We start from the raw sequence: 72,089 nt of genomic DNA, 5'->3' as shown, positions 1-72,089 counted from the left end.
CAGCACACAGAAACGCCGTTTACCTTCCCGCCGGAGCGGTCCCTATTTATCTACTTGCACTTTGATGTGCTTTCGAACTGCTAGGTGGGCAGGAGCTGGGACCAAGCAGCGGGAGCTCACCCCGTTGCAGGGATTCGAACCGCCGACCTTCTGATCAGCAAGCCCTAGACTCTGTGGTTTAACCCACAGCGCCACCTGGGTCCCTGTTCCTGATTATGGTAGCCCAAAAGTTAGAGGATTCATCCCTGTTCATGGCTGAACCTCCCCCACTGTTTGGAGGGAAGCTGCAATTATATTATAAAACGTTCTTGTGCTAGGCAGAAACATATATCGCAAAATATGTTGCATTTTTGGCAACTGCAGCGCGTTTACAAATATGATAAGTACCATTTTATGGGCCTGCGGGGCTGCATTAAGAATGTCCTTACCATATGGGTGGCTGCTGAAAGGGAGGCTAACTCGTGATTTAAAGGTTTCTCTAAGTTAAGAGGCTTGCAACAATATGAAGACGTTCTGAAAAGTTCTTTATTTAAAGTAAGTTTTGAACTTTCCACACTACTGAGATAATGTGGACATGCTCTGAAAGATCCAGGGCACAGAAGCTTTATCAGGGAATGGGAGTATCCAGTGTACCTCTCGCCTTGCATTCTCAAGCCTTCATCCATGTTGTGAATGTGGGAATTTTCCTCTACCAGCAGCCCAAGGCAATATGGGCTACTGAACTTACTGCAGGTGGGGTTACCCTATCCATTCTATATGTGCACAGCCTACAATCTGGGAGAAGACTGTACAGGAAACAAAATACATGGTCTGGCATTTAAAGTGTGTGGCCAAACACGCATGCTCTCAACAGGGCAGCAACCATGGAAGTGACATTGCAACATTTTGTTGTGATCCTAGAGATAGTCTTCAACCCAAGATCAAGCCTGTGTCTGAGATGGGCTTAAAGAGGAGGGTGGGTGCATGCAAACCCCCCACCCCAGCTCCCCACCCCCACTTTCATCCACTCCACTTCAGTGGAAAGGCTCGTTGCTACTGGGAACCTTGATTATACAGGCTTGCCAAATGTGCTTAGACTTCTCTTCCGGACTTAGAATGCAGGAAGATATAAAAATGCAGCATGTGTCTGAGGGAACATCGAGGGTAGGGGGGTTGCATCTGAAGCCAATCCCCTTGCCTTTTAAGAACACATACGTTTGCCTCAAATGCTTCACAAGGGCTTGTAGGTTTGCAGCCTCATGAGCCCATCCCACCAAGAATTACTTTTACAATTCTTCTGAAATCAAAATTAAGTGTGTGAGGTTTTTAATCAGGACAACAAACGCATTAGCCGGATGAACCTGCAAACAGCACTTAAAAAGCAGGAAGCAGAAAGCCACACAAAGCATGGTGTGTGAGAAGCAGAAAACTCAATCAGCAATCAATTCATTGATAATTACATCTGTGAGAAGCACTGCTAAGATATGGGGGAAGTGGAGGCTTGCTCCTGCTTTTAGGGGTACGCCTATGTGCCTGGCCTGAAAATACCCTGAACCATGTGAAAGTGAGCCCCACGGCAATTCTGGGTTGTTCTCTCCGATTTTGCACCTTTTCTCTTTCCACCCTCCACCCACTGTCCCTCCACTCCCAGCGCAACAGACATGGGAACCATCCAAGCTGATGTTGTTTGTCAGCCTCCCAAAGGCTGGAAGTTGACCCTTCTTCCGAGTAGGTATGCATCCGAGGCAGCAAGTAGCATGGGACACTGAAATTAAATTGCTGGTGGGGGGGAGATCAATGCTGATGTAAAGTAATAAAACACATAACCATGACAAACTGAGAGCTGTGGTCTAGAAAGGATCAGAAGGTACCTAGTCTAGCATCAATTACAGTCATACCTTGGTTTAAGTACGCTTCTGTTTGAGTACTTTCAGTTTAAGTACTCCGCGGACCCGTCTGGAACGGATTAATCCACTTTCCATTACTTTCAATGGGAAAGTTCACTTCAGGTTAAGTACACTTCAGGTTAAGTACAGACTTCCGGAACCAATTGTGTACTTAAACCGAGGTACCGCTGTACTGGCAAAAGAGCCCATGCTTTCCGTTTTCCCCAGAAAACAACCTACATCTCTCATCTGTGCTGGCTGAGGCTAATGTCCAAAATATCTGGGGCACACCAGATTGAAGAAGGCTGATCGAGTGGAGCAAAGAATATATCTAGCAGAACAATCCACGGCAGCTCAAGTAAATGAGCCTTGCAGCAATGTTTGGCTGATGTTGCACAGAATTTGAGCCTGCCGTCTGATTACGCCCAGCCTGGCTGTTATATCTGCACGAGGATTTCAAGGGAGAGAACAATAGGAAGCAATACCAACTAATGGGGAGAACACATTATGAAACCAGAAAAAGACATGAATGGGGGGGGGCAGGGAGGGATTTGGCAGCACCACAGCAAAAACAACCAACCTTCTAAATTCCTCAAAGCAATAAAGAATTCTAATTCATATTCTCCCTGAGTAATTTGACAAATATGAACTTGGCTTTGAATATGAATATAAGCCCCATTGTCAATACTCGCTCTCTGTGTAATCTTGCCTTTTGAGACATAGCTTTACTATTAAAGATTTCACAATTAATTAACAGTTTGTTTCGTGCCAGAGAAGAGTCTTGAATATACAGACAGCTTGAGTGCCATGCTGTTTCCATGTTGCATCCTGAGATGCATTCTACTGCAAAAAACAAAAAAACAAAAAGCCTTCTAAGCTTTGTTTCCCTTACGGTATCCATAAGGTTCAGGTGTGGCCCACAAGCATGTACAAGTCAACAGAAATCAGCAAGGTAACATTTGTATTAATTAATGTGAATTAATAGGGAAGTGCTCATGTTTCATAGGGGCATAGCTCAGAGGTAAAGGTTCACAGGTTCAATTCCTGGCATGGCCAGGTAGGGATGGGAAAGATTCCTACCCGAAATCCCGGACAGCCACTGTCAGTCAGTGTGGAGAATGCTGAGATAGATGGACTAATAGTCCAACTTGGTATAAGGAGCTTCCTATTTTCCCATGAGCAAGTGGAACACCTGCGTTGTCAAACGAGAGTTGCCCAGTGTTTTACAGCTCCATGCTCCTATGCCTTCAAGAAGACATTAGCAGGAGATAATTCTTACCGCCAAGCTATGGAAAGTGCCACGTACCGACGTCTACAGATCAAGCTGCTTCTAAAGGCATAGGAAGAGATCAGGTTATTCTTGATCAGTTGGTAAGCCCTAGGATAAGCAGCCATTGTGAATCATAAGCATTTGCTTATGTGGATGGTGCTGTGGTCTAAACCACTGAGCTTCTTGGGCTTGCTGATCAGAAGGTTGGCGGTTCAAATTCTCACAATGGGGTGAGCTCCTGTTGCTGTCTCCCAGCTCCTGCCAACCTAGCAGTTCGAAAGCATGCCAAAAAGTGCAAGTGGATAAATAGGTACTGCTGCAGCGGGAAGGTAAACGGCGTTTCCGTGCACTCTGGCTTCTGTCACGGCGTTCTGTTGTGCCAGAAGCGGTTTAGTCATGCTGGCCACATGACCTGGAAAGCTGTCTGTGGATAAACGCTGGCTCTCTCGCCCAGAAAGCAAGATGAGCGCCACAACCCCATAGTCGCCTTTGACTGGACTTAACCGTCCAGACGTCCTTTACCTTTACCTGTTTGCTGTCATGTGCATCTTATAGATTTAATACTCATTCCAGTAGAATGGTTTGCTTGTGTTAACCATAATGTGTGAGGTTACCCATAAATGGGTTGTCCATTCCAGCAATAGCCAGGATTTGAAGGCCTGGCCCACCCTTTGTGCTTTGGGGCATAAAGGCCAAGGGAAGGATTTGACAGTGGTAATTTGAGCAGTATTGCCTTCTGAAGAGGACATGCCTTGAGAATGCCAGAGTACGCCAGATGGGAACTGGGGTCTCTTGGGGCTGGCCCAGATCATTGCACCAGTGCGCCATTGCACCTGAGGACAACAGGCTACCTTAGGGGGTGCAGGGTAGGGGGTTTGGCATTCACAGAGGGGAATTGCCAGGATGGCTTGATAGGAAGGGAGGGTGGCGGGGGGGGGTTGCCACTGCCTCCCACATACACCAACATCCACTGCCTGAAGAGGCTGCCTGACTCTGCCTCTTGGTAGGGGGCCTCCTCTCATTGTACTGAATCAGAGAAGCGAGTGGGTGTTCCTTGACACATTAAATCAAATGAATCTCTGTTGTCAAGAAAACGGATGGTTTCTGGATTCCTTTCAGCAGTATGAACTTGAAACACACACACACACACACACACACACACACACACACAGTCCAAACCTAGCAAACAGAAAGATTGCCATCTGCAATGCAACGCATCCAGAAAAGGCGCCCTCCATTTCAGACACATTTGTTTTTATAAAGCTTAGTACTTTTAAAAATAACTTGGGGTGAAGGGGGGGGGAAGTGGCAGAAGTACTGCCCACCAGAAATATGGAGCTCAAAGAAGCTAAATAGAATAGAATAAAATAAAATAGTCCAGGCAGCACCTCATCTTAGAATTGATTCAACAATTGGAAGAGAGGCACTTGGTACAGTTCTTGTGACCTTGTGGAACATCAGAAAGCACATGAAGGCTTCTCGTTTAACATGCCAGCTTTCCACACGCAGCGAATTTATTCTTCACATGAATGTTTTCAAACAAGAAATTCTGCCCCATGAATATATTCTCAGTGGCTGAAATATTAGCTTTCTCAAAATCCACAGTCACCATCTCTCAACCTCAGTCTCCCACCCCCATCTATAAAATGCGCCCAGCACTGCCTCCCATTCATTCTAGATTCAGGTAGGTAGCCATGTTGGTCTGACGCAGTCAAAATATATTAAAAAAATGAAAAATGTTGAGTGGCACCTTAGAGACCAACTACGTTTGTTCTTGGTACTCTGAGCATATTTAATATAAACTTCTTATAGAGAGATAAGGGATATTTGATAGGGATAACAGTGCCAGCTCGAACTATTTTTCTGCCTTGGGCGAAAATTAAATGCTGCCCTCAAATCAGGTTCTATATGTGTTTCTTTCCCAGGCTTTCCCCCCAATTGCAGCCTCTTTCCTTTGCCTCCTACAAATAAACAGAAGGAAACTTTGCTCAGATCAGTTGCATGGAAAGAGTCTGAAATCATGAAATTGGGAGCGGGGAGTCACACAATTCTGAAGGTCTGAGGTGATTGGTACACGTTTGTCCTCAAGAGATGTTCCCAATTAACTGTTGGAGCAGATTGAGCCCATGGATATCTTTTCCAGAATCCAGAAGCAGTGCTTATCTCTGAACCATGTGTCAACATGTTCACATTCATCTGTGGTAGCAAAAAGCCCTTTGAAGATTTGGGGGTAGGGGTGGTTGCATCCTTCCACAGCACAATAATTTAAGGATCTGTGCCACAGGTGAGCAGGATAAATTGAGGGCATTTATTTATTTAACTTGCTGTGGGTAAAACCACAGAGCCTAGGGCTTGCCGATCAGAAGGTCGGCAGTTCGAATCCCCGCGTTGGGTGAGCTCCTGTTGTTCAGTCCCAGCTCCTGCCAACCTAGCAGTTTGAAAGCACGTCAAAGTGCAAGTAGATAAATAGGTAACACTACAGCTGGAAGGTAAACGGCGTTTCCGTGTGCTGCTCTGGTTCGCCAGAAGCGGCTTTGTCATGCTGGCCACATGACCTGGAAGCTGTACGCCGCCTCCCTCGGCCAATAACGTGAGATGAGCGCCGCAACCCCAGAGTCGGTCACGACTGGACCTAATGGTAAGGGTTCCCTTTATATTTTATATTTCAGGAAATTGCATTGTTTACATGTCTCAACAAAAGCCAACTATATGAAACACAGATTCCACATTCAACACAACTGCAACTTCTAATAAAATACTACATTATAAATACCGTAATTAAACAATCAATCTTCTATCTGATATGTTTAGTGTAATGTGTCTGTGAAGGAAAGGGGGCATAGGGATGTACTAAATAAAGAAGCTAGCCCACACTGGGCCAGGATAGCATCTTCTTGAAACATTTAGAGCACCGCTGGCCTCATAGGACACATATCTGTCAAAACAGGTTGGCTGTTTCTATTTAATTTATTAAATTGTTCATCTAGCTCTGGTTTGCTTTCCAGGTAAAATGTGGCACCCTGAATAACATGGGACTAATTCTGAACTATTTTGTAAGGCAGTTGTGGCAATGAATGCAATGGTTGCAATATGCTTTGCAGCTAAGGAATGAAAAATGGACAAGAGGTTGCACTCACCTCTTCTAACTTCACTAGCCAGCTCTGCCTATTGCCCACTAATTCCTCTCACCAAAGCCATTCCTTCTCTTCACTCCTTGTCAACTCCCCTTAGACCTCTCCAAACCTCTATAGCTCATCTGAATTGGCCACTGACTTGCTCACCTGAGCTGCCTGCCCACTTGCTGGCCTGCTCACTTGGCCACCTGGCTGCCACACTGCCAACCCACCTGCCTCTACCTCCATATCCCTACCCCTTAGTCTCCACCACTGCTGCAATGGCCCAGCATATATGAGCCCAGTTTGTCACCCCACTGTAGCTTGCAGCGCCACCTGTCAGCGACCATGAAAACTGCTGCATGACAACATCCTTAAAAACCTCTAGGCGTATAGATATGATAGGAAAACAGGAGAAGGCAAGCGGTAAGGAATGTAGACCTGTAAATAAAGCAGTGGGGTGGTGGTGAATCAGTCAATATAAAAAGTAGAAAAACCTTTCCCCTCTGAAAGTCTGTCAGTGTGGTAAGATGAGATTTTCCAATGGCTCACAGGGATTCAATTAGAGTTGTTTCTGACGGAATTCTAAAAGGCTTTGGGCATTTTTAGAATGCAATTTTAAAGGCTACTCGAGTCTTACTAATTGGCTGTCTTGAGATGACACCTTTTAAAGTTGCTATTTTAAATCGTTTCTGAATGGCTTCTCTCCCTGCTTCAAGTAACTATGTGAAGGCTTTCGAGAGGGGTTGCCATGTAAAATATTTTGCGACAAAAGCAGCTGACAGTCCTGTGGCACCTTAAAGACTGGCAAACATATTGTGGCATAAGCTTTCTTAGGGCTGCAGTCCTAGGCACACTTCCCTGGGAGTCTCATTGAACTTTCCAGGGCATCCAGCTCAGTAAGAGCAGATAGGCACATCTTTTACCTCATACTTGTCCAATTTTGCCTGGATATTGTTAGGGATAGCCCAAAGTTTGGCCAACGAGGAAGGGGGGAAAATGAGAGTGCCAATGATAGAGTGCCTAGGGTATTTTTGTGAGGTTTGGGTAACAATTAGCTTTTCAAAAAGAGATTGAAGGATGAGTACGTGTATTGTGTTTTCTCTGAAACACACAGCAGCCTCAGGCTTTGGTCTTATCAAAATGGCTTGGCCACAATAATGTGGAGCGTGATAGAAAGCAGTGCGTCTCATTTCCCTTCAAAGAAAATATGGGCTATTACTTTCACTGTGAACCCTTCATAGCCTTCTGCCTTGTGTCTTCTCAAACGTCTTATTGGTAGTTATAGGGAGGAAGTTTTGGGAATCAAACTGCAACAGCAATTCAGAGATGGCGAAGTTGAGGCTGGATGCCAAAGAGATGAGCCAGATATTTTCAGTGCCTAGCCAGCTGATCTGTCTATGGTAGGAATGGGGGACCTGAGGTCGCCTAGATGGTGATGGATTGCAAATCCCATCAGTATCCTGGCTGGGGCTGATGGAGGCAGGAGTCTGAAGGATTTCAAGGTATGGAATATTTAGAATACGCAGAGTAAATGTGAAACTGAAGAAACCATGGGAGCTGGGAAAGGGAAGTCAAGACTATTGAATTGTATGGGTCATAGCTGTCCACTTTCGGATTTGAAAAGAAGGGATCAGCAGTCTCACCTGTCCAAGGAACAGTCTATCTACAGTATATCTAACAATCCAGGATAGCAGCGGGGGAACGGTGCTGGAATAAGGGAATTTCCAGCAAAAAAAAGGGGAAGGTTGACAGCTGTGGCTTGGAATAAGGGAGTTCCCCGCAAAAAAAGGGAGGGTTGACAGCTATGGTTTGGGTGGTTATTGTATAAACGTGAAACATGTTACAGAAAAGCACATAAAATCTTATTAAATCAGGGGGAAACAATTGTACAAGTTGAATAGGTAGATGGGAAGCAAGCAGCCACACAGGCAGCAACCACCCTATACAACATCAATGCAGCACTGCAATATTTTAAAACAGAGATGGGGGGAAAACGTTTTTGGACCAAGGGGCCACCTTATGCCAGTCAAAACCTGTCGGGGGGGGGGCAGTCACATTCCCATGAACAATCACACACTTATACAAAGCTATTTCCCATGAAGGGTTCTTAGTAGGCAAACCTTCAATTTCCTCTATGGACTTTTTAAAAAGTCTTTCAAAAAAGTTCTCTGGCACCATTTATTTATCCTGACTGTGCAAAAGGCAAAAAGAACTCAGTAATCCCAGCAGAAGAATACAAATAACATCAATGCAGAACTGAAGTGCAAGCCCTGCCTTATGGCTATTCAAAGCCTCAAACTTCAAAATGCAATTTCATCAAAGCCCCTTTCCTTCTTTGCTGCTCCCCAATGAACTGCTGATGGTAGGAAGAGGACTTAGAGGACTGGATGAAATCCAGCTGGGGGGCGCATCCAGTCTGGGCACCAGGAGTCCTCACTTCCCCTTTAGAAGCTAATTTTGCCTGTCAAAGGCCTCTTTGAGCCAAACTACAACTTACACTACACGCATAGTTAGCAACCTCGTATGGTTTTCTTTTTTTCTAAAACCAAAGTAGGCAGGGAAGGTTTAAACCTTCCCATCGCCCAGTTGCTATCCCAATGAAAACGTACACCCACACTGCATTTTACATTAGGAAAATGGGCACATATCAGGATCATGGTCAAGGAGCAAGGGGTTAAATCTCCCTTCTTTGAGCACTGTGCTCCTGATGAAGAGTGAGGGACGACATGAGTATGTATGTATGTATATTTTAAAAACCTGCACAGTTTCTAACTACACATTTAGTGTAACTTCCCATTCATCTTTAGCAACTTAGAATCACAATGGACCGTTTCCCAGTGCTGCAACTCCACTGATGCAACGGACTTCCCTGTGCACAATGAAACCTCCTCTCTCTCTCCCCTCCAGTCCCTGTGCACCTTCAAAATCAGCTCTGCCCTGTTGAGGGGCCCTCCAGAGCAGATTTTGGTAGCAGCCGGGAAGAGGACAGGAAATGGAAATGCCATTGCGTGCAATCCATAGAGTTGGAAGTGTCAGGAGGCGTCCTACGCACAAGTAGAACCTCGGCAGAGACACATGCCCGACTGGCATGTTCCCTCCCTCCTGGGCAATCGTTCGGGAGCTTCGAAAGCATTCCTTAGCCCAAACATCACAGCGGCTGATGCCAGAAGACATCAGCACACTTCACGGATCCGCAGAGGTTTGCGCAGTTGCGTAACAGAACTCAGTAGCACAGCATTTGGCTAATCTATTTTATTAAATATAAACACACATGGAGCACTGCAACATGGCTCCCTCTCTCTCTAGCATCAGACAGCAAAGAGAAAGAACAAAGAACAACAGTCCCACTTCAGGAACACAGTAAGACAAACATCCTGTCTACGTCACTTCCCATTCCTGTGGAATGTAAACACATACAGTCTTATGACAGACAACAAACCTATGACTGCACACGGGGAATGAATCTCCAACAGGAAAGCACCCTCACCTTACAGTTCATCTCTAGGACGTTTTAGTTTGAGGGCTGCATTCCCTTATAGACCGCATGTCAGTGGTGGGGCAGGCCAGAGTGGAGCAACAGATGTGACTCTTACCTTTCTGCAGGAGGCCACACCAACGCCAGGGGATTCTGCTACACACATCTTCACACAGAGACACATCTCTCCACCCCCAGCAAGCATTCCAGCTAGGTAAAAGCATACAAGGAGGTTGGGGAAGAGTAAAGCCTAGGAAATGTTCCAAGAATCAGACAGAGAAGCCTGGAGGGTTGTATTTCCTATACCTGATGTTTCCTGTACCTGATCTAATCCACAACCCGCTGCTTGATGTAGAATGCAACATCCTTGACAGATAAGCCATACAACACCTTCAACCACATCTGTTATCAAAAGCTCCCAGATTGAGGCAGAGGAGAACACATTTTGAGGGAGAAAATGGAGCAGGGCATTTCTCTTCCTGCCCCAGTGGCTTATCTGGTCCAGGTCTCACTGCATTCACAAGTGGGTGTAAGTAAAACAGGCGCAAGCTGAGGAATCAAAGCCATGCATTTGATTTGGGCACACTGATTAAGTACACTGAGATGTCTATTTTCCTCTCTCATGTGCATTTGGCACTGAACCCAGATTACATGGTGTGAATCATCACAAACAGCTTTTCTGTCTCCTTTAGGGAGATGATGGGTGTGTGGATAACGAAAATACAAAAAAAAAAGAGGAAATGCTGCTGAAGCAGAACTGTTGTTTGCAGGAAATGGGTTCCTCTGCCCAATTTGCAGAATTGGGCTATATTCTCTCCACCCTATGGATGGTATTTAGTGTTCTTGTATCATTTGGTATTCTGAGGGTGGAGGAGGGCTCCATATATATATATATATGTAATATTTTCTTAGGAGGGCTCCCCTTGACCAATACTCTGCACAGTCCACAGGCCAGGAGAAACTTTGGAGACTTGTTGATTTAATGCTCTCTCTGAACTGAGCGACACATTATGCCCAACACACCATGGAGCAGCCTGCCTCTGCCTGTTGAGCAACTTCAAGGCTCCCCACGAAGGCAAAGAAAGCTGGAGGGTTGCTGTGAAACTCAAAGGGAAGGAGACGGGGCGCTTAGTTATGCATCGCCAGAAAAGAAAAGAAAAAGAGGATTTGGATCACCAAAGAAAGAGGACAAAAGAGAGCATCAATTTGCATAGCATTTACATACAGTGATTCCTGTGTATAGAAACAAATGGAGAAATAATTACTAGAATTTAAATGGAAGTACAATAGATCGCAGCCCTAGCGAGGAAGACGCCAGGTGACTTACCCATCTCTTCAGCTTGCAGCCTAGGTGCCGTTTCCTCTCAATGGGCATCTTCAAGGCCTCTGCTCTCCCCGCTCTATGGTTCTTTATCTTTAAGGCCGACTTGGATGGGGCAGCATTTCAAATAGAGGACTGTCCTCTGTAAAGTAGGGCACATGGCCTCTCTAGAAGGAGAGTTGCTGGCCAGGTTTCTTCCCCCCCCCCCCCCGATGGCTAATTTCCCTGCTCTTCCCCCTTCCAGCTCCTAGGGAAAACAAATTGCGTGTTCAGACCTCCCAGCCCTATCACCTGAATCAGAGCCTATCCACAACCTTACAAGTTGTGACAATTTGCTACATGGCAGGCGAAACCCAAATGGCAGTAGCCAGTCAGACAAGTGGGGAAAATTCCTGCCGTGCCCCTGTCCCAACGACAGACGACACACAACGGCATAGCAAGGTCAAGCGCAACAAACTAGGGAGAGGTGGGTGGGTGTACCGAATGCATTAGGTCCAGTCGTGACCGACTCTGGGGTTGCGCACTCATCTCGCATTATTGGCCGAGGGAGCCGGCGTATAGCTTCCAGGTCATGTGGCCAGCATGACAAATCCGCTTCTGGAAAACCAGAGCAGTGCATGGAAACGCCGTTTACCTTCCCGCTGTAGCGGTTCCTATTTATCTACTTGCATTTTGACGTGCTTTCGAACTGCTAGGTTGGCAGGAGCTGGGACCGAGCAACGGGAGCTCACCCCGTCACGGGGATTCGAAGTGCCAACCTTCTGATCAGCAAGCCCTAGGCTCAGTGGTTTAACCACAGCGCCACCTGGGTCCCATAAAGCTCAATATACAATGAAGGAATAAACACCCCACACATTTTTTTTTTTAAAAAAAAACTGGCTGGCTGTTAAAGCATTGCAATTAAAGAATTTAATGTGGATTCGTTACCTTTCCGTTCGAAATTATAGGAAGGGCTTTGTATGCCAGCGCCACCCTCTCCTTCATTTGGTGCAGGTGTTTTATTTTCACTATAAACAGAACTCCCTTTTTTATTCGCATCTACGCACAAACACACGCACCGCTTATAATTGTCCTCCAAGGCGTGGAGGGGAGGAGAAAAGGAAAAGCGGGACATTCCTGGATCAAATCAGAAACCGGGATGGCTTCTGTAATCCCGGGACTTTCCCTGGGAAATCGGGACACTTGGAGGGTCTGTGGCAGCGGTGGAGGCAGTGCAGACTGGACCCCTGAGAGAGGGCCTTGTGAATGAGAGGAAGAGGAGGGGGCCTATGCCTTGCCCATGGACACCCCCACCCTCACAACCTATAACTTGCATTGAGGCCTCCCCCTGCTGAGCAGCTGCTCCCTTGCCCCCAGCCTTCTTTACCCGGTGACAGGAAGCCTCTGATGTGCTGAAGGGGCGGGTATGGAAGCACAATGTGAAGTCTGGCTTTCAGAGGGATGAGGAGGAAGGGCTGCCACAGTTCCACATCAATCCAGCCAGCTTTCAAGGCTGCTAGTGCCTTTTGAAGAACCTCCTCTTTTTTTGGCCTTGCTTCGGCAGCTGCTGCCTTTGCCTGGTCAAAGCGAGAGAGCAGGATCTGCCTGCGCAAACAGTGAAAGACATCTTGCAGGGAGAGAGAGCTGCAACCGTCTCCTCTTTCCTCATTAGGAAGAGAACAGAGGGTGCTAAGCCAGACAGGCCTTGAACCCTTTCCTACCCATCTACTTTTTCCAAAGCCCTCGCAAAGGAGACTTTAATCCAAGCACTGGAAAGAGCGAACAAAGAATTTAGGCAGAGATTGCCATTTCCTCTCCTGGCGCTTCCCAGAAACTAAGGTTTTCTTGAAACTACTGGAGACAGCAGGGCCAGCGATAGTACCTGGCCTTCAGGGGCAACTGCCCAGGGCGCGGGGTCCAGGCAGGGCCCACCATCAATACCAAGCCTATATCTTCTTCTGATCAGCTCTGGACAGCTGCACCCAGCTGCCATTTTAAGTTCCCTCAGTGCCTCAGAGCGACGTGACGTTGGGGTGCATTGTGGGAACTTTCAAATAGTGGATAAACCGAGAAACTTGGTGCTGCAGCAAAGGAGGGGGCTCACTTGAAGGCACTTTGCCCAGGGCCTGTTCAAAGCTGGGGTCAGTCCTGGGAGACAGCATAGGTTCCTTGCATAACAAACACGTGTCTTATTGCTTAGGGTGTACTCTGTCATCCAAAGGGTTCTGGAACAAACGCACACACAAAAATACCTCAAAGCCTTTTTTCTGTTGTGGGTCAAATGCTGGTGTTGGTCAGGGCCAGAGTTGAAGGTGGGCAGCCCTAAAGCCAGGGGCAAGTGGTGCCAAAGCCAAAATTGATTTTAATATAGTATTTACCGTATTGGCCCAAATATAAGCCGCACTTTTTATTTCCAAATTCCGATCATGAAAAGTTAAAGTGCGGCTTATATTTGTGACCTTATACCGCCGGCAAAGCGGGGCCCCCCCCGCCAGAAGCAGCCATGGAGCACGGGGCAACAGCGCCCATTCCATCCACAGTTCCCAAGCCTCCCCCCCCCCAATCCGCCAAATTTTAAAAGTGTGGTTTATTTGCAGAGCGGCTTATATTTGGGCCAATGCTGAAGGAGCGTCTCCACCCCCATCGTTCTGCCCGGACACTGAGGTCCAGCGCCGAGGGCCTTCTGGCGGTTCCCTCACTGCGAGAAGCAAAGCTACAGGGAACCAGGCAGAGGGCCTTCTCGGTAGTGGCACCCACCCTGTGGAACACCCTCCCATCAGAGGTTGGAGAGATAAACAACTACCTGACATTTAGAAAATACCTAAAGGCAGCCCTGTTTAGGGAAGTTTTTAATCTGTGATATTTGATGTATTTTAATGTTTGTTGGAAGCCGCCCAGAGTGGCAGGGGAAGCCCAGCTAGATGGGCGGGGTATAAATAAAATGTTGTTGTTGTTGTTGTTGTTGTTGTTGTTGTTGTTGTTGTTGTTGTTGTTGTTGTTGTTACTATTATATAATGCAGTATTTTACATTGTCGTAAGGCTCCTTAGGACCTTACGAATAACATCAGGATGAACGAATGACTATTGATAGGGTGACATTCTCTTCTTCTCCCATTTTCACCCCTTTTCTCTCTTCCTAACACTTTGATGCCCCATCTCTCTCCCACCTACTTCATTTGTCCTACCCAGACAGCTGCCAGAGGAGCAGTAGATCGCTGTTGCTAGAGATCTGAAGGATCGCTTGTGAAGGGCTTTCTCTCTGCCACCCCTCTTTCCATCATTCCACACCTCAGATTTCCCATCCTCTCCCTCCAGGCTGGCCTAAAGCTCCCCATTTGCTGATCTAAAGAGGACTTTGAATATGAATTCACACCACAAACGTGTGGGTGACATTTCCTGCAATTAAATGGTTCCGCCTTTTTGAGTTCCTGAGGCCGCTTTGTAAAAAAAAAACAGCGTTGAAAGTCACCTTGAGACTGGGTCCTCTGACTTCAGCATTGGCGGGCCTCTCCACACTCCCCCCATGCGCCGAAGATAAGGATGATTGCAGTTTTTAAAAGATAGCTAAAATGGATACATTCATTTCTGTCTTTCTGAGCTTTCTGGAAGTATTGGAATATTGTCAAAGTGATAAGCGAGAAAACTTCAAAAAGATATTTTGTGTTTTACACGCCCACTCAGCCACCCACATGAAATAAGAATTATCAGCAGGTTCAAGGAAAATGTACAAGGAAGGACAGGCCCAAATGGTGTGCTATATTGTAATACTAATATGATGGCACTGAACTTCAGTTTGCATAATCTTTGTGTATAAATAGTTATCAGTAGATGGGGAAAATGAGATGGCATTGATTCATATCTGTACAGTGGTACCTCGGGTTACAAACGCTTCGGGTTACAAATGCCGCTAACCCGGAAGTAGTTGTTCCGAGTTGCGAACTTTGCCCCAGGATGAGAACGGAAATCGTGCACCGGCAGCGCGGCATCAGCGGGAGACCCCATTAGGTTAAGAACGGATTTGGGTTAAGAGTGGACTTCCGGACTGAATTACCGTATTTTTCGCTCCATAAGACGCACTTTTTCCTCCTAAAAAGTAAGAGGGAATTCTGTGCGAAAGAGAGTGTTGAAAGGAACCCGCTCAGCAGCTGATTGCAAGAGATCGGGGAGGGAGATAAGGGAGCTAGCTCCCTTCCTGCCCAGCCCAGCCCCTTGCCTAGGCCTCAGTTGTTGTCTGCAGAGGGAGACATGTGACTGGCTGATTAGATTATCTGTCTGGAAACTGTAGAAATGGGTCCCTTTCCTTTCCTAGAGAAGCTGCAGAACTGTGAGTTGAACCCCATAAAAACAGGATTTTTTCCCTTTGCAAGGAAACTCAACAACTATGAGCTGATCCTTAAAAATGGAGCTTTCCCCCTTTGCAAAAAAGATGCACAACTGTTAGCTGACACCCCCCCCCCAAAAAACGGGGCTTTTCCCATTTGCAAAAAAAGCTGCACAACTTTGAGCTGATCCTTAAAAAATGGAGCTTCCCCCCTTTGCAAAATAATCTTCCTCAAATATTTAATGGGGGGGGGCAAAGGCACCTAGGCTTCTAGGAGTTGGCTGCTATGCCTAGGACAATTCAAGAAAGCAAAATATTTTTTTCTTGTTTTCCTCCTCTAAAAACTAGGTGCGTCCTATGGTCAGGTGCATCCTATGGAGCGAAAAAATGTGATACGTTCATAACCCAAGGTGCCACTGTATGCATAAAAGACTATAATCTTGCTAGGATGTGTGTAGACATGATATTAAGGCCCAGCCATCCTTTTCATTGTGCATGCATCACCATTTGTGCCCCTGATTCTATTGGGGTGGTCACATGTAACTCCACTTTCAATACTGTTCATGCCCACAAAGGTTTTGGGGCTGCCACACAGTCTGTGCATATGCAATAACGTCCTGCTGAAATCCCTTAACTTTTCATACCGCAAATGTCCTGATTTTTGCCCCACTTTCCTTGTGCTATAGCTCCGCCCCCCCCCAAAGACAGCAATCATGTGTTAGCATTGGGGAATCATGTGTTAGCATTGGGGAACAAACTAAATCAGAGTAAACCCACTGCTAGTGTGTAAAGAAAATATATCTGAAGACACCCACAACAAAACACCAGTCTGGAGGGGCCCAATGACGCTTGCCATAATTGCATAGGATTGGTTCAGAACCTCAGTGAAACTGCCACACTGATCATGTGCAATAAATAATAATAAAAAGTGTTGTGTCTAAATTTGCCCTTAAGGGTAAATTACAGCCACAGGCTTGGGGTCTGCTTAATGAAGTGTGCAGATGTGACGTACAGGTGAAGTGAGGCTGAGGGCCAAATGAAATGCAACAGCAGGAAATCAGATCTTCCACTTCTGAAGCATTTGGTAGCAGTCGCTAGGGCCTCAAATCCTATTGGACTAAAGTGCTGGGCAAAGGAAGGTTCAAGCCACAATGTTCTCCGAGAAAATTGCTCCCCTCAACCAGCTCTATGTGTCCATGGGGGCAAAGTATAAATCACCATATGTTCTTGCAAAGTTAGGAAGCCTTTGGTTGAATTTTGCTCCTGCCATGAATTTTCTACAGTAGGTGGTGGCCTTAAGCAAGCCATATTCTCTCTCTCATCCTCAGCTCACCATCTGCCATATGGCCTGCCCTACTTTACAGTGCTATTGTAAGGATTGCTAGGGAGAATATATGAAAAGTGCTTAGTACACTTGGAAGCTTGCTGTGTAAACATGCTGTATGGGAGATGAGGGGTTGAATGATTTTTAAAAAAAGTTAATATATATAACTTTTCTTCTTTTCTTTTTTATGATATATATATGTGTTTTAAAATGTGAGCTGCTTGGAGACTGGAGTTGCCATATTTCAAAAACTGAAAATCCGGCCACAAACGTTGTTGAGGTTTTTTTGGCAAAGTTGTTGAACTTTTTTTAGTCGCCGTCAACACACAAAAAGAGCTTTGGCGCTATTTTTTAATGAAAATCACAAAAATCAACATGGACTATCTGGATTTTCCCGCACGTTTCAGCGATTTCCGCCCAGACTGAATACTGTACTGGCTATGTCCAGGAAATTCCAGGTGTATGGCAACCCTATTGGAAACCTTCTTAGGTAACAAGTGACTAGAAGTTCCAGTTGACAATAATTACAAGTTATAACATACATGAAGAAGAAGTCTTATTTTTACTAAGGCATGGACTGTGGGGGTTCAGTTGAGTAGGTTAGGGACTTCTCTTGCATGTGAAGACAGGCTCTGGTCCAACGGTCAAGAAGGTGGTGTTGTAGATGAAAGTGAGGGGCAGATAGGGCTTGTCAACCTGGGAAGGTAGCCCATCAAGGAGAAGGAAAACTCTGATCTGAACCTCTGCTGCCTTGCAGGATATCTTTGGGAAAAGAAAAGGCTACAGAGTAAATTGTACACTAGGGTCTACACAAATCCAGAGTGGAGTTCCTAAGGTGGTTAGATGGCGCCTTGTACGCCTCCTCCTGCCAGGGGAAAATGTGGGGACCAAACTGTGGGAGGCAGTGGAAACAGGAGTGCCTGGCATGCTCTGGTCCATGAGGTCACGAAGAGTCGGACACGACTAAACGACTAAACAACAACAAAGAAATATATCATCAGCATACGATCTACGTCAACTGACAACTGATGTCTAGTCTAATTTAGAATATATTCAACCGTTTACTCAATAGAGTCCATAACCATCTCTGGGCCAAATTCATCCTGCTGAAAGATCCAACTAGCGCCTGAATTGTCAGCTGCAGAAATGAAAGCTAGATATAAAGGAAGAAGCAGCACCTGTGGCACCAGGAATGTGACTGTGGGCAATTTTGAGAGGGTACAAAGGTACAAGCAAAAATTGCACTATAGACTCCTGAAGGGAAATAAGGAAGTCCTATAGATACCTATCGGGATGATGGAAAGGCTCCTTGGCCCATTGCCCTGTATCCTCATCTCAAAGACTCCCAATAGCTAAACTAATTGCTAAGCAGGGATTTGCTATATTCTGAGCCATGGAGTCAGGTCTTCTCCTTCAAGAACACATCCCCCAAAGACTTAGGGCCCACCTGCTGCATTGCAGGGGGTTGGGCCAGATGAGCCTCACGGTCCCATCCCAGCCTACGATTCTATGATTCTATGATGACTTTTTAAATGTATTTAAGACTCGGCATGAGTCAGACCACTTGCCTACCTAGTTCATTGTTGCCTATGCTAGCTGGTATTTACATGACCAAAGTGCTGTTCTGCTTCCTCGCTGTTAGCAACAAATCTGAAGGCATTTAGATTCACAATAGAGACATTTCATGAAGCAGAACTCATTGTCACAGATGAATCCCCAGTTTTAACAAAGCCTCCCCCCTTTTTTTTAAAGTAACATCTCTTTCCAGTAACTATTCTGGCAAAACATCTAACAGTACAACACCAATTTGGGTTTGTTCCTTCTCTCTTCCTCCCTCCCCCTTACAATCCATTGAGTTCTCAAGCTGCTAGCAGCTAAAACAGAACACCGATACATGTGTGCCTTGCCTTAGATAGAAACCTGCTACCAGGAACCCGGGTGGGAGCACAGATTCAGCCGCAGCTTTTTATAGCTCCACGTTTTAGAATGGTTCGGAGCATCAGCAGCTACCCAAGAAACCGTGTGCTATTTTCCACACTGCTGAAGAATGAATATGCAAATAAGGTATTGTAAACTCAATCTGCCAGCATCCATAAAAGGCAAATTGGGTTCGTTTTTGTATGCTACCTATAGTGGGCTACCTACCAGAACACAAAATTCCTGCTAAATCGAGCAACATTCTCCTCCTTTTACCTGGCAGGTGGGACTAAACACAAAGGAAAACATATAGGTGGGATTCCACAGGGGTCTAAGAGCTTATTATTAAAGTGTGTGATTGTGCACTAAGCAGATATTGACTCGTGATCCACATTCTTCCAAGTGAGAGGAAGCTCTTGGGGCAAATGACAGTTTCCTTGCAAGAAAAGACCACTGGTGTATTTGTGTGTGTAGGAATAGATCTGTTACACAAAGTGTGCCCTGATGGTTATATACAAACAATGATGAACGGTACCATAAATAAGCAGACAAGTCACTGTCCTGGGGGGCTTATAATTTATATTTTGACAGAAAGTGTGTGTGTGTGTGTGTGTGTGAGAGAGAGAGAGAGAGAGAGAGAGAGAGAGAGAGAGAGAGAGAGAGAAGGAAAGAGAGAGACATAGGTAAGATAAGAAGAATATACATGAAGACATCTCTTGTACTTAGGTTGCTATAGGGCAAGGAGGGGTAGTCAATGTGAAGTCCTTGAGATGTTGAGACTCCAACTCCAACTTCCCAGCCCATTGGCCATGATGGCTCAGGTTGACAGGAGCTGAAGTTCATCAGCAGGTAGAGGTGTGTGGTCAGTGGTCTAGGGGGACTAGGCTAGTGTCAGGCTTCAGGGAATCCTTTCCCTCCCATGGTGGTAGCCAAGAAGCAAATAAACAATAAGAGTTCTTACCAAGTAGTTTATTCAATATTCAGAGAGAGAGAGAGAGAGAGAGAGATATGAAGGAATGTGGTCTCCCTTAAATAATGGCATTGTTCCAAGTAAAGCCCCACCTCCTATTCTACATCATCCCCACCATTCCTCCTCAGTCCAGTCCCTGACAGCTAGTCCCCTAAGGGGCCCAAGAGCCCTCTCACCACTTTCCCAAAGCCCGCCCAGCTTTGGGAAGGAGGCAGCAGGCAGGGCTTCAGCATTCTGTCAGACCCCTCCTTCCCAAACTCCCGGAAGCTTCTGTCCAGCTTAGGGACGGAGGTGCAATCCTCCTGCACGTGACATCACAATGTCCCGTCCCCCCCTCATCCCCCTTGCAAGCTGGCACCTCTGGCCCTAACTGTTGCCCTACAAAAAAATTTCACCGCACAGATTTTGTTTAATTGTTACACAGGTTGAGCAGGCGGGATCAAACAGGTCTTGAAGCAGCATCAGTCTGCCAAAAAGTGGCGCTGGGAAACCTTCCTGCTCCCTGCAGTTGCTTCTTGCCAGGCAGCTCCAAGAACTCCAGGGTTCTTTATTGGGAAGAGCCAATGCCTTGCCATTTTTACACTTCAGATGCAACAGGGTGATTATTTGCTAAGGTGATGATGAATGCTCCAACCTGGATGGAGGGGGGGGAGGGAAGGGGGGAGAGTACTGCTGGAACTTGGACTACTGCAATGCGCTCTACGTGGGGCTACCTTTGAAGGTGACCCGGAAACTGCAATTAATCCAGAATGCGGCAGCTAGACTAGTGACTGGGAGCAGCCGCTGAGACCACATAACACTGGTCCTGACAGATTTACACTGGCTCCCAGTACGTTTCCAAGCACAATTCAAAGTGTTGGAACTGACCTTTAAAACCCTAAACGGCCTCGGTCCTGTATACCTGAAGGAGCGTCTCCAGCCCCACCATTCAGCCCGGACACTGAGATCCAGCGCCGAGGGCCTTCTGGCGGTTCCCTCATTGCGAGAAGTGAGGTTACAGGGAACCAGACAGAGGGCCTTCTCGGTAGTGGCACCCACCCTGTGGAACGCCCTCCCAGCAGATGTCAAGGCAAGAAGCAACTATTTTACTTTTAGAAGACAACTGAAGGCGGCCCTGTTTAGGGAAGTTTTAAATGTTTGGTGTTGTACGGTTTTTAATATTCGGTTGGAAGCCGCCCAGAGTGGCTGGGGAAACCCAGCCAGATGGCCGAGGTATAAATATATTATTATTATTATTATTATTATTATTATTATTATTATTATTATTAATCAGATTCCATCACCCTGACACACAACTCAGCATTTTTCAGATTTCTATCCTAATCCTTGACAACGCCATTGTTTCTATAGAAAATAAAGCAGATACAGATATGCATGACCTACTTAATCATGCCTGTTGAACTCCAGCCCCGGTGATATAATGCAAAGAGCAAATAAAATTCATCTGGCAGAAACCCTGGGAGTAAAAGAAGCAGTGAATTCTTTCAGCGTGAAATGATGGCATTTTGCCCGCATGCTGCAGGAAGAGACCTATGAGCGCAGGGTTTCTCCAGCCCTTTAGTCACTAAAGTGAGTAAGACCAGGGCTTAGGGAAGGAGAAGCAAACAAACAAACACACAGGCACTGATTAAAGAACTATCAGGACCTCCAAAGCAACAATGTGCTCTTGAAACACACACACAAAATCTGGTCCTTTTAATGGAAGTCTTGTGGCTCAGAGCTGCCCAGGGGCTCAGAGGAACAAACAAATCTGCCTTATACTGACTCACACAACAGGCCCTTCTAACTCAGGTTTATCTCTGCGCTGATCAGCAGTGGCTCTCCAGGATTTCAGGCAAGGGGTCTCTCCCACCGGACTTATTGGAGATGCCCGGGATTGAACCTGGGACCTTCTGCATCTAAAGCAGCTGCTCCACCATTGAGCTATGGCTCGTCTCGGAGCCTTCTTATAAGGAAGAGAGTAAGAGAGTATGCCAGAGCATAGTGAAATGAGTGGTAGCATCTCAAACTCCAGTCATCTCAGATTACGCTTCTCTCTTTTGGGTATAATTGTTTTATTTGATTTTAAGAAATATAAACATACAACAACAAAAAACAGTTCCAAATCCAAATATCAAGATTACCCCGAATTTCCAGACTTCCCCACATCCCTTCCATGGGTCCTAATGTTATTATTTACAACTGCAGATCAATACTTATCCAAATTTTTAATCCTATATTATCCATACCTTCCATTACTTTACAAGGGTGGTCGAAATCCTCCTAATGATTTAACCTGCTTACACTGGTCTCATAAGTAAATTATAAACTTTCCCCATTCCTTATTAAAGTTCTTGTCTTCTTGATTTCTGAGCTTCCCAGTTAATTTTGCCATTTCAGCATAGTCTATCAATTTGGTTTGCCAGTCTTCTCTGGCTGGGCTAGTTTCTTCCTTCCATTTCTGGGCTAGTCGCATCCGTGCGGCTGTTGTCGCATACATGAACAATATTTTCTGTTCCTTTGGTATCTCAGTACCTATAATTCCCAGTAAAAAGGCTTCTGGTTTTTTAACAAAAGTTATTTTGAACATTTTTTTTCATTTCATTATATATCATCTCCCAGAAATTTTTAGTTAGTTTACACATCCACCACATGTGATTAAAAAGGTACCCTCTTTTTCTTTACACTTCCAACAGATATTTGAACTTGTTCTGCACATTGTTGCTATATTGAACTGTTGCCGTTCATTTTCTGACATGGTTCGGGGGCGCTAGCCCCCATGCATGGTGTTCCTGTTGAAAAACACCTCCTTTAAAGCTGCTATTTCTCCCGAGAGGGGAACTTGCATGCATGCCAATGCCAGCCTCCCTCCCTCCCAAGATCTACCATCATCTTCTGCTGAATACAAATATGGTTTGATAATATATTGTGTCTTCTTTATATTTTGTTGTTAAAAAACAATAAATAAATGTTAAGAAAAAATACATTATCAGCCTGACAAAACAATCACTACAGAAATAGTAAGCAATCTGAGAAGTTTTCATAAGTCTTTACAAATTGTGAAAATATTAGATACAACAAGGCATTGCAGGTAATTGTATTTCACTCCATACCGACGGTGGAGAACTGATGGGGGGGAAAGAGAAACTGAGAGATATCAAAATTGGAAGACTTGCCCATCCTTCGTGTACACACCCATGCAATTTTCATCAGGGCTGCAGCACCTGGGCACAAAGGTCAATCGTGATCCCACTTAGAGCTGCTATTTTTTATAGGGAAAAGCATTGACATTAAGAGCAGACAGACGTTTAATGGATCATGTAGGCTGGCCACCAGACTCCCATTTCTCTCTTTCTACGCAGGTTCAAGACCCGCACAAACTGTCTCCTGCAGTCTTTCTGTCACATCGACAGGAGAGTGTGACCTGCATTGCAAAATCTCGTACAAGGAATATAGCTGCCAAGTAAGGACAAGTAAACACTGGAAAAAAATTCTGCAATATGACTATATTTTGGACAATGGAAAGGAAAGGCTGGGGCGGGGGGGTCATAGATAGGTTTGCCTGGGATTTCCCCATGGCTTTGGTTTGCATTTAGCACAAAAAACCAGGACAGCACTTTATTCTGTCTTCCTGACATTTCTTTCCTGTTTATTTCTGTGTTCTCTGTGATCTTTCACATGACATACAAGCCAGTTCTGGAAGTCTAGTGGAATTTGGTGGAAGTTTAGCACTCATTCCCATATTGTGTCCTGGGAAAAAAAATCAAATTTCAACTCTGTTGACTTGTAAATTAGTGAGGGTTTTGCATTGTAATTTTCCTGACATTTTCGTTATCAAACCGTGGCCACTCACGTGAAGAAATTTGGGGCGGTATCCTGACACACAGTTGATCAAAAAGCTACAGTTCCATGATGGAACAGGTAATGCAGTGCAAAAGGGACAATATAAATTGGGACAGAAACGTTTGTACTATAGCCAATGAAACTAACACAATAAACCCCAAGCCTGAATGAGACAGAAGGGTTAAAAGTAAACTAGAACGAAAACCTTTCCCCCTGAAAAATAGGTTTATCCAATGGTGTGAAACTCTCAGTAACGGAAGAAGCTTCTAATAATGTCATTACGTCTTTGTTGTTACAATCTTCCACCTGAAAAACGTAGCACGGTGGAAGTGTTGGAAGTTACATGGAACCACAAATGGACCATTCATCTGGATGAATGATTCATTTCGCTAAATGTGGCCTGGTTCCATTGTCATCCTAGTGTTGGAAAACAGTGTAAGAAATACAATGACAGCTGCATTATGCTACTGGGTGACTCCACAATACAAAATTATTTTGCTCTGGTTAAATTTGCTCTAAAGTGCTATCCCTCTGTGCCCTCTTGAAATCAGCACTGATCATCTCCCTTGTTGTAAGAAGAAAGAACCTTTTCTGTTAGCAACTCTCTATTAGCATCTCTTCAAAAGTCATCAAATCTTTCCATTCCACCTCCCCAGTTCTGTCCTAAAGCAGATTCATCCTGAGTATGGGATGCCTAATTTTGGAATATATACAATGAAACCATCAAATAAACAAAACGAAATCTGGTGCCCTATGAAACTATTTCTTTGCAATGGTGTGTCCCCATTTGTGAAATGCTATCCCCAGGGAATCTTGTTTTTAAATGATTGCCAAACTGTTTTGTATTTTATGGATTTGTATTTTATGGCTTTGAAGCATCTTCTGAAAAGATTTGAATAAATGTAAATAAAGATATAACAACAACAACGGTATTGTAGTCAATAATTATGAGAGCTAGACTAACTAAGCTATTTGTCTTAATGAAGCCTCATCAGTAAGTACTCCCTTTATTTTCAGACTATTCTTTAACAATAAGGGAAATATATTATATAGGTGTTCAGCTCTGACATTAGCTGTAAATGTTATCTGTTAGGTATTTTTAATTACCATTGAGAGATGTACAAGACGCATGCAATGGCTTTTCCTTCAAAGAGTTCACGGACAAGATGGTGCAAAGTGCTTTAGGGGCAGCCTTGGTTTTCCATGCATGTTGCATAGGAAATCAAGACTTCTAAGAATTATGCAATTGCTAAAAATGATAGACTATGCGGAATTAGCAAGACTGACTAGCAGGATCCGAAACCAGGGTGAGACAAGGTTCCAAAAAGCCTGGAGTAAATTTGTGGACTATATGGAAAAGGACTGTAGAAGTTTAAAGACACTTGCAGGACTGAAATAAATCCTACGAATTGACTTTAAATAAGGAATAAGGAACTGCGAGATAAGAGTTGGAAAGAAAACCAAATGAGGGGAGGGAGGGAAGTCAAAGCTCAGCAGAGCATGGGGAATTGAGATTTAGGAATAATTGCTAAAAAGAGAAAAAATGAGTTTGTTGTATTTGGTTTTGAATGTTTAGTTTGTTTAGTGTGTTTAATGTGTTTATTTGGAAAATTTAATAAATTGCTTTTTTAAAAAAAGAATTATGTAATTGCTGCTGTTATTTTTGTTTAATTTTGTGGCTTCATTGCTCTCTCTTTTTGAAGATTGAATTGCTTTGTTATTATGAAATATGTATTTTACGTTGTCAATTTGTTTTGTGGCGTGAACTTCCTCGAGAGGCTGACAAAGGGCAGCACACCAATACCAAAATAAACAGAAACATTTTCATTTTTAAAAGAAATACCATATTTTGATTGGAAGTATTAACTATCTTTAGTAGCACGATCTCCTAACAGTCCCAGTAGAAAGTAACACAGTGCAACCCTACACAATGTCACTCAGGGTAAAGTCCCGCTTTCAATGGAATTTACTCCTTATTGAAAGTTACATTCTGAACTGAACTGAGAATGCTCCCCATTTTCCATGAACTATTGATGGCAGGAGTGGGGAACTGGATGCAGCTGGCAGGCTGGATCCTCATCTCCCCGACTCACATGGGCGAAATTGGATAGGTGAATGGGGCCACCCACCAGGTGAGCCATTTTTGCATAACACTGCCAAGTCCCTTTAGCCCAGCCATCTCTTTACCTGGCCTGTACCCAATGTAATCACCTCATCTGATCACCTCATCTGTCTCCTGAGAAATCTCTATGTGGGACAAGAAGCTACAGTTAGAACTGGATATGGAACAACTGATTGGTTCAAAATTGGGAAAGGAGTACGACAAGGTTGTATATTGTCTCCCTGCTTATTTAACTTATATGCAGAATTCATCATGCGAAAGGCTGGACTAGATGAATCCCAAGCCGGAATTAAGATTGCCGGAAGAAATATCAGCAACCTCAGATATGCAGATGACACAACCTTGATGGCAGAAAGTGAGGAGGAATTAAAGAACCTTTTAATGAGGGTGAAAGAGGAGAGCGCAAAATATGGTCTGAAGCTCAACATCAAAAAAACCAAGATCATGGCCACTGGTCCCATCACCTCCTGGCAAATAGAAGGGGAAGAAATGGAGGCAGTGAGAGATTTTACTTTCTTGGGCTCCTTGATCACTGCAGATGGTGACAGCAGTCACGAAATTAAAAGACGCCTGCTTCTCGGGAGAAAAGCAATGACAAACCTTGACAGCATCTTAAAAAGCAGAGACATCACCTTGCCGACAAAGGTCTGTATAGTTAAAGCTATGGTTTTCCCAGTAATGATGTATGGAAGTGAGAGATGGACCATCAAGAAGGCTGATCGCCAAAGAATTGATGCTTTTGAATTATGGTGCTGGAGGAGACTCTTGCGAGTCCCATGGACTGTAAGAAGATCAAACCTATCCATTCTGAAGGAAATCAGTCCTGAGTGCTCACTGGAAGGACAGAACGTGAAGCTGAGGCTCCAATACTTTGGCCACCTCATGAGAAGAGAAGAATCCTTGGAAAAGACCCTGACGTTGGGAAAGATTGAGGGCACTAGGAGAAGGGGACGACAGAGGACGAGATGGTTGGACAGTGTTCCCGAAGCTACGAACATGAGTTTGACCAAACTGCGGGAGGCAGTGCAAAACAGGAGTGCCTGGCGTGCTCTGGTCCATGGGGTCACGAAGAGTCGGGCACGACTAAACAACAACAACAACCCAATGTAATGACCCATGCGTAGCTACGTAACGAAGCTGTGCATCTGCACTATGTAGAGGGGGGATCGTGCTCCCCCCTGTGACTTCAAAACGGAGCCTCCAGACTCCCGGTAGAAAGCCTCACTCGGCGTGGCGGGCAGGTGCCACCCTGGAGCTGGAGGGGGTGACGGTCAGTGCCCCCCCGACTCCCAAGCCCAGCCTCCAGCCTCCCAGTAAAAAGTTCGCTTGGCACGGCGCGGCGCGCCAAGCGGGCTTTTTACCAGGAGGCTGGAGGGGCTCGGCTTGGGAGTCGTGGCGTGGGGCGCCGACTGTCACCCCCCCCGAGTGGAACCCAGGGTGGACTGCCCCTATCGCCCCCCCCCCTTGCTATGCCCCTGGTGGGTGCCACTACCGAGAAGGCCCTATGCCTGGTTCCCTGTAGCTTTGCTTCTTGCAGTGAGAGAACCACCAGAAGGCCCTCGGTGCTAGACCTCAGTGTCCGGGCAGAACGATGGGGGTGGAGACGCTCCTTCAGTTATACTGGGCCGAGGCCGTTTAGGTATACTGGGCCTCACTAGACACATTGGCTGGAGTTCTGGGTTCAGCGCTAGTTTTCCAGATCTACCAGTCTCCTCCTATTCTGTGTCAGAGTCCGGGTCGCTGCTTGAGATGGATGTAATTATGGAGTCACCTCTTCTAAGCCCAGGTGGCCCCCTTCCTTCAAGCACACATAGAGGGATTGTGAACTGTTCCTCTTCCAAATATTAGCTCCCGTTGGATGAAACGCTGGCCATTAATTTCTGGGCTGTTCACCTGCAACTCGCTTAACAAAGGAATGGTCGGCCAGTAGCTATAACAACATATTTTTTCTGGTTCTGGCTCCTCCCCCCCCCCTTTTTAGAGCTGGTGTAATGCAAAAGTTAGTTTGAAATCTTCACAAATGTCATCTTGAGCAACTTGCCATATTTTCTGATTGCTTTGCTATTTGACAGCTCAAACCTCAAAGCGCTTTTGCCAATGGGAACCCCTGAGCGCTCTGAATTGACTTCAAAGGAGCTTGCTCTGGAAAAGCACTTGGAGGATTCAGGCTTTTAATAGAAGATTTAAGTGGAAGATTAGATCTAGCTGCTGTGATTCCACCTTCCATTGAAGGCGAGCTGTGAAATGTTTTTGGGTTTTTTTTTAAAAAAAATAATTCCCTGAGAAACAGGAAATTATTATACAGAATGACATTGGCAAGAAATGGTTGGCCCATTTCTTTCTGAAATCAAGCCTAGGGCTTTTACTGAGGGATCAAGCCTAGAATTGGGTGTCTCTTACATCTATTTCTAAATCTACCTGTAATCTGAATTCATGTCCCCCCCCTTTAAAACCTTTCAATAAAATGTGCTGTACTTCTGTTTTTCATACTTTCTTACATTTTTTTTCTATAAATAAGTTCCTCCGACCATACTTTAGCAAAGAAAATTAGGGTTACATGACAAAGTTATCCTGTGGATCAGTGCTGCTTTCTGCATTAAGGTTAAAACCACTTGCAGAAAAAGTAATGGCAGATCAAGTTATCCAAAGAGTTACGACTGGATCTAAGAAACACAAGATGTGTTGCTATAGTGGACAATATTATGTTGTCATCAGAAAAATAATTAAATTCAGCCTGAAAAATAATTGAAAATTATCACGAATGTCAGTATGCAAACAGAGGCAAAATTAATAGGAATTGGTTTAGTAGAGAAAGACAAGAATGCAATAACAAAGTTATGAAATACAATTAATCACTTTTTTTGGTATCTGTTTAACAGCAGATCTGATCAATTTTCCATAAATACTGTATATTTCTCTTTGTGGAAACTGCATGTAGAGCAGTAAGTAAAACAATAATTTTACCTAAGTTCCTATATGGGAAAATGTCCCCATCGCTCATTTTTGCCATCCGTAGTTTCACATTTGCACACATACATGCGAAGTAAAATCTTCATTTAGGCTAACAAAAAAATACCAAAGAGTCTCTTTGGCTATATTGCAGAAATTTAAAAGATATAGTGATGTTTCTTGCTCAGATATATTAGGCCTCAATGAGGTTAGGAACATAAATAGGATGATTTCTTGCACATCAAACTGATGCTTGGCATTGAAGAGAGCAATACTATTCATTAATTTATTGTGGAGTTCTAAAGCAGCAGTCATGAAATTAAAAGACGCCTGCTTCTTGGGAGAAAAGCAATGACAAACCTCTACAGCATCTTAAAAAGCAGAGACATCACCTTGCCGACAAAGGTCCGTATAGTTAAAGCTATGGTTTTCCCAGTAGTGATGTATGGAAGTGAGAGCTGGACCATAAAGAAGGCTGATCGCCGAAGAATTGATGCTTTTGAATTATGGTGCTGGAGGAGACTCTTGAGAGTCCCATGGACTGCAAGAAGATCAAACCTATCCATTCTGAAGGAAAACAGGCCTGAGTGCTCACTGGAAGGACAGATCCTGAAGCTGAGGCTCCAATACTTTGGCCACCTCACGAGAAGAGAAGACTCCCTGGAAAAGACCCCAATGTTGGCACAAGGAGAAGGGGACGACAGAGGACGAGATGGTTGGATAGTGTTCTCGACGCTACGAATGTGAGTTTGACCAAACTGCGGGAGGCACTGGAGTGCCTGGCGTGCTCTGGTCCATGGGGTCACGAAGAGTCAGGCATGATTAAACGGTTAACAAGAAAAGGAAAAGCGGGACATTCCGGGATCAAATCAGAAACTGGGATGGCTTCTCTAAATCAAGGACATCCCTGTAGAATAGGGACACTTGGAGGGTCTGGCAACTGACTGAATTACAGAGTGTGTTAGGTTAAGAATGGGAAGGTAAGTAATAAAAATCAAGATTTGATATAGAGTGGCATGCCTTCAGTGAGTACTGGAAAGGAAGGCATAATGTTAATATGAATTGCTTTTTTCTGTAATATGAACTTACAAATTTATAGTTCTTTCTTCAGGTAATAAATATGTAGGACACTTTAATTGAAACACAGAGGGGTGGCTATGTCATGTTAATAATATTTCTAATGGTTTGCTTGTTTATAGATTAACAAAGCAGTCCTACCGGTGAGTCAGGGAAGCTCCAACAACATTGCAGGATATGAATTGCCCAGAACTCTGCCAGCTGCATAGCACAGGATCCCAGAACCAGAGAATTGTAGAGGTAGACGGGCTCCTGGGGATCACCTAACCTCCTGCAATGTAGGAATGCTGGTGCCAATTGTATTGCTCTGCTTTTCTTTGAACCACATCAGCAAGGCCAAAAGGGGGTATTGGCAACTGGGCAGGACCTCCAAGCACATTGCTCAGGCTTGTGCCCTGGGAAGGTCACTTCAGTGCTGGTATCGCAGTGGTTTGACTGCACCCCCAGAAACGCACTCCATTGTCTCTCGAGACGGATGGCAACAAATCATTTCCAACCCCTGACGGTTTTCCGAACACACTGCTATATGAAGGCAAATTTCACGAAGCCATTCGCAAAGCACAAAGGTTCCCCTAGATTTCTTTCTTTCTTTCTTTTGCTACAATCGTTTTAGCAGCAGTCAAATTTTATCTTTATTTTTAGAAACAGCCTTGTGGAAGGGATTTCTTGATACAGAGCTAAGGGCTATTTTAACACCAGCCACCAGTGGACCAGCTCTCTCGCTCTCTCAGCCTCCTCTTGCATTTGTAAGTATGAAAATTCAGAGCCTCCGGTGACAAACGAGGCTATGCTGTCAATTTCATGTACTCTTCCCACTTGGTGAGCATCTTGCTAGAGCACTATATTCCTTAACGTCCTTTACATGCATGAATTAGAAGGCGCTATTTAAGGATTGCCGAGATTATGCTGATGACAAGTTAATCGTTTCCTTAATCAAATTTTCTTACATTTGGTCCTTTCCCTCGCTACATTTAGAGCTGGAGAGCTCACAGGGTAAACTAATGGAAAGGAAATTAACAGAGCAATCTAGGTCTTGAGATGTGCCGCGGCTGAGAGGTTATGTTGGGGTAATGCAAGATACATCACTGTCTGACAGATGTGCTTGCAGGACACCTCTGATGTGCCAGGGGAATGGTTAAAAACTTTTTTTAAAAGAACAAGCTGAGTGAGAGACTGCTGGTGTCCTTCTACCGAGGCTCCATAGAGAGCATTCTCACATACTGTATCTGTGCTTGGTTTTCAGCCAAGCCAGTTTTCAGCCAGACACAGTCATGGACAGGAAAGTGCTCCAGAAGGTCATAACCACAGCCCAAAAGATTATTGGTCATCCTCACCCATCTCTGGAAGAACTATACAATTTCCGTTGCCTTAAAAATGCAAATATTATCTTACAGGATTCATCTCATCCCGGATATAGTCTTTTTGCGCCGTTGCCTTCGGGCAAGAGAAACAGAACAATTAAATCAAGAACGAATCAATTTAAAAAACAGTTTCTATCCAAGAGCTATAATCACCTTAAACGCTGTAACTAAATAATATGATCTTGGGGAGTTGTGATGGGTGTGCATGTATGTGTGTGTGTGTGTGGCTATAATTGTGTTTTTGTTTTGTTTTTTATGGGATGGCATTCAATTTTGTTGTACTATGCAATGACAATAAAGTATATATCTATCATCCATCTATCATCTATCTATCTATCTATCTATCTATCTATCTATCTATCTATCTATCTACGTTTTAAGTGTGTTTTAAGTGCAATATGCAATGTGGCCCTAGATGGAGTTAGTGGGCCTTATGGAAAATTCAATGTATTTTTAACCATGCTTTAAAAAGCCACTCTGGGCAGCTTACAGCACATTAAAAATTGTAAAACATTAGACAATAAAAAAAATTCCCAATACAGAGTTGCCTTCAGATTTTGGTTAGCCAAGGTGGTTCCCTCCAAATCAGGCATCCCCAAACTGCAGCCCTCCAGATGTTTTGGCCTACAACTCCCATGATCCCTAGTGTAAGGGGGAGGGCTTATAGGGAACAGGCCCCCCCCCTCATCAGGTCAGGTTCCCCTCAGAGCAGTAAGTCCAGTAGCGGATCAGATTACAGTAATCAGGAAGCAGAGAGGAGGGAAGAGGCTCTAGCAGCGTCAAAGAGCCTCAACACCGAGTAGAGAGGGAGGCAGCTGGGGAGGAAATGATGGGAGACCAGTCAGAAGGACGGCCCTCCCCCCCAACGCCTGAATTGAGGCGCATGACACCCCATAGGACAAGAGGGAGGCACTTTGGGGTTCCCAAGCTGTTATGTTGGGCACGAAACAGAAAGAAGCCATTGTGAGGTTCTGACTCAGACTAAGCAGACATGTTTTCCAGACACTTTGCTCTGTAAATAGAATGCACAATAAAAAAAACATTAAAGACAAGCAGATGTGGAGCGTCATTACTCAAGAGTAGCCGCAAGAACCTCTGACACCTAGCTAACAGGACCAGTGGTCAGGGATGATGGGAATTGTAGTCCAAAGCATCTGGAGGGCCAAAGTTTGGGGGTGCCTGCTCCAAATGTTGTTGGACTAACTGCCATCATCCCCATAGCTGCCAAGTTATCCTTCTTTTACAGGGATTTTCCCTTATGCTGAATAGGCTTCCTTGCGAGAAAAGCGAAAACTTGGCAGCTATGCATCCCTGACCATTGGCCATGATAACCGAGGCTGAGAGTCCAACAAACATCATCGGGAGTGAACCACACTGGGGACACTATTTGGCATGTTGCCAGTGCAGGGGGAATGTCTCCAGGATTATGAGTTTGTGTGCTTTTCTGAGGACACATAGGAAAAGACGACCATTCTGTTGTCATAACAGTGATATTATCTCTGCCCCCCCCCCCGGCAGCATAACTAGAATATAGGATTGCGCCATGAAGATCCTAAATTACTCTGGATTCCTAAATAATTAAATCAGACATCTAATTCAAAACCATTTAAGGGCTGTGCGGTATATTTTTGTTTGTTTTTTTTTAAAAAGGACACATTATGTTCTGAAATACAAGGAATATTGTGTGTGTGTGTGTGTGTGTGTGTGAGAGAGAGAGAGAGAGAGAGAGAGAGAGAGAGAGAGAGAGAGAGAGAGAGAGAGAGAGAGCGCAAATGCATTGGGAGCTTCTTAATATGATACTGTACATTTTTTCTGGTATTTCAAATTGGGGGGGGGGGGAATGTACTACAGAAAACAGGATTAAGGTTACCTTGTATATCTCATCTGAATGCCATTAAGTACCTTACTCAAGACTGAGATGATGAATTATCCATTTCTCAGCAGCAATCAACTCTTTCCCCCAACCATGAAATTGCTATATAGAGAAAGTGCATTCACTTTTTCATAGGAATGCAAATGTTATTGAGCTATTTCAGAAAACAACAGTTTCTCACTCTTTAGTGACAGCTTATCCCAGACTTGCTTGTGTGTATATTGCATAGTGTAGCAAATTGAGCCTTCGCTCAGTGCAACATGCATTCTGTGAGCAGACAACATGTTCTCATTGTCTGAGAGCAAGTCTGTCCCATCCACCTCTTTCTCCTTGAACGTCAGTAGCAACTGGTACCATCCAAAAGCATAAAGAGGGATAAGAAGGCAACAGAAGGAATTGGGGCACTTCTTCCCGTAGCCCCAACCTTGAGTGAAAGCCAAGGCTCAGAGACAGAGGAAGATGAGCTGGTCATATCCAGGGCTGCTATATCATAGAATCATAGAGTTGGAGGAGACCACAAGGGCCATGCAGTCCAACCCCCTGCCAAGCAGGAAACACCACCAAAGCATTCTTGACATATAGCCATCAAGCCTCCGCTTAAAGACCTCCAAAGAAGGAGACTCCACCACACTCCTTGGCAGCAAATTCCACTGCCGAACAGCTCTTACTGTCAGGAAGTTCTTCCTAATGCTTAGGTGGAATCTTCTTTCTTGTAGTTTGAATCCATTGCTCCGTGTCCGCTTCTCTGGAGCAGCAGAAAACAACCTTTCTCCCTCCTCTATATGACATCCTTATATATATTTGAACATGGCTATCATATCACCCCTTAACCTTCTCTTCTCCAGGCTAAACATACCCAGCTCCCTAAGCCGTTCCTCATAAGGCATCGTTTCCAGGCCTTTGACCATTTTGGTTGCCCTCCTCTGGACACGTTCTAGCTTGTCAGTATCCTTCTTGAACTGTGGTGCCCAGAACTGGACACAGTACTCCAGGTGAGGTCTGACCAGAGCAGAATACAGTGGTGCTATTACTTCCCTTGATCTAGATGCTATACTCGTATTGATACAGCCAGAATTGCATTGGCTTTTTTAGCTGCTGCATCACACTGTTGACTCATGTCAAGTTTGTGGTCTACCAAGACTCCTAGATCCTTTTCACATGTACTGCTCTCAAGCCAGGTGTCACCCATCCTGTATTTGTGCCTTTCATATATTTTTTGCCCAAGTGTAGTACTTTACATTTCTCCCTGTTAAAATTCATCTTGTATAGCTGGCTAAAGGAACTGAAATCAGTTTTCTGATACTGAATCTAATATAACAATAAATTTATTAGTTATACCCCACCCATCTGGATGGGTTTCCCCAGTCACTCTGGGCAGCTTCCAGCACATATAAAGACATAATAAAACGTCAAACTTTAAAGACTCCCCAATACAGGGCTGTCTTTAGGTGTCTTCTAAAAGTTGTGTAGTTCTTTAGCTCCTTGAATCGGATGGGAGGGCATTCCGCAAGGAGGATGCCACTGCCAAGAAGGCCCTCTGCCTGCTTCCTTGTAACTTCACTTCTTGCAATGAGAGAGCCACCAGAAGACCATCGGAGCAAAGGCTGAGGTGTCAAGCACAATACCTGCCCAATAGCACAAGGACCATGGGAGGCAAGAATGCACAGGTAGAAGGAGAAGGAGAGCCCTTTAAGAAGCTGTGTGGTGCTTAGCTGGATGGAAGGGCTTGGAAAGCTTCAGTCAGCCTCCAGCTTTTGGTTGGAGCAAGTTGTGCAAATGGAGCTATCCAAGGTACCGGAAGTCCGGCCACCTTGGCACCTGGGTTTCTGCTGTGATCTTTCTCCGGGAAGAGTCCTGCTCCTCGGTATGCACCGTCCCCACAGAAACGGCAAAAAAAAAAAACAAACCCAAGGCTCTCCCATTGAAGAAGAAAAAGAATTGATGCAACGACTGTAGCCAGTAGACCAATCCTCCCACTTGACCCTTCTCTCCTATTGACGTGCTTAGGAATGCTGAGCTTTAAGTGGCAAGATTACACCACAGAGATGGTGAGGACCTGGAAGACAGCAAGAGAAGCTAATTCATCATGACCTTCCTTGAACACAGAGGACTCCAGAGCCATGCAATGCAAAAGCATTCAAATCATTTGAGAGGATTTCCCCCTTCCGACTTTTAAAAATCATATATTATTATATATATGGTTATTACAGACTTTCAGAATTGGACGAATTAAGGCTAAACGTGCACAAGAAGTAGAGCCCTACTGCTTCAGACCAAAGGTCGATTTAATTCAGCATCCTGTTCTCTGTGTGGCCAAACAGGTGCCAACGGTATGCTTGTGTGTATGTTTGTGTTATTTCTTTAAGGATAGTTTAGAAACTGAAAATTTATTTTGTATAATAATTTGTATTCCTATTCATTATCATCTTATTTATTTTGTATAACTAACATATGCCCTGTTCAGGCATTCTTGGCCTTGTGTTGGTCAACGCTGGAATGGTAATGCACTGAGTGGTCTTAACCTTAGCTATCGCGTGAAGACCATGACCATCTATAGACCATGTACCTCAAAGTCATGGGTTTGAGCCCCACGATTGGGAAAAGGTTCCTGCATTGCAGGGGGGTTGGACTAGATGACCCTCATGGTCCCTTCCAACTCCACAATTTTATTGTTCTATGATTCTATGAAATACTGATGTCTCCTTAACAAAGAAAGGGCCCGTTACAGGTAGGTAGCCGTGTTGGTCTGATGTAGTTAAAACAAAATATTAAAAATCCTTCCAGTTGCACCTTAGAGACCAACTAGGTTTGTCATAGGTATGAGCTTTCGTGCACGAAAGCTCATACCTATGACAAACCTAGTTGGTCTCTAAGGTGCAACTGGAAGGATTTTTTTAATTATTTTTTTTAAAGAAAGGGCCCATAACAGAAAAGCTCTGTGTCCTTGTTTTGTCCTCAAGGCAGCTTCATCATAAACTCCCAAAACTAAACCACCAAAGAAAAATAGCATTATAGAAGTCACCGGGATGAACAAATCAAAGCTAACAACTGGAGTGTTATTGATTCCAGCTCAAAATTGTTGCACTTAGCAGACAAAGACGCATTTCACCATGCGCAGAGTAAAGCCACTATAGAGCGGTTGTGGAAACGGGGAGGCGCAAGTACACTTCAGTTCCCGAAAGGAAAGATTGGATAATCAACCTGACAAAAGGAAGATTGCTTATTTTTTTTTCCTGCTTCAGCAGAACCTATTCAGCTACTGTGCGCGAAGGATGTGTCAATGCTTAAGGGAGGCGAGAAGACATGATGAGAATGTGTGTATGTGATCTGAGAGGAAGGGAGAGAGATACGGAAGAACCTGCATTTAATTACAGCACATGAGTTAGTGCCGCTGAATCAGGAATTGAACAAGGTGATTGATATGAGACACGAGACACTGAAACCAAAGCACAGGATCTGCTTCCAGCCTGCGGAGAGCAGGCTAACCTCTTTTGGCTGATCTCTCGCAGGAAACTGGTCCCCGTCTGTGAATGATAAGGGCACATTTGGTATAAGCTCTGACTAATTGGCCTCGATATTTCCGCAGCACTCCTTTGTTAATGGCTGCTGCCCAAAGGACACTTTCAGGCACTTCATTCCAGTCCTGAACATGGAGCTGAAGCAGGAAATATTTCTTATCAGATGAACCCATTATCCTCAGGGGGTAGGAAGGACCACCTCCAGTTTGTTCATTTAGAAATAACCTGATTCGTAGGCTCCCTTTCAGGACACAGTTGCCCTTTCTATATACAGACCTAATTATACACATTTAGACATGCAATCATCATCATCCAATTAAAACCACATTGCAATTTCCTTAAAATGCAGCGGTGGCAGTTCATACCAACAGCAGTTAATAAAGGCAGCAGCAATTTAATAAAAAGAAAGCAGGCTGACATAAAGATATTTTACTTTAAAATCCCCCCCCCCAAAAAATGGGGCCACTTGTGTTTCATTTATTTACTAAAGAAAATGCACGCACCACTTGATTGTAAAGAGGACTTTTAAGTCGTTTAAGGCTATTGACGCCCAAACTGGGCCTATAAATACGTATGTGGCTGGTGCAGCCAGTTTATCAGGCATGGGGGCCTTTTTCCTGCTTCATGTTCCCTTGATGGGTAATGGGGGGGGGTGTTCCACATTTTTGTGGAGGATCGATGAAAGTTAGCAGTGAGGCATATCTAGGCAGAGGGCCTTCTCTGTGGAACACTTTCCCTGTCGCCCCAGCCTCTTCTGGGAAGGAAAAAAAACTTAAACACATAGCAGAGTTCCCAAAAAATAAGCCTGAGGCAACTGTACTTCATCCGGCAGAGCTTTACTTGCTACTGAAGGCAAATGAGCCTAATGGTCACAAATCCAATACAGTGGTAACTGAGTTTACAAACACAATTGGTTCCGGAAGTCTGTACTTAACCTAAAGCGTACTTAACCTGAAGCGAACTTTCCCATTGAAAGTAATGGAAAGTGGACTAATCTGTTCCAGACGGGTCCGCGGAGTACTTAAACTGAAAATACTCAAACCGAGGCATACTTAAACCAAGGTATGACTGTACATTCCGGATTGGCACAGTCCATAAAAACCCAGTTGCAGCACTTACAATAAAACTTACAATACTTGTAATAAGACTAAACCTTAACACTAAGCGTACAGAACAGAACACTAGAACAAAGAGATAGAAAGAGAAAGTGAATAATCCAGGCTCCTCCTAGCCTTGCTTTTATAGACAATGCAACCTTGACAGAAAGGATAACAGAACCAGTTTAAACCAGCTGTACTCAGCTTCCCAGAAGGTATATAACCCAAACAAAAAACCTTCTGCCAGCTTTCAGGCTTTCCAGAACCCTCTTGAATGAATCAGAATAGGAAAGATCTCTACACATCAGATCAATACTTTCTGTACTAAGAAATGCAAGCTGACACTCCCATCAGATATCATGGAGATAAATAACTATACAACTTTCAGAAGTCTCCTGAAGGCAGCCCTGTATAGGGAAATTTTTAATGTTTGATGTTTTATTATTAATACTATTATTATTGAGAGTGTCCGGTGTGTAGAAACTCTACTTGAGTATTGCCTGGTTATTTGTTGGTTTAAAAAAACCCTTCTACGCTTTTTCTAGTGTGTGACAATCTTGACTTCCTTGATTATAATTATCAAACTAATATAAACTAGGAATAGGACCAATGAGGATCTGGGGTCAGATGTTTCGTGACTTTTCACTGCATCTAGAAAGCCTTGAGAAGGTTCTGAAGCATCTTCACCCGGCTCTTCAATCCAAAAAGGTTCCCAAATTGACTTACAAAGATCAGCGATAAGTCCCTGGTCACAGGTCAACTCTCTAAAAGACATGTCACAAAAGGAAAAGGAATTGGGAGGGAGGAGGAGTAAGCAAACTCATGCTCTTAGTTACAAAGTTCTTATAAGCATTCTTTCTGGTGGGGAGTAAGGAAGCAAGCTCCTCATGGCTGTTCTTTCTCTAGCGGCCCAGCCTATAGAAGGGACCAGGGTGATCTCCAGTTTGCCATTATGTTCTCCCCTGGCTGTGGTGGAGGCTGGCTCACTAGGACCACCTGGTACGCAGGCTGAGACCCTACCTGCCCGCAGACTATCTCGCCAGAGCGGTGCATGCTGTAGTTATCTCCTGCTTGAACTATTGTAATGCGCTCTACATGGGGCTACCTTTGAAGGTGACCTGGATCTACAATTAATCCAGAATGTGGCAGCCAGACTGGTGACTGGGAGTGGCTGCCGAAACCATATAACACCGGTCTTGAAAGACCTTCATTGGCTCCCAGTACGTTTCCGAGCACAACTCAAAGTGTTGGCGCTGACCTTTAAAGCCCTAAACGGCCTCAGCCCAGTATACCCGAAGGAGCGTCTCCACCCCCATCGTTCAGCCCAGACACTGAGATCCAGCTCCGAGGGCCTTCTGGCGGTTCCCTCACTGTGAGAAGCACAGTTACAGGGAACCAGGCAGAGGGCCTTCTCGGTAGTGGCACCTGCCCCTGTGGAATGCCCTCCCATCAGATGTCAAGGAAATAAACAACTCTCTGACTTTTAGAAGACATCTGAAGGCAGGGAAGTTTTTAGGGAAGTTTGATGTTTTATCGTGTTTTTAATATTCTGTTGTGGCTGCGGATACCCAGCCAGATGGGCAGGGTATAAATAAATTTATTATTATTATTATTATTATTATTATTATTATTATTATTATTATGCAAATGGACCACTGCCCTATCAAGCTTTGATGGTCATCAGGTATCCCACACTTGCCTGCCTGTCACTGGCCTCCCTACCAGTCACAATGGGTACCGGACACCACTGCCTGGCTGACTGCAGAGACCATAGTTTGCTGCCTCCAGCTCTTCAGTCCCAGGGCAGCTGTCAGTCAGGGCATACAGCCTCTATATTTGCACACAGAGATTGTTGCTATTATAGCCTTACCATACCACACTTCTGCACCTGACCAGAGAGCCAGGATCTCCCCACCTGACGGGATGTTGCACAAATGCACAGCACAAGTAAGGTAACTTACTCAAGAAATCATTGTCCGGATTAACTCACTAAACTGCTTGCTCTGTGATAAATTCGCAGCAGTGGAGGGAGGGAGCTGACCTAAATTTTAGAGGATTCCTTTTCTAAAAAAATAATAATAATAAAATGTCTATTTGGCTCCTGGAGGCCCTTTGACATATTTAAACAGCCCCAAATAATTTCTCCTGGGAAAAGATGGGTATTTACTTTTGTCACGTATTTAAACTTGGCATCTAATTTCTATTTCAGGCACAAACTCCTCTCTTCTCGCTAATTGCTCCCAATTTACATCTGGCACTTCCTGACAAATTTTGTTAGACTTGCCTGCCACATCTGTAGCATTCCCACAATCACCCGCAACATTACTTTGAACTTTTGCCAGAACAGCATTATTTTGTTGTATTTGCTTAACATTTTTTTGTGGGTGGGACCAACCGAAAAAGCAATTTAAGCACCGAGGAGGCTATGTTTGGCAAATCCATTGCTCATCATGCCTGCTAAAGAGCAAATTCCAATTTAAATTAGAAACTTCAGCGCTATGCTCTCTCTCTCTGTCTCTCTCTGTCTCTCTCTCTCTTGATCCATCAGTGTTGTCAGAGACAGGAGCCCCAGCCATAAAGGCAGCATATCTGATATCAATAATTGAATCCACAAACTCTTAGGTCAGGAGAGGCACCTCCACGATTCTGACATCAAACCCAGTAAGGTATGGCTGAATTATATAGTGTGTTCAGAGGATGAAATTAATTTTCTTTTTGAAGGAGAGGATCTTACTTGCTCAGTAGGAACCCCGGAAGGAAGCTACCCCACCAGATAGCCAGAAGGCCGGTATTAGAACTATTTCCTCCATGTGACTTATGCAATGCACACAATTGCAGGTGCTTGAAAAAAGGGCAGTCGCAATTCCACACATAGGTACTGTTTCCTTCACAAATATACAGTTTCATGCCTGGCAACTGTATGCATAGTCCCCACATGGAAATACTGCTTCAAACAAACAGTGAGTACAGACCCTCCAAGTGCCCCTATTTTCCAGGGACATCCTGGAATGACCTGCTTTTCCTTAAAGGTAAAGGGACCCCTGACCATTAGGTCCAGTCGTGACCGACTCTGGGGTTGCGCGCTCATCTCGCATTATTGGCCGAGGGAGCCGGTGTATAGCTTCCAGGTCATGTGGCCAGCATGACAAAGCCGCTTCTGGCAAACCAGAGCAGCACATGGAAACGCCGTTTACCTTCCCGCTGTAGCGGTTCCTATTTATCTACTTGCATTTTGACATGCTTTCAAACTGCTAGGTTGGCAGGAGCTGGGACCAAGCAACGGGAGCTCACCCCGTCACAGGGATTCGAAATGCTTTTCCTTAGGACATCCCTATTTCCATTGGAGAAATATTGGAGGGTATGGAGTCCATTCGACTCCCGGAATCGTTCGGAAACCATGGCGCAGTTTCCGATTGGCTGCAGGAGCTTCCTGCACTCAATCAGAAGCCGCGGAAGCCACGGTCTCCTGGGTGGTGGCACCTCCATATGTTCCCAGTTATATCCAATGAGGCTCAAGCTATTGGCTTCTTGAGTTGGGGAGGCTTGCAGTGAAGAAAAATTGGATGGCTGAAACTCATTCCCAACAGTTCATTTTCATTATACAGTGGAACCTCTACTTACCACCATAATCCATTCTGGCAGCCTGTCCTTTAGGCGAAACGGGTCACTGGTAGAAGTGCTGTTGTGTGCATCTGCAGGCGGCAACAGCTGCTTCTGCACGTACACGAATCACAGCAAACCCAGTCTTTACTTCTGGGATTGCTGCGGTCACGACTTGGATCGGGCCCAAGTAGAGACAGTCATAAGTAAAGGTTCTACTGCACACACAAACTGGGTTAATGGCAAATGTTGTCAGCCTTATTAAGCATTCTTCTCCTGGCCAATATTATGTAAAGCAGCACCAATGAAAAGCAGACTGGAGCATTCAGCTCTTTAAGATCCATTTTAAATTAGTCAGGGAAGAGCATTCATTCCACAGAGATGGGGCCATCACAGAAAAGACCTTGTTATCTCTCATGCCTATGTCTACCTGACAGACCTTACTAAGGTAAAGGTAAAAGGTAAAGGACCCCTGGACGGTTAAGTCCAGTCAAAGGCGACTGTGGGGTTGCAGCACTCATCTCGCTTTCAGGCCAAGGGAGCCAGCGTTTGTCCACAGACAGCTTTCTGGGTCATGTGGCCAGCATGACTAAACCGCTTCTGGCACAACAGGACACTGTGAGGGAATCTAGAGTGCACAGAAATGTCGTTTACCTTCCCACCACAGCGGTACCTATTTATCTACTTGCATAGGTGTGCTTTTGAACTGCTAGGTTGTCAGGAGCTGGGACAGAACAACGGGAGCTCATTCTGTCGCGAGGATTCAAACCGCCAACCTTCTGATCGGCAAGCCCAAGAGGCTCAGTGGTTTGAACCACAGCGCCACCCGCATCACCTTACTACAACTGAGCAGAGCCCCAAGGTCAGTCTTAGGTTCATACAAATGCATTAGGCCCTTCAAACAACCATTTTGTTCCCATGCCCAATAGCCATAAATATTTTTTTATAGGTGCATAGGAAGTTGCCTTGTACCGAGGCAGATCATTGGTCCACCTGTTCTCCAGGGTTTCGGGCAGAGAATCAGACCATACCCTCCTTCTCCACATTGCACATTATAACAGGATCATTGCTGGATCTGCTGCCTGTACAAGTCAAGGTCTACAATCCAACTGACAACCAGACCTGTGATCTTTTGCTGAAGAGCATATATAAATGTCGATAATGAGGATGATTATTATGATTTTTATGATGTTGTGAATAGAGAGCTGGACTTGGACTGAGGAGGCCTGGGTTCAGACTTTTGCTCAGACAAGAAACTTGCTTGACAGACTTGATTACGTCACACTGTCTCTCAACCAAACTCCTCTCCCGGGGTTTATGTGGAGGACCAAAAAACGCCAGGTTTACTGTAGGGCACAAAATAGGTAAGTAATTGCAGACTGGGGTGTTACCTGAACCTGCTGGTACCCATAGGGACCATGAGAACAGCTGCACTGAAGACAGAATTCAGTGTGGAGTACCCCCCCACTCCACTCCCTGAGTGACAAACTACACCTGCCAAAATCCATTTTCTTCTTCTTCTTCTTCTTCTTCTTCTTCTTCTTCTTCTTCTTCTTCTTCTTCTTCTTCTTCTTCTTCTTCTTCTTCTTTCTTTGGCGATCAAAGAAAGAAGTGACAAACTACACCTGCCAAAATCCATTTTATACACAACTCCTCAAGGGTACAGAAGCCCAGCCCTCTGCATCCTATGAAGGGCTGTCTTCAGCATTTGCGGCACTGGGGTGCAAAGATCCACCCAGCGCCCCCAAATTTAGTTTAGCCCCGCCCTGGCACCATTGAGAATGACAAGCGCCGCTGCTATGTCTGTGCGTATCAAGGACAAGATCTCTCTTTGTCTTATCCTGAAAATGACTCTAAGGGCTATTTTTCTTGGAAACAAACAAAAAAAAAGCAATAAATAACATCATTGATGATTTCAAACATCATTTGAGGAAATAAACCAATTGCTTATTCTTTGCTTTCCTGCCCCCATAGTCTCCTCTCCCTGCAACCCTTCCTCCCTTTTCTTGGAGGAATATATACCGGTAAGGAAGGCCAGTAAACTGTAATCATGACTTTTTAAGTGAAACTCTCTGCAAACGGTATGAGATTTCACCAGGTGCTGTTCAGCTCAAAATTGTGGGTTTTTGAATGGGCTGGTACTTTCAAACACTATTACTAGGCATTTGAAGGGGAGGGAAAGAGGAAGAGAGAGAAAATGATACTTGGAAACAGTGTTAGAGATACCCTGCCCACAAACACTTGCAAATTAGTAGCTGACAGAAGCAGGAAGTTAAAGTAATAAGCAAGGCACACACAACAACTCACTTCACTGCATTTCAGCTAATTCTAATCCCCGTTGAATACAGCCAGTGGAGCCTGTCAAGGGAGCTGTTAATGAGGCTAAGGGACTGTAAATGGTTCCTGTGCAGGCACAGATGGAAAGAAGAGTCCAAAGAAATGCTGCTCTCACTCTAGTCCTCTTCCCTAGAATTGCCACCCTTTGATACTTTTTTTATGCACAGAGCATCTGGATGGCATGGCATGGCATCGTCATCAAATCATTATAGTCCTGAGTTTTATGAGTTGTACTTTCGGGGGGGGGGGGTTCCAGACTAGATTTATGTAAATGCATTTGTAATATCTTCTTCATTCTTCTTTTTTGGCCGCCATGCCAAACTGAGTAAGATTGTCTTCCATAAACATGGTTTTAACAGTGAGTCCGTAAGTGACTGTGGAGGCCAATTCTTCCACAGTGGGGACATAGATTTCTGGGAGTTGATCACAGTGAGGGCTTACCAACATAGCTGTCAACTTTTGGATTTGAAAATAAGGGATCAGCACCAGCCTCACCTGTCTACAGTATATCTAACAATTCAGGATAGCAGCGGGAAATGGCTGGAATAAGGGAATTTCCAGTAAAAAAAAGGGAGGGTTGACAGCTATGCTTGCCAAGCGTGCCTTCCTCTTAGCACGTTTCTCCCTTTCGTCCTGAGTTCGAGTGTCTTCAAAGCCCATGACACCTTTGGTAAAGGCAACTGGAGCGCTCACAGGCCAGTGTTTCCCAACTGACAGTGTTTATACTACATTTTTTGATAATTGCCTTGACAGAGTCTTTGAACCTCTTCTGTTGACCACCAGCACTACGCTTTCCATTTTTAAGTTTGGAATAGAGTAGTTGCTTTTGAAGACGATCATCGGGCATCCACACAACATGACCAGTCCAACGAAGTTGATGTTGAAGAATCATTGCTTTGACACTGGTGATCTTTGCTTCTTCCAGTACACTGGCATTAGTTCACCTGTCTTCCCAAGTGAAGTGTAACATTTTTAGGAGACGCTATTGCATAGCTGTCAACCCTCCCTTTTTTGTGGGAAACTCCCTTATTCCAGTGCCATTTCCCGCTGCTATCCTGGATTGTTGTGGGTTTTTTTTTAAGAATAAAAACCTTTATTGCATATTAGAATTACAAAAGGAAAATACATATGACAAATGCAAACTTTACAAATAGCTCAAATATTGTAGCAATGTTACATAGACTTCAAAATCTCAATATTCCAAAACACGAACATAGTCTTCAAGCATCTTGGAGCAAGAAGACTAGAATATGAGAAGAACAGGAAAAGGGAACAAGAATAGAGAAAAAGGGGAGCAAGAAGAGATGTCTAAGGTAAGTCTATGGTGGGGGGGAGAGAGGGAGAGGATGGGATAGGAGGAGGGAAAGAGAGAAAAGGAAAGGTGAGTAGAGATTAGGAAAGACAAGATAGTATTTCGACTTCCAAACACTTATAATCGGTTCCATCTCATAATTTATTTCTACTAAGCTTCTCCTTCTCTTTGTTAATTAAACTATATTTCTCCCCTTTCCATTCCCTTATTTCTTACCATCTTGTGCCTCTCAGTCTAAACATATCACCAACTTTGTGCTTATTCTTTGTTTATAAAAATACTCATCCACATATTTCCACTCTTCCTTAATTTTTTGTTTGGGTATCCTTCTGATCATTGCAGTTAGCTTTGCTAGAGTCATATATTCGGCCAATTTTATATACCAATCCTGTATCAATGGGATCTTATCTCCTTTCCAGTTTTGCGCGATCAGCGCTCTGGCTGCCGCACACGCATAGAGGAGTATGTTCTTCCTATCTGTCGGTATGTCTTCAGGGATCATGCTTAGTAATAAGATCTCTGGCTTTTTCTCAAATGTAAATCTAAGCATTTTTTTTCATTTCTTCATATATGCCTGACCAATATGTGCTGATCCTACTACAACTCCACCAGCAGTGGAAGAAATCCCCTAGTTTCTCCTTGCATTTCCAACATTTGTTTTGATTATTTCTGTAGATTTCAGCTAGTTTAGCTGCTGTCAGGTGCCACCTGTATACCATCTTCCATATATTTTCTCTTATCGCCATGCACGCTGTGAAATTTATCCCCTCCCTCCATAGTTTTTCCCACTGGTTAACATAGATTACCCTCCCTATGTCTTGAGCCCATTTTATCATTACATGTTTGACTGCCTCGTCTTTCATTTCCCACTCCAATAAAAATTTGTAAATTTTTGCCAATGGTTTTTCCTGATTTTCTAATAAAAGTTCTTGCAACTTCAATCTCTTTTCTTCAAATCCAATTGCTTTGTGTTTCTTAAAAATTGATTGTAATTGGAGGTAGTGTAACCAACTTTGACAATATTGCTCAATCTGGTTGTATGGTTTCAGCTCGTACTGGTTATTAATTTTCCTAATCAGTTCTTTATATGTTGGCCATCTACCCCCTTTAGGCTCCTTATTCATCGCTGACATTTCTAGGGGTGAGATCCACCATGGTACTTTGGGTTCTAATAAGTTTCTAAATTCCTCCCATATATCAAATAGGGGTTTTTTAAACGCATGATTTGTAAATGATGTATATTCTCCTTTCCTTTCTTTTAATAGGTATGCATGCCAACCTCCGGTGTTCCTAAATCCTTCCAACTTGAGCAGCTCCAAATCTTCCAACAGGAACCATTCCCTCATCCAACACAAACAAGATGCAGCATAGTACAATTTCAAGTTTGGGACTCCCCAACCTCCCCTTTCTTTTGCATCAGTTAATATCCTATATTGTACTCTTGCTTTCTTTCCTTGCCAAATAAAGTTGCTTAAGTCTTTCTTCCATGTCTCAAATGTTTCCTTTTTGAGTTTTATCGGTAGCATTTGAAATAAAAATATCAGTTTTGGTAACACCATCATTTTGATTGAGGCTATCCTGCCCGAAAGAGTTAAATTCAATCCCTTCCATTTCTCCAAATCCTCTTTTACTTTTCTCCAAATTTTTGCATAATTATTATCAAATAATTCCACATTATTATTGGATATAATAACTCCCAAATATTTAATTTTCCTCACTATCTCCCAATCACTAATCAATTGTATTCTTTCTTCCTCCTCCTTCCTTATATTTTTAATCATCAATTTGGTTTTCTGATTATTAACTTTTAATCCCGCTACCTTCCCATATACCAATAATTTTTCTTTCAATTTAGGTAGGGTCTTCGCTGGATCTTCCAACATTATTATTTTGTCGTCGGCAAATGCTTGTAATTTGAACTCATTTTTCCCAACCACTATGCCCTTGAGATCTTTGTCCATTTGAAATCTTTTATCAAAAATTCCAGTGCCCATATGAACAGCAGCGGGGACAATGGGCATCCCTGTCGCGTCCCCTTAGATATTTCAAACTCTCTTGTTATGTCCCCGCTATCCTGGATTGTTAGATATACCGTAGCATAGACTGTCCCCGGGACAGGTGAGGCTGCTGATCCCTTATTTTCAAATCCGAAAGTTTACAGCTATGCGACTGTTGATGGAATCTTTTGTGGAGTTGGAGATGCCATTTATAAGTGGTCCACCTTTCACAAGCACAGTAAGGTTGGTAGTGCAATAGTTTTGTAAACAAGTATTTTGGGTTCCCTGCAAATGTCCCGGTCCTCAAACACTCTGTCCTCTGTATTTGTAATAGACTGCAATTGAAGAATCATTATACATTGTGGGGCTCCTGTGCTTTTAAATTAAATACTTCATGTCAGAGAGAAGCCACAACCAGAATCTTTATCCCTGACATACTAGTTTTCTATGTAAACTACTGCAACTAAGACAAATCCAACATGTTTGCAGAAAGTCCAGTGCTCAGCAGCTACTACTGAATGATAGCATCTGAGAGAGCCTGTGTGCTTTAGAGGAGCACAATGATGGGCATCAGATTAGGAAGGGCAGTCCAAGCTAGGAAAATGCTGGGATGTGTCTTTCAGCATCCAATAAAGGTCCAGGCTAATGACATCACTGACCCACACTTTATGCTCTTGGTCAGGCATCCCCAAACTTCAGCCCTCCAGATGTTTTGGACTACAATTCCCATCTTCCCCAACCACTGGTCCTGCTAGCTAGGGATCATGGGAGTTGTAGGCGAAAACATCAGGAGGGCCGCAGTTTGGGGATGCCTGCTCTTGGTCAATCCCACCTTCTCAAGGTGTCATGCAATAGTGTCTGTACTGTATTCTGCATCTCACCTCCTTATTCTGCTATTGAACATCTTTTAATAAGTCTATGGAACCCATTTCCTCAGAGTGGCCACTTAGGCATGAACAAAAAAAGAAGATGAAAGGATTTACAGATTTGCATAAAATTGCATATATAGAAATAATTACTATAATTTAAATAGAAATATAGTACATCTCACCATAGTTGGTAATGCTATGTTTGATGCTCTGTTTGATGACTGGTTCCGAGAGGAAATTTCAAGGCTCCTGATCGCCCTTTTTTATACATTCCTTGTTTTTAAAACTAAACAGGACAGCCCTCAAACAGCAGTCCACCCAGATGCTCTTAATGAGTGTCTTCTTGGCCCCTACGGGGTTATTTATCTTTAAAATGCACTTGGATTGGGAAGATTTTCAAACAGATGGTGCCTTTGGATAGAGAACTGTCTTCTGTCTTAGGACACATGACTGCTTTATTTTGGTTGCTGCTTTTTACTCCACACAGACAAACAAATAAACACTGCATTCAGCAACTCAACAATTCATTTCATGCTATTGGCTGTCCAGAACAGTCAACCATAAGAAACAACAGGTTGGTGTGTAGCCCAAACCCTTCTTGGGCGTTTGCTTGATTGCAACCCCAGGTCAGCTAGATCTGGGGTTTTCTCAGTTCAATACCACGGTATTGAAATATATATATAAGCAAAGGCGCAACTTGAAAATGTGTTTCCCTTTGCCATGCCTTCTGTCTAATATATGATTATCAACTTATCCTGTCACTGTCACAGCTCCTAAACCTCACACTGTGCCGTGACAGCTTTCCTAACAAATCTTATTCACGGAATTAAAATGAAACTTTCAAAGCAAAAATGTGTTTGTGTGTGTGTGTGTGTGTGTGTGTGTGTGTGAAAATATATCGTTTCTCGCTCACTCTTTTGCATTATTAAATTCATTTCTGCCACTTACTGGAGGGCAAAATAACCTTTCCCTCTCCTTTATCAAAGCTGCCCATTTTACTTTCTTTTAATCTTAGTCATTTGTTGCTATCTATAGACAACAAACACAAAATGATCAATTTACTTTCTGGGGGGAGGAAAATCAATCCCTGGACACTGCTTTAGCCTCTGAAGTCACCTCCTGACTTTCTGTCTATAGAATCTATAGACATCTATCTTTTAAAGCAGCTAACAGCGGGTTCCTATCGACTCACTGCCTGGCGCATGAAATACCGGGTGCAATTACCATTAAGCACTTGAGGAAATAAATGTATCCTCAGCTTTAAGCTTAACGTACTGGCAGTTATGATCATTTTTCTTCCCCAATCGCCGCGGGGACAGCAGAGCTCAGTTTTGCACATGCCATTTGGAGGAATGTAGAAGTTTGTGACTCCTGGATTTGAAGAGAAGCCCCCAGACTCACAAGTGGCAGGCTCCGGGACCCCAGAGTCACTAAGGATTGTAGCAATTACAGCCACAATGGCTGGTGCCTTTTGGGACTGGGGCAGTGGAAGGCTAGGAAGCCAACAGGAGCCAGAGTCCATGATAGGCAGAGTCATCTAATTCTAGTTATGTGGTCAGGCTTCAGGGAATCGGATTCCTCCCCCCTAGGGCAGTAGATAAGCAGAATGAAGGGAAAGGAGTCTTCTTACCAGTTAGAACTTTAATTATCACAGCGAGAAAACGAAGAATCCATTTCCCAGGAATGGAGGTGCTCCCAATTAAGGGTTCCACCCACTTCCTCCCTAGTCACCCTTGTCACTATCACATCTTGTAACCTGATCTCGCAACCACTGTACTTTCTGTGCTGCCACCTTATCTGCTCTCCTTGACCTCGGGCTGAGTGGCTAGACGCTTTCCAGCGACAATGAGTCTGTTAGCTCTCTCTCCCAGCTCTCCTCCTCCTAGCTGTTCCCCACCCAGTTCTTCCCAGTTTCTGCCTTCTGAACTATGTCCCTCTGCAAACCACTGTTCCAAATCTATACTACTGCCCTGCTCCTGGGAAGATTCAGGATCCTGATCAAGAGCAGGGGGAGAGAGAGGGAGAGGGAGAGGCTCCCACCATTCCTCCTCAGCACGATCTTTGGCATTATGCCAATATTCAATTCCCTACATGAGAAGAGCCTTCTAGATCAGGCCAAAGGCCCATATAGTCCAGCACCCTATTCTTACAGTGGCTAACCAGATGCCTGCAGGAAATATAGCTTCCAATATTTCTCCAATGAAAATAGGGATGTCCTAATTCAATAATAATAATAATAATAATAATAATAATAATAATAATAATAATACTTTTATTATTTATACCCCACCCATCTAACTGGGTTCCACAAGCCACTCTGGGCAGTTTCCAACATACTATATAAAAACATAATAAAACATTGAACATTAAAAAAAATCCCTATACAGGGCTGAGTTCAGATGTCAGGTTACTCATCTCCTTGGCTCAGGGGTCGTATAACTCCATACCCTCCAACATTTCTCCGATGAAAATAGGGATGTCATAAGTCAAAGCAGGACATCATTCCTGGATCAAATAAGAAACCAGGGCGGCTTCTGCAAATCCAGGACTGTCCCTGGAAAAAAGGGGCACTCAGAGGGTTTGGGGAGCCCCCCAAGCACAAGAGCCCTCTCGCCCTCCTGGGGTTTCCCGCAACTAGTATTCAGAAGCCTTGCTGCCTCTAGCTGTGGAGGCAGAGCCGAGCCATCGTGACCAGCAGCCATTGATAGCCATATCCTGAGTTCCACAGGGGAAACAGAGACTGAAGAGGAGGAAGCTGGCACCCAGGATCCACACCCACACCCACACCCCTGCCGCCTGGACTGGTTGTAAGAAAGAAGACAGGCAGGTGGGGGCTGGCCGAGAGCAGGCTGAGGTTGGTGAGACAGTGCTCCATTTTATTTATTATATATTTATTATGGCTTTTATATACCACCTTTTATCCAAGGAGCTCAAGATGGCAAACATGATTGCCCTTTTTCCCATTTGATCCTCAGAAGAAGCCTGTGAGATCTGAAGAAGTGTGCATGCACACGAAAGCTCATACCAATGACAAACTTAGTTGGTCTCTAAGGTGCTACTGGAAGGAATTTTTATATTTTTTTCGACTATGTCAGACCTACATGGCTACCTACCTGTAACTAGACCTGTGAGGTATGTTAGACTGAAAGACAGTGATGGGCTCAAAGTCACCCAGTCAGCTTCATGGCCAAATGGGGATTCGAACCCTAGTCTCCCAGGTCCTGTTCCAGCACACTAAGCCACTATACCACATTTGCCCTAATGGTGGCTGGCCCTTGAACAGCCGGGCAGCCAGGCCTTACCCTGCACCCGTTGCAGATATAATGGCTCTTAATAATTCAGCTGACAAAATTCAAGATGCATTTTAAAATAAATTATTCAGAGATTTAAACCCCCCCCCCACACACACACATTATTGTTTTGCTGGCTTTGGGAGCTGCGATTTATGGGGGTGGGGGAAATCATATCATGACAGGAAAAGGGTGGGGTGTGGATGGATTAAAAACAAGCAAACTTTATTTCCTGATACGCATTTGTACTTTAAAAGAAATCAGTTCCTCCTTTTTCACTTCTCTAGTTGGATTCCCAAGGTCGTCAAGCACCCCTGAAGCCCCAAGAATAAACTCTGTCCACTCCCCTCCCATCAATCAAGTGATTTCTCTCTGTGGGAAGAGAAACAGGCAGCCATGTAGTCCATCAGATTCAGGATGCGGCATTCTTGACACTGGAGGGCGGAAGACATTCATTAGGGAACAATTACACACCAGCTGCCAATCATGGGCGTAGCCAAGGGGGCAGGGAGGGGCAGCTGCCCCCCAATCAATAAAAATACATAGCTGACTGAGGTTCTGCTCCCCCCAACAAAAGGCCTGGCTACGCTCATGCTGCCAATCCCACGTTCCTTCCCACCTTACTATGTGCTTGTTTCGTTTCCTGAACATCTTGATTCCTGACAGTGATGCCTTTGACTTTAGCAACTGCCTACTGAGAATGCAGGAGGGAAGAGTTTAACAACCCAGGAAGATGCTCGCTGGCATAATATGCGTGGTGCGCCCACCCACCACCCACCCGCGCTCTTAGCAAATGGAAGAAGGCGGAGACCTTCGAGATTACTTGGGGAAACGATAATGCGGAGTGGCAATCTTTTCAAAGCAGAATTTCATTCATATTTTGATTCTCGTTGCTCACCCAGTGTGCTAAAGACTTCCTGAAGGGCAGAAGGAACCATGGGACTCATATGGGCAATTCATTTGAGCTGTAGCCTGAAGGGACAAGGTTGTGTCTTCTCTGCTGACCTCAGGGAGCCATTGAAAGCTAAATAAACATGGTGGGGAGGACCTGCCCTCCCACCTGCTTCCTTGGAAAGGGAAGCCTGCTCTGAAGCCTCTGAATCCACACATGCCCAGGATTCTTGGAATCGAGAATCTCCTCTCCTGATATAAACTGACTCGGACTTTGCAATCATCCTCTGAGTGCCTCTTCCACAAGATGTCTGGAGGGTGGCAACATGAGAATGGGCCTTTTCTCCAGTGGCTCCCCATTTGCGGAATGTTCTTCCCAGGGAGGTTCAGATGGCACTTTCATTATGCATCTTTAGGTGCTAGGCAAAAATGTTCCTCTTCAACCTCATCGGCCTCGACCCTGTATACCTGAAGGTGGAGCATCTCTACCCCCATCATTCAGCCCAGACAATGAGGTCCAGCTCCAAGGGCCTTCTGACGGTTCCCTCACTGCGAGAAGTAAGGTTACAGGAAACCAGGCAGAGGGCCTTCTTGGCAGTGGCGCCCTCCCTCTGGAATGCCCTCCCATCATATGTCAATGAGATAAACAACTCAACAACTTTTAGAAGACATCTGAAGGCAGCCCTGTACGGGGAAATTTTTAATGTTTGATGTTTCATTATGTTTTAATATGTGTTGGAAGCCACCCAGAGTGTCTGGGGCAACCCAGCCAGATGGATGGGGTATAAATAATAAAATTGTTGTTGTTGTTGTTGTTGTTGTTGTTGTTGTTGTTGTTGATATTGCTGTACACAAGTTACGGACCAGTCCTCGGTCATGTCCATGAGATAATCCTTCTAACAAAGACCTGTGACATATCTGAATTATGACCATTCTCATCATGAAGCTTTACCACAAGACTGGGGAGACTGTGCCCACCCTCCCAAATTGTTGGACTCCATCTCCCATCTGCCCCAGCCAGCCTGGCTAATGGTGACAGGTGATGGGAGTCATAGTCCAAATGGTATCTGGAGTAGCAAAAGTTTCCCTATCCCTGTTTTATAATGTGCTCAATTTGAGGTTGATACAGGACACCCAAAAGGAAGGAGGAGGAGGAGGATAGGCTGGTTTTGGTGCTTGAGCCTTTAAAATAGGTCCTCAGCCTCTTGAGGCATTAATTTCCCGATCCACTCAGATTTCAACAGATCTAAGAAATGCCTTGGGTCCTCTCTGTCCAAAGGAGGTGGAGAACAATTGGACGAGGATTGTTTTGTTCCATGGCTGTAGAGATTCATCTGCCAGCTGAGACCAATAATGCTCAGAAGGCTTAAAGAAGGCTTCAGATAGAGGAAGGCTGCCTTGGTGGCAATCATTAGTGGGCCTGATAAAATTCATAATTAACTCAACTAAACCTTGGCTCTGAAGGATGGCATTATAATGATGTGGAATGGAGGTGTCAAAAATAGAATACATCCACTTCAGGAAAAGCTTTTTTAAAAGAAGATACGTGTTTTGCAGCAAATAAAAGCCCCCAACAATTGAAGCAATTTTCATCCTTCAGGAAAAAAGGGGGAAAACCACACAGACTAAGTAACCATTTCAGTACTAAAAGCCTTTTCTGTCTGGGATGCTTTTGAAAGGAATGTTACAACATCTTCTGATACTCCAAAATAAAGCTGCCTTATACCAAGTCAAACCATTGATCTATCTAACTCAGTCTTGTCAATACCAGTGGTTCCCAAACTGTTTTGGGCCATCTCCCCCCTCCTTGATCCCCAGGGCCCCCTACCCTACAAAAAGCATATTACCAGAATATTTGAAATCTCAATTTTCACCTGGTTGTAAGGAAAGACCCATAGCACGGGCATGTGGAAGCTGTGTCTCTCCAGATTCTGTTGAACTCCCAACTCTTACCCTATCAACTGTGGGGCGGAGCCTTCAAATAATTTTGGGGGGGGGGGGGCGAAGACCCCTCAGCCCCTGGGAGTTGGCTTCTAATGTTCCCAGGATTCTTTGGGGAAAGTCGTGTGCTTTAAATGCATGGCGTGTGGATGCAAAGCTCGTGATTGAGGATGATGGGAGTTGTAGTCTATCAACATATGGAGAGCCACAGGTTCCCCCCACTCCTGCCATACTGGATCTTTTAAAGCTTTCAAAGGAAGGTAGGGAGAAAACAGTAACAAACTGCAGGGATCCTGGGACATTGGCGCACAAGCCAGCATCAGAGCATCAGAAAGGCAAGCAATTCAGTATTTGGGTTACCTTGGCAATGGCTTTTCCCATGTCATCCCACTCAGCTGCTAACCAGGCTGAAATTTGCCACATCCTCTCAAGGTCATGGTGTTCCTCTCGCTGAGCCACCTACCGTCATTCATTATTGAATAAAAACAAATAAAATATACGGTATTCGGCACTGAACACAAACAGATTGCACCAACCCAGGCTCGCAGGCAACCCAATACTGATGAAAACACAGAGTAACAGGAAGGGGGGGTTGAAAGGAGGGCAGGAGACATTTTCAGGTTTTGTTTTGCTGTAAATGCATGGTGTGGTTATGGCCCAATTCATATGTGTTGGGCAGCAGACTAGAAGCCACTAGGAGGACCGTTTAGAAGTAGCAGACTTTGTGGCTTTCTCTCACCTGATGATCATGCAAATATCCTGGGCTGAGGAACGATTTGGTGGGAATAACCTCCGGGGTTCGCCCCACCATGCAGATCGATTCCTGTTTTCCAAATTAGAGTTAGGCTGACATAGTCAACCTGGATGTCTTCTTTTTCATATTTCAGGGTTTGTGGTGAAACATAAACGCGGGTGGCACTGTGGTCTAAACCACAGTGCCTAGGGCTTGCCGACCAGAAGGTTGGTGGTTTAAATCCCCACAACGGGGTGAGCTCCCGTTGCTCGGTCCCAGCTCCTGCCAACCTAGCAGTTCGAAAGCACGTCAAAGTGCAAGTAGCTAAATAGGTACTGCTCTGGCAGGAAGGTAAACGGCGTTTCCATGTGCTGCTCTGGTTCGCCAGAAGCGGCTTAGTCATGCTGGCCACATGACCTGGAAGCTGCCTGTGGACAAACGCCAGCTCCCACAGCCTATAGAGCGAGATGAGCACACAACCCCAAAGTCATCCGCGACTGGACCTTATGGTCAGCTTACCTTTATCCATCCACTGGGGCGGGGGTTTAAATAGAGGGCAGGGGAAAGTTTTCTATATCATAGAATCATAGAGTTGGAAGGAACCTTGAGGACCCTCTAGTCCCCAAAATGCATGACTCTTTTGCCCAATGTGGGTCTCAAACCCAAGACCCTGAGGTTAAGAGCCTCATCCTCTACCAACAGAGTTTTCTCCTTCCCCAGCCCACTCCTTTCATTAGTGTTATATAACTACGGTACCTTATGCGCTTCTGCAACATGGTCAGAATGCATACATTTCATGGGTAGAGAAGACACACCCGATTGGCGCAGTCCGCATGCAAGCTTAGGGGCTTGTGAGCTTTGTTGATTCCCCAACCCAAATCGTAGTTTTGGAGCTCTCAAGGTAAATACCACAAAACATTCCAGGAGACACTACTATTCCTTCTTCAGCAGAATTGGATTCTGGCTCAATTGACCAACAGAGCAGAAAGGACTGCTCGTTGCTCAAACAACCGTGGCCTCAAGTTTGCTCAAGAGTGTAACACCAACTTTATTTATTTCAGTTCTGGAATGCGTTCCTGTGGAAACAGGAGCCAAAAGGAGAGCCCTCTCCATCTCTTTTTCCTTTGTTGAGATTGGCTTGCTCCTGTCTCCATAGAAACAGCTGCTACACCGGTGAAAATAAAAAAGGCTTTTAAATAATGGGGGTTTGAAAGCTTCCCTCTACTTTAATTTGGCCTGTTTGATCTTTGTTTGCCCCACAAAAGCACATCAAACTGAAGGCATCTTTGTACTATGAAATCCTGCTATCATTTCTCAATTAATGTCAAGACATATCCTGCTGCCGCTGCCCCAACCTGGGTCACACTGCTGATTACCGGGGGAGGGGGGCATTTAACTTTTAATTTCCCCTGCAACAGAAATCTACAGGGTTGTCTTCCTAACAGAGCCTTTAAAGAGACCTGAATTAGCCAGGCCTAGAAAGCATGCTAGCTCTGAGTCATTCTGGACATGATTTTAAACATTCCACCCTTGTTTTCTGTTACCTGAAGGGAGAGGGACTATTTGAAAATGATTCTCTACTTTCCTCCACACGCTAGACACATTACAGTGGTACCTCGGTTTATGAACACAATTGGTTCCAGAAGTCTGTTCATAAACTGAAGCGTTCATAAACTGAAGCGACCTTTCCCACTGAAAGTAATGGAAAGTGGATTAATCTGTTCCAGACGGTCCGCGAAGTACTTAAACTGAAGCGTTCATAAACTGAAGCGAACTTTCCCATTGAAAGTAATGGAAAGTGGATTAATCCGTTCCAGACGGGTCCACGGAGTACTCAACCTGAAGCGTACTTAACCCGAAGCATGGGTGTAATTGGTTCCGGAAGTCTGTTCATAAACTGAAGCGTTCATAAACTGAAGCGAACTTTCCCATTGAAAGTAATGGAAAGTGAATTAATCCGTTCCAGATGGGTCCACGGCATTCGTAAACCAAAAATTCATAAACCGAGGTGTTCATAAACCGAGGTTCCACTGTATGTGGCTTCGTTTTCCAGGAGGTGGCCTCAATTTGATACAATGATTTGTGTACTCAGGGCCGTCTTTACCTGGGGGTGCAAGGAGTGCAGGGCACCCGGGCGCTGAATTCTGGGGGGCGCCAGGCACCCGCCGCTGAAACCACCTAAGCTCTTAACTATCTATCTGTTGTGAAATAAAAAATAATTTTGATCCAGCTAGAAAAACAAAATACATATACTGTATACCTAGGTATTACCGAAATGTATACCTACTGTTTCACTAAAGGACTTTCGACTTTGTGCGCTCATTTACCAAAGGCACGCCACGCCAGAGCGGCGCTTGTCATTCACAACGGCGGTGCTTGTCATTCTCAACGGTGCCGTGCACGCAAAATTAACTCTTACATCAAAATATTATGTTACGTATTGTATTGAGCTGCTATGTGGCTATGGGGTCAGCGGCACCTTTGACACAACTGATGCTTCTCCTAAGTAGGTGCCTAGACAATACTTATAAGTTTAAGTGTGGCGGTGTTGTATACTTAAGTATAAGTTTATTGTAAATAAATGAGCAAATAAAAGTTTGTTTCTTTTTCTTCCCTTCTTTCGTAAACAAGAGATAAGGCGTAAGCATGGTGTCTGACATAAGCATAATAAAAGTTAATTTGGGGGCTAAACTAAATTTGGGGGCGATGGGCGGATCTTTGCACCCGGTTGCGCATATGCTAAAGGCAGCACTGTGTGTACTGTTTGGTTTTTTTGTTGAGATTTATATGCCAAAGCTTAGGTGGGAGACAGACAACAGCTACCTCCCTTCTGCTGCGGATATTTGACTGTCTCATACAATGTTGTCATCAGTTTATTTATTTTAATTTAATCTTTATTGATTTTATACAATGAATCCCAGTTGTTACTCTCCATCCATCGTGTAAATAAAAGAAATTAAGTTGGAAATAAGATAAGGTTGTTCCCATATTGAGACTTCCCTCCTCCCCAACCTGGGTCCTCTGAATTTCCATGTCAACTGCATATTGTACAGCATCTATTTTGCAATTATCCAATACTTTCAAAAGTTGTATCACATTGCAGGAGTCATTCAAAGCCCGTCAAAGGTTTTACATGTTTACAGCGATCTTTTAGATATTGTCTCTATTTATCCTATTCTCTGTTAATTTTTTGGTCTTCTTGATTCCTAACTTTCCCTGTCAATCTTGCCATCTCAGCGTACTCAAATAATTTCATCTGCCATTCCATTTTTGTCGGTATGTTCTCTCCTTTCCAATGTTGAGCTAACAGCATTCTCGCAGCTGTGGTTGCATACATGAATAATCTCCTCAAATCCTTCGGTATCTCTACACCTATAATACTCAGGAGAAAGGCTTCTGGGTTTTTTTGGGCAAAAGTTAATTTAATGTTGTCAGCATTAACCCCCCCATATGGAAGCATTCCTACTCAAGGCAGGCATCAGGAAGAGTCAGGATCACCAGGCACCTGAAACTCACATCCCAGCAGGAAACCCTCTGCCCACTGCTGAGATCCTGGTAAGTATAGTAATTTAAATCATTGAAATTGCAAATGCTTGTATGGAGTACTATGTGATTAAATTTGATGGGTTGGTAACTGAATTCTAGAGAGTTCTCCAGTAGTTCTCATGTGATTGGCTAATGCTGGTCACGTGAGTGGTATCAAGTGAAGGAGAGACTCCATTTTATGTGAAGCAAGATGACTGTGTTTTAGAATCCACTGTGAACACTGCTAAGTTGAATGGAGTGTTGGAGTGCTTCTTCTCTGCTTGAAAGAAAGAGAGCAAAGCTGCAGGAGAAGGGGAAAGTGGGAAACTCTCCTAGGAGCTGCAAGGCATGGCCTAACTGAGATACAGAAGGCTGAGTGCTGAGCTCTGGAAAGAGAGGAAAATACAGTTGTTTGGAAGTTAGAAGAAGAGACTGTAAGCCCATGCTTGGAGAAGCATGTGACTGTAAGCATGTGTCTTAATTCCTCTGTAAGTATTATTTCTGCAAGTAAAGTTGCAATGTCTGGACATTGGTTTAATTTCCAAAGAAGGATGTCAGTCATATATATGATTTGAGCTTCTTAGCTGCAATTTCACAACTCTTACTTCAACAGCTCCACAGCCCTGCTTCTCCCACTCACTCTTGCTATGCCGATGCACATATTCTCACTAAATGTCTAAGCAGCACCAGGAGCAAGCGGAAGAAGCAGTAGCTTCCTCGTCTGACCTCCTCTCCTCCTGAGAAGTGGTGTGGGTGGGGCCCAGAGGGAGAGCGCAACTGAACAGGCAAGGGGGCCCGAGCTCCAGGAATCTGGAGCAGACCCTGGACCTACCATTGTCTGGGATCAAAAACAGTTTGGTCAAAGGCAACAGTGGGATCCCAGAAGAAAAAAAAGCTAGCTGTCTTGCACCAGTGCCAGTTCCCTTCAGAACAACCATAGATTTTCAGTCATTGGGTCATTCAGTCAAGAGGGCCAGAAGAAGCCAGACGACACCATCCATGCAAGCTGGATGCAATTCTATGGGGCCACTGAAGATGCAGCAGAGATGATGCTAGGTGTGCGATTTAGCTTGCTGGGAACCCCAGATCTCATGTGATGCAAAGCCAGGCTGTTTCTAGATATTAAGGTGTGTGGGCAACACCCAATGAAATTTCAGAAGGCAGAGCCATCTGCTGCAGAATATGTCCATAAGTTAAGGGTCGGGCAGTTCCAGTGCTCTGAACAGGGGAACTGGCTGGAATGTCCAGCAGGATTGAACTTCCACACATCAGCTGGTTTGCAGAGAGTTCTCTGTTCTCCTGTTCTCTGCAGCTGTGTTTCTTTCAGCCCCACACCTGATGTCGTGTATAATGTCAGTTGGGGAGCACTGGGTGTGGTTTGGGGGGGGGGGAATGGCCTGTGGGTCAAATGGGGGGAGAGGGTCTGGCAAGTGGCTTGCAGGCCAGATTATCCCCACCCTTGATCTAGAATTTTGTGAGCAATCCCATTCCAGAAACGAAGGCGTATGTCTCGTAAACGATTCATATAGCTACAGTGAAGAGGAAGAAGAAGAAAAGAAGAAGAAGAAGAAGAAGAAGAAGAAGAAGAAGAAGAAGAAGAAGAAGAAGAAGAAGAAGAAGAAGAAGAAGAAGAAGAAGAAGAACTTGAGACCTGCGAGTATAGGGTGGAATAATAATAATAATAATAATAATAATAATAATAATATTAATAATAATAATAGCGGTGGCAGCTATGTTGCTATTCAGGAAGACAAACTAAACTGAACTGAACACCGAACTCTAGCTAATCTGATGTGGAGGGCCATTCCTTTCTGAATCCAGTTGGAAACCAGTGGCTAATTCATCATGAAGAAAGTCCCACCAAAAATCTATTTCCACTTAGATTCTATCAGTGCCTCAAAGAGAAGAGAAGAATCTGGAATGTGCAAAACCACAAGCATTCCTCAATCTCTCTCTTTGTCTCTCTCTCCATCACACCCTCACTAAGCGCCACAACATGTCCATCTCGCTTCTAGGAAATGTCAGGCTTTGACCTATGTTTCTGAATTATAATAGATCAACAGAAAGGATATTTTATGAGAGGCAGTACCTTGAGCAAACTTTCGATTCCTATGTGAAAGGTCAGAGCTTTTTAATAGACTAAAACCTACATAATCTTTCATATGTTTTCCCTGGTTAATGGCCCCACCTCTCCTCCCCAATCTTGCTGAGTATTATCTTAGCAAAGAGGCTAAGGAGCATATGAAAGATGACAGAATATCTCATCTCTTCAAAAGCTGGTAAACGTTAACGTGGATGGGAAAGGAATTTGATTCTGTACAAATTAAATCAAATTCACATTCTCCAAAACAATACACAAATTGAAAAATGCACATTTTCCCCAAATTTTTGCAACACAGCTTTCCAGCCAAGCAATGAGTACAAAAATGCATAAAAATGTGTCTATTAGGAGAAATTCACACTAAACTGCTGATGAATTTTTATTAGGACTTTTTTTTAAAAAAAAAAAGGAAATTGATGTGGAAATCTGACTTAAGAGCGGGAAAATGATAAACAGGGTGGGGGTGGGGAATGATATTGACAGAATTGGGGCAGTGCTGGGGGTAGGGTAACAATTTCCCCCTGTACTAATTGTTGGGATATTCCATTCCACCTTAAGAGCAGACATGGGACTGTCATGTGTCACATGTCTGCATAACACACCAGCATTGCTGGAACGCCCATTTGTGTATAGCTTTCTGTTTTGCTTTGGACACAAAGGAGATCAGACATGTTTTCCCTTTGTCCTGATTTATGCTCAATAAATCTGCTTGTAAATATGCTACCACAGTCTCTCTCTGGCTACTTCTGCTGCGTAGTAGGATCTGCTGATAAAGTGTGTCCAGGCTTCTAAAGTCTGGATCACTATTTCACGCGCAGCAGGGATCGGAGATCGGCCGGCACTTTGGCCGGCAGGGCTGGAGCCAGCTGGGGGGCCTTCCAGTTGCCCCTGTTTTCTTGGTCACATGCCAATACTATTATCCCCATGAAAAGCATGTCCACTTGCCCCAGTATAAAAAAAAAGCTAAAATGTGCAGACTTAACAGGGCAAACAGTAGATTCAGGTATGGAGAGTTTCTCATTGGTAAAACAGCATGGAGGGATGGTCTGAGCTGATACTGGATTCCACCACCTCACTCCTTGCAGCCATGGTGGTGGTGGTGGGGAATCCAATTTCGGATCACACCATCTCCCCCTTTTTTTTACCCCTGAAAATCTGTCCCTCCCAGAAGCTCTTTATCACAGATCTATGTTGTTTTGCCCAATTTGTTCCCAAGCACCAAAGTGATTCTTAATTTAAGTCAGAAGAGGGGGGCTGGTGACTTTCCAGAGGTTGTTGTCCTCCAATTCCCATCAAGCCCCAGCCAGCATGACCAACGGCCACAGATGATGCATGGGACTGGCAATCCAGCAATTTCTGGCACACCACAGGTGTGTGTGTCCCCCAACACACACCTACACCTAGCTTAAGCAAATTAATTCTTGCTAGGTAAAAAGGGATGCATATCTGAAGCTGCCTTCAAACCAAGTGATCTCATTGGCATTGGCTGTCCTGAATGGCAGTGGATCCCCAAGGCAGAGATCTAGTCCAAGTGTGGGAACAGATGTGGAGGCTCATCCTGGATCTAGGGAAAGCTAGAAAATAGAATCACAGAGTTGAAAGGGACCCTGAGGATCATCTAGCCCAGGCATCCCCAAACTTCGGCCCTCCAGATGTTTTGGACTACAATTCCCATCTTCCCCGGCCACTGGTCCTGTTAGCTAGGGATCATGGGAGTTGTAGGCCAAAACATCTGGAGGGCCGCAGTTTGGGGATGTCTGATCTAGCCCAACGCCCTGCAAAGCTGTCCCATATGGGAATCAAACCTGCAACCTTGCTGTTATCAGCACCACACTCTATCCATCTGAGCTATCCAGGCTAATACATCTGTCGTTAGCTGGTGGTGGTTTTCTTTTGCATGGGTTTGCCAAGCAGTGTGAGAATCATCATCTGCTTTACATACTAATAAATGGTCTGCCTCACCCTCAAGTTTCTTCTTTTTCTTTTGGGGAAATGGTGGGGAATACAGCAAGCATCTCCTCTATGGCACCCTGCATCCTCTTGAGAGCCAGTGTGGTGTAGTGGTTAAGAGCGGTAGACTCATAATCTGGGTAACCGGGTTCGTGTCTCCGCTCCTCCACATGCAGCTGCTGGGTGACCTTGGGCTTGTCACACTTCTCAGCCCCACTCACCTCACAGAGTGTTTGTTGTGGGGGAGGAGGGGAAAGGAGATTGTTAGCCGCTTTGAGACTCCTTCGGGTAGTGATAAAGCGGGATATCAAATCCAAACTACTACTCCTCTTCTTCTTCTTCTTCTTCTTCTTCTTCTTCTTCTTCTTCTTCTTCTTCTTCTTCTTCTTCTTCTTCTTCTTCTTTGTCACCGCTGTAGACCCATCACATGGATGGTTGAATCAAAAGACCATTGTGGCACCCAGATTGCTCAACCATATATCCTTCTGGTGCTACTCTTGCTGCTATGCAACCACTTGGCTGTTGGGTTCCCCTTTGCTCATCACACCTAGCCTTCCTTCGAAAGGCATTTCTGCTGCCTGTGGAGATGCTTGGCACTGGCACAAATCTGTCCCAAGCACCCGCTAGGAATAGAAAATTTGAGTGCCCATTAGAAAGAAGCGATTGAAGTGCATCAAATATTCACACTAAAATTTTCTGGATCTCTGGGCATCCTGTGCTTGCAAAGAAGTATTGTGCCAGTCAGCTCAAATCCCCATTTTCAGGGACATTATGCATTTCATCTCCCATTACCCAAGCTGGAGGCATGCATCAATTCAAAGCCCTTTAGAATCCTCTCTCTGGCATAATAGGAAAAGAATCCCTTGTCCAAATTGTAGCACGTCACCGTTTGCATCTAACGTGCAAACAAAAAACAAAAAAACCCAAACTTATTTTTGGTCACTCAAATGCTTGTCAGATTTCCCCCATTCTGTGTTTGTCTGTCACCCTGATAGAAATTCTATCTGCTTCCCTATGGGTAGCATCTGCTTCTTCTTTTGTTTTGAGTCAATAGACAGACTGCACAAAAAAACATTTTTTGCCAACAGCCCAAAGGGGCTCTCTTTCTCCTGTAATAATTGTTTCCCAGTTTAGGGTGTGTCTGGCATATAAAAAAGCTGAATGGAATAACCCTTTGCATTTGTGCCAAGGAAGAAGGCTGTGAATGTCTTGTCTATGTGTGGCCTATATTGTAGTATATGTCGTTCAAAAGGCTTAGTTTATTCCCAGCCCCAATGGCTTAATCCATGAACATCAGTTAAGACAGGGGTGAGAAACCCGCCCATCTGACTGGGTTGCCCCAGACATTCCAAAAAAACATAATAAAACATTTAAAACAACCTTCCCTCTACAGAGCTGCCTTCAGATGTTTTCTAAAGGTTGTATCTCCTTGGCTTGAGGGTCACCTAACTCCATACCCTACAACATTTCTCCAATGAGAATAGGGGTGTCCTAAGGAAAAGCAGGACATTCCAGGACCCAATCAGAAATCTATACTTATTTTAAAAGATCCAGTCTTCCAACCTTGGCTTTCCTTCATAACTATGGATAAAAGTGTTTCCCACCAAGCTTAAATGTAACTGCTTTGCACACGCTCACTTCCATCACTCTTAGACAAATAAGAATGCATCTGCCTAAATTTGCATATTTTTAATCATCTGATAGCCTTTGCATATTTTTCAGCTCAAAAGTCCCACATTTTTATTATGAGGGGGGGTTGACCTTCAGACTTAATGTCATGCAGAAGAGCACAGGCTATTTGGGGAGGGGGATAGAAGCATCCTTGTTTGATTCAGCTTCAGCTTCACAGAAACAGATCCCAAAGATTCCTCGTGGCTAATAATATACATACAATAATGTGGCAAACAGCACCTGCAGATTCAAAGGAACGGCAGGGAAGAGACTCAAAAGAGGGCAGATCCGCACCACATCCTTCCTGCTCTACAATTCTATGATCCTATGCAGCTTGCCACACCTTTTGCAACCCCCCCCCCCGCAAAACCAGGGGCCACATCCACACCGTGCATTTAAAGCAGTATAGCACTACTTTCAGCAACACAACAGTCATGGCTTCCTCCAAAGCACCCTGGGAATTGTAGTTTGTTACGGTTGCTTGGAACTGCAGCGTTGTGACAGTGAAATTACCTTGGCTTGGGGATCACATAACTCCATACCCGCCAATATTTCTCCAGTGAAAATAGGGGCATCCTAAGGAAAAGTGGGACATTCCGGGATCAAATCAGAAACCAAGATGGCTTGTTTTTCAGGGACGTCCCTGGAAAATAGGGACACTTGGAAGGTCTGGAGTAGGAGAAGGAGTAATAATATTTGTACCCCGCCCATCTGACTGTTTTGCCCCAGCTACTCTAGGCAGCATCCAACATATGCAAAAACATAATTGTAGAGTTGCAAGTCCAACCCCCTGTGATGCAGGAATCCTCGCCACAGCTCCTCCTGGGTGGGCTCAAACTACCAACCTTCTGATTGCTGAAGGGTCTGCTGTAGTCATGGGTGGGTGTGTTTTTGTGTGAGTTGGTCTGTTTCAAACACAGAGAGGTGTACTCCGAAGTACACAAGTCTCAGCTTTGAAAGGTCAAAACCATCACACTGAATCAGCCTCAGGAGAACCTTGGAAGCAACTGATGGCTTCAGCAGGGCTCAATATATTTCTACCTTCTGTCTGCAGGCAGGCTGTGGCCATTCTGCACCGATGGGGCAGCCCGGAACATGTCCTGAAGAACGGGCCCATTGTAAAATGCTTTAGAAACATTGGTCCTGGAGGTTATAAACACACAGATTATAGCTGGGCTACCTGAATGCATGATTCCTTGGGAGGCCATAAAATGTGCAGGACACGATACTGAATATTCAACATTCTAAGAATCTTAGTTGTAAAAAAAAGAAGTTTCTCATTCTCATCATGGCTGGGAAGATGGGTTTGAAAGTGTGTGAGCCCTCAGTTTGCTGAAGTCTCAGCAGAGGAGTGAGATTTCCCATGGTCATAGGGCGGGGCTTCAAAGCATCCCATAATTCAGACCACTCTCTACGACTAGCAAATCCAGACTGTGTTCTGCTAACATAGCACACACAAAAATGGAAGCGTTATGCAAAGTAAGAGAAAGCATGCAAAGCCACAATTTATACAGGTCACAGAATTCAGCTTTTGCTTAGCTCAGAAAAAATAGATTGCCTGAGCTTCTGGTTTTTAGTGCAATGTACACACATCCCTCATTATAGGTTTTGGTTCACCTATTAGACCCAAACTGCCCGCTTGGCTGAAGCTGTTGCTAGACTTCAGGAACTGCAGTGTTGGGAGAACGAAAAGGAGCTGAAAAAAATCACTCCTCCATCAATCTAATTTTATAGAGACTAGAGATAGCAGATGATCACAAGCACCTGACACTCAGAAATTTCACCAGGATTTCAAAGCATTTGGCTCTGCCCCTAGTCTCAGGCATCTTTTTTAAAAAGAGGGCTTTTTGATTTGTTTATAGATTTAGTGTGGTTTTAAAAAAGAAAACAGCAGATGCTCCCCATGTGCTATGGTTGCTGCATTATTCTATAACTTCAGAAAATGTGATGCATCAGAAAAGGAGGCCTTCCAACATGACATTTGTTGTTGTGCAGAAGGCATTGCACACGGTTTTGGGATGGGCTGGTGGGAAAAGGTGTCCCAGCACTGGGGAACAGAGCATGTTTCAGAGATTGGGCATACTAACTCAGAACATCTCAGCTCTCTGAACTGCGCACATGCAAGCTGAAACAGTGCTGCTTTGATGTCTGCTTGCAGAACAGGTAAAAACAGAAGCACAGTTGTCCAGGGTGCCCTAGTCTTGCCTTGTGTCAGGGATGGGTTCATTCCCCCTGTTATAATAATTCTAAGGTCTCAGATATAAATTAAATGTTCATAAATGTACAAGGCAAACACATACATACAGGTAAGTCTATAAACCACTTATCTGAAATAGTACAGGAGAGCAATCCTGAAGCCATTTTGACTCTCCCAAATTGACCTCAAATATTTCTCTGCAAGGAGAAAGGAAATGGGAAGGCCTCTCCATTGTCTTTTCCTTACAAATCCTGTCTTAAGGGTGTATTTGTTTATGAATAGGGTGAGCCTGTGACCTGGGACGCAGGAACTAAACCAGGCATAGGTAAACTCAGCACCCTCCAGATGTTTTGGGACTACAACTCCCATGATCCTTAGCTAACAGGACCAGGTCAGGAATGATGGGAATTGTAGTCCCAAAACATCTGGAGGGCCGAGTTTGCCTATGCCTGAACTAAACTATTATCCATCACAAAAAAATGGCCAGGCTGCCCAGGTAAAGCAATCAGTGACCATTATCAGGTATCCTGGCATAACTGGATTTCTGCTGTAGACCGCCTCCTTCTGTGATGTATGTATGATGTTTTAGGGGTGGTAGTCTTGGGCTACAGGGTGGGCAGCTTCAAAAGTCTATATATAAAGTCTATATATATATAAGAATGCATACCATTCTTTGAGGTTCTCTCCTCCCTCCTGTGTGTGGTGAGTGGGGACCCTGTTGCAACCGTTTAATAAAGATCAGGCTTACTAGCCGCTTTGCTTCTCAATATACTCTGGTGACCTCTGTTATTTTCTCCTACCGGTAGGGAACCCACTTAAGGAATCTATATGGGCTCTTTGGTACCCCATAAGGGAAAATGAGCTTTTTCTTATAACAACCTGTAAGGGGGAAGGCTTATAGGGAACAGCCTCCACTCATCAGATTGAGTTCCTCTCAGAGCAGTAAGTCCAGCAGTGGATCAGATTACAGGAGGCAGGAAGCAGAGAGTGAGGGACAAGGCTCCAGCAGCGTCAAAGAGCCTCAACTCCGAGTAGAGAGGGAGGCAGAGCGGGAGGAAATGAAGAGAAAGCAGTCAGAAGGACAGCCCTTCCCCCCCCATGCCTGAATTGAGGCGAACAGCACCCCGTAGGACAAGGGGGAGGCGCTTTGGAGTTCCCAAGCTGTTATGTTGGGCGTGAAACAGAAAGAAGCCATTGCGAGGTTCTGACTCAGACTAAGCAGACATGTTTCCCATAGACTTTGCACTGTAAATAGAATGCACCATAATAAACACCTTAAGGCAAGCAGGCGTGGAGCGTCGTTACCCAAGAGTAGCCGCAAAAACCTCTGACACACCCCCTTGACTTTCTCTCTCACTCCTCCCAGAATATACTTCCACTCATACCAACACACTCAGTATTTATATTCTCACACCGTCAGTAAACGGCTCTATAAATTGATCGTCATTTTGATAGTGCTGCCTATCCCCTTCTCTGCCGAGCCCCTTTTTTGCCAACAGTGGCACACGGGGTCTTGGATTCCACACGATGCAGCAGAGGCAATGGAGAGGGGCGGTGGGGCGGCACTGCACTCTCCAGGATGGGACAGGAGAAGGCAGCCGCAAGGTCAGGGCAGATCTGAGTTGCTGATGGGCCCACAGGTGTTGGGCCCACCTTCAGGGTTGCTGTCAAGCGCCGCCACCTTAACTGTGCGGACGTCATTAAGATCACATGGGTTTGGGCCCTGATTCACAAATGTGCAAGGCAAGCACGAGTTGTAGGGGTGCGGAAGCAAGCACACAGGAGGTCTCCTCTCAATGTCAGACCTCCTTCCTTCTACTTGCCTGCTTCTTTCATCTGCAAAGCAAACCCAGTCGTGCCCTTGACCCTCGCAGGGAAAGTAATTCAAGATGAATTCTCAACGTCGGAAACTATGGATTGAGGGCGGGCCAGGAAACCACTGGTTACAATGCATGTGGCAATCATCCCTACGAAACCCATAAAATGTGCGAAGTTGATAAAACCTGAAAGAATAAGGTGCATCCGATTCAGCATTCAGTATTCATTTTGAACACTCTCAGCTAGTCTTTTCACAGCTGGGTCCTGGGTATTAAACTTTCATTTTGGGGAACTCATAGAGGCTTCTGATGATGCGAGCGCTGGCATCCTTGAATGCGAGAGAAGAACGTGGATAATGCTATTGAGTAAAGAAGAATTTATCCATGAAAACGAGAGAGAGAGAGAGAGAGAGAGAGAGAGAGAGAGAGAGAGAGAGAGAGAGAGAGAGAGAGAGCGAGCGCTAACTCAAACAGCAGGTGCTGTTGTCATGGCAACTGGGCAACTTTATGCAAGGCTTGTTGCAAACTAGGGTCATTTCTGTGTGGTAAAGGAAAAGCAAGAAACAGATTAGAGAAAGGGTTCGAGACAACCTGCCATTAATGTACGACATCCTTGGGATGTTTACCAGTACCTTCAGTAGCTGTAGGTACTATGGCTGAGCTGAAGCTGTGGTTTCGCTATGCTCTAACCTGGGCAAATGTAACATCATGTGCTCGCACTGCGTCCTGCCAGATAGGAGAAGACGTAGTCCTGAATTTTCTGTTTAACTTCCATACGTATGTATAAGTTAATTAGTTTATATCTTTGTTGTTTTAACTGTAACCTTTTTGTTGAGAACTGCATTCTTGTTTAACCTTATGTTTGAATAAATGGTTAAAATACATTTTGTCTTGGGGTTTTGTTCCTTTAGGCTGCTTAGCTGAAACTGGTTCCTAACTGCTCACACTCTACCAGGTTAACTTTGGTCTGAACGACCCTAAGGGGTGTTCAGTGGTGGCAGCATACTGTGAGTCCTGTGCAATTTTAAAATAGAAGCGTAGGGTGTGCATCCTGTCCTCTCTGCGGAGTCCAGAGGCTCCTTGGATAAAGGGCTGGAGCAGAGAGAGACAAGGGGGGGCGACTCCCCAGCTTCATCACATCATTAGAAAAACATCTCAGTTAGAATCAAGACCTCCCTCAAATCATCCCCCCCCCAACCATGTTGAGATTTCTGGTTACGGAAAACTCACCTTTATTATATAAAACAGAGTTCTAAGGGTTCAGATACATTAGTGGTACCAAGAAAAAAGAAGAACATTCCAGACAAGCTTTGCAGATTGTCAAAGTTTGATTTGTGGAGTCACCAGGGCAGGATGCCATTTTAGCTCAATATCCATTCATTAGATGACGGAAAATTGCACCCCCAACTGCATGTCTTCATTTCCATCCCTTATACAGGTTAATGCAGGGGTGGGGCTCACATGTGGCCCTCCAGATGTTGTTAGACTCCACCGCCCAACAGGCCCATCAGCGTGACCAATAATCAGGGATGGTGGGAGTTGTGGTCCTGCGACATTTGGCAGGCTACAGGGTTAAGCCTCCTTCATGGATCACTGCCTTGTTGTGGCGAAGGGGCTTGAATAACTCAGAGAAGCTATGAGTTATGCCATGCAGGGCCACCAAAGATGGACAGGTCATAGTGGAGAGTTTTGACTAAACGTGATCCACCTGGAGAAGGAACTGGCAAACCACTCCAGTATCCCTGCCAAGAAAACTCCATGGACAAAGACAACAGGCGTATAAAAGTTATGATGCTGGAAGATGAGCCCCTCAGGTCGGAAGGCGTCCAACATGCTACTAAGGAAGAGCGGAGGACAAGTACAAGTAGATTCAGAGCTGATGAAGCGGCTGGGCCAAAGCCGAAAGGTCGGTCAGTTGCGGATATGCCTGGAAGCGAAAGGAAAGTCCAACGCTGTAAAGAAAAATATTGCATAGGAACCTGGAATGTAAGAACCATGAACCTTGGTAAGCTGGATGTGGTCAAAAAATGATTGAGGGCACAAGGAGAAGGGGACGACAGAGGATGAGATGGTTGGACAGTGTTCTCGAAGCCATCAACATGAGTCTGACCAAACTGCGGGAGGCAGTGGAAGACAGGAGTGCCTGGCGTGCTCTGGTCCATGGGGTCACGAAGAGTCGGACACGACTAAATGACTAAACAACAAGGGTTAAGCCATCCTTGGGTTAATGGTTGGTAACAGGAGAAAGTAAAGTTCTGGGCCTGGGGCTATGGAGGGTAAGCTTGCTGTTTGTCGTTGATATGCTTGGTGGCCCTGCCTTCCTCACTGACGGAGGCTGGATCTAGACACACATCAAAGAAGCATTTCAGTTATTCACATTGTAAACTCTGCATGAGAAATCGGGTTGGCAAAAACAGAACTCCACAGTGCCATCTGGTGTCACATTGTTAGAATGCATAAACAACGCGTATAAAGCGCTTTTTCTTTGCCAATGTAACTGAATCCAGGGATGCTACAGCAGAGGTGGGGAGTGCATCTGCTTGTGTAGTGCACAGAGACAAACTGCACCAGCCCAAGGGGTCTTGGAATATACAAGCCCACATTCGGGAACCTTGCAATATACAAGCTACACATACCTCTGCTATCATTTTGACAAGCATTTTGCTAGTATCCTGTAAAATGAAAAGGCATTAATGTTAATTGTAGGGGAAACATTCGTGTTAACTGCAATCTTTGTAGTGTTTTGTTAATTGGGATCTGTGCCTCCAAATCACAATCCCGTATGTACACATTATTATTATTATTATTATTATTATTATTATTATTATTATTATTTCTGACAAACCCATATTCTTTCAATATAGTCTTTTTCAGCAGAAAGTTCCATATTCCACCCTGTCACAACATAACATAGAAAGATGCCACAATCACTCTGCATCTCCAGCCAAACTTCACAACTCGAGAAATGAAATTCTGTTTATTAACTAGGGTTGCCATATTTCAAAAAGTGAAAATCTGGACACAAAAGTTGTTGAGTGCTGTGTGTGTGTGTGTGTGTGTGTGTGTACAAAATCTCCAAAACAATTGGAGTTTTTGAGCTAAACACCAACACGTATGACATAGGTTGCCATACATTTGGATTTTTCCAAACATTTTTAGAGATTTTCGGATATTACTCCCGGCTGCTATTTCCGACGAACGAACTCCCAAATACATCCCAGAAAACCCGGATATATGGCGGCCCTAACTCACCCAGAACCGTTCCTCTGAGGGGCAGAAAATTCCCCACTCTCCAATGGCTTCAACTCACATATAGCTTTGCATTATTGACTGCTGTCTTGGGGGGGGGGGCAGAAGAAAAACATTCCAAGTGGGCAGCTGGCATTCAGCTAGGAAAGCAATGGAAACTTCTGGAGCTGGCAGATGCCCTGAGTGCCCTGACTATCACCACTGCCAAGGAGAGAAGAGGTTCTCATCAGGGTACGCAGAAATAGGTTTGGCTTCAATCCATACGGTTCAGGGAGTCGAGAGGCCAAAAGCAACTTGGAATCCCATGATAGCATGTGGCTGGCTTTACAGTCAGCATCTTGAATACAGCTGCTCCTTCACAGGGAATATGTCCAAAGGTCCATGGAAGGGTGCATATTTATTATAGTTTCTTCACTTGCTGCCATGCCATGCACTTTCCTACACCAAAGCCCAGCACTCTTCAGGTGGCCAACTTTTTCATAAATTGGATCCAATGGAGATTGACTCAGTTTCTTAAATACAAGGGTTGGACCTGCAGCTGGAATTGCTTCCATAGATTCTAATTCAGCATTCTACCATGTGGATAGAAACCTGAATTATACACTGCTTGGAATGGGGGGGGGGGGGACGACGACACAGGGGCAGCTGCTCCAGGCACAAAATTTCAATACCCGGTGTTGCCTCAATACAGTTGCATGCTTCCATTGCTGGGCTCCATTGAAAATAGTTTCTCCATGACCTCTCTAGACAATGGAATGACTCTTCCTTTCTTATCTCTGCTGCCGTGATCTCCAGGGTGCCATTAGGCAATTGAATGTGCATGCATACTCCTTCCATATTCACTCCCTCTCACCCATCCACCCCCTGTCTTGCCCCGGGTGCTGGCAACCCACGCTATGCCACTGGGAACCTGTGGCCCTCCTACAACTCCCATCGTCCCTGACTATTGGTCATGCTGTCTGAGGCTGGTGGGAGTTGTAGTCCATAAAAACATAAACATGAGAACACAAGGAAAGCCTGCTGGGTCAGAGCAATGCCCCGTCTAGTCCAGCATCTGATGCTCACCGTGGCCAGCCAGATGCCTGTGGAAAACCTACAAGCACAAGACCTGAGCACAAGAGCCCTCTCTGCTCCTGCAGTTTCCAGCAACTGGTGTTCAGAAGTATACTGCCCCTGACTGCATATAAATATAAAAATTAATAAATGACAAAGGGTGAACCCTTTCCTATTTT

The 72,089-nt window shown here is 44.6% G+C and overlaps 1 long non-coding RNA gene across 1 annotated transcript; it reads right to left on the bottom strand.

Moving 5' to 3' along the window:
• Positions 1–49,958: 49,958 nt before the first annotated feature.
• Positions 49,959–55,132, bottom strand: LOC148683415 (uncharacterized). Its single transcript, XR_015947323.1, has 3 exons — positions 55,104–55,132; positions 53,975–54,073; positions 49,959–51,216 (listed from the first exon to the last, which is right to left on the bottom strand). It is a non-coding gene; the product is annotated as an uncharacterized LOC148683415 (long non-coding RNA).
• Positions 55,133–72,089: the final 16,957 nt, after the last annotated feature.

Source organism: Zootoca vivipara, chromosome 15 (genome assembly GCF_965207765.1).
Source record: "Zootoca vivipara chromosome 15, rZooViv2.hap1.1, whole genome shotgun sequence".
Classification (NCBI taxonomy): domain Eukaryota; kingdom Metazoa; phylum Chordata; class Lepidosauria; order Squamata; family Lacertidae; genus Zootoca; species Zootoca vivipara.
The sequence above is the reverse complement of the archived record's forward strand: the minus strand, read 5'-3'. Positions and strand labels throughout refer to the sequence as shown.